General features: G+C 45.4%; 1 protein-coding gene across 1 annotated transcript; it reads right to left on the reverse strand.

Moving 5' to 3' along the window:
• Positions 1-20,884: 20,884 nt before the first annotated feature.
• LOC134967021 (phospholipase A2 inhibitor NAI-like) lies at positions 20,885-53,950 on the reverse strand. The gene is made up of 5 exons (XM_063944014.1): positions 53,806-53,950; positions 38,036-38,149; positions 27,194-27,328; positions 21,556-21,684; positions 20,885-21,436 (listed from the first exon to the last, which is right to left on the reverse strand). Exons 1-5 carry the CDS (start codon positions 53,921-53,923, stop codon positions 21,237-21,239), a joined length of 696 nt encoding a protein of 231 aa, XP_063800084.1. The 5' UTR covers positions 53,924-53,950; the 3' UTR covers positions 20,885-21,236.
• Positions 53,951-72,089: the final 18,139 nt, after the last annotated feature.

A 72,089-nucleotide genomic window follows, 5' to 3' on the forward strand; every position in this document is an offset into this window, starting at 1 on the left:
TCTATGCACATTACGGTATACCGAGCTGGATCGCTTAGCAACCTGACAAAATGGCCGCCGACCGTGAACTCCCAGCACGTGGCAGCGCTCGGATATGTAGTGAGATACAATATGGCATACATTTCACAGTTCAGGGGGCAATGCTGAAGGAGCGTCACAATCCCCTAGCCAAAATACACAGGGGAGGGATAAGCTACTGTAGGATTGCATACAGTATTACGGTACACCGGACTCAATCGCATAGCACACTGTCAAAACGACCACTACCCATGAACCCCCACCTCCTGAACCCCCACCTCGTGGCAGGCAGCAGTTGGGTATGGAATGAGAAATGGCATAAGCTGTGCAGGCTACGGGGCGATGCTGAAGGAGCGTCACAATCCCCTAGCTCAATTACATTGGGATAAGCGAGGTCTATGCACATTACGGTATACCGAGCTGGATCGCTTAGCAACCTGACAACATGGCCGCCGACCGTGAACTCCCAGCACGTGGCAGCGCTCGGATATGGAGTGAGATACAATATGGCATACTGTACATTTCACAGTTCAGGGGGCAATGCTGAAGGAGCGTCACAATCCCCTAGCTCAATACAGTATCTCACGCTTACAGTATCTTACAGTATACGCTTACAGTATCTCTGTGTATTTTGGCTAGGGGATTGTGACGCTCCTTCAGCATCGCCCCGTAGCCTGCACAGCTTATGCCATTTCTCATTCCATACCCAACTGCTGCCTGCCACGAGGTGGGGGTGAATAAAAAAAATAATAAAGTGTCTGAAAAAAACTACAGTAACATGCATTAGTACTTAAGGAATCGAACCCTGGACTCTGAGTATAGGAAGCGAAACACTTCACCACTTCGCCGCAGACAAATGTATAAATCCGTTGGTTTTGATTATGCTGTAATGGCTACGGGATTAAGACGATAACATACTGTAGAAAATTCCTAATCTTGAGAGGCAATAGTGAACTTGTAACACACATCCATTTGCGACAGTGTACACTACTGGTTTTACAGTAGTGTTTTGTCTGCGGGACTCGGACGCTCACATACAGTATTCATAAAGTATTGTAGATGATCATATACTGTATGCTGTACTACTGTATTTGCGTCGGTGTCGTACTGTATATACTGTACAGTACTGTATTAAATAATGCAGCGTAATGAGTACAGTATTTGCTGTATGCAGCGTAATGAGACGCCTTAGTAAAGTAGTCCTTATTATGTATGTCAGTATTGTATTTTACGGGAGACCACACGCATGCGCAGTGGTGATTGTAAAAAGCGACATCTGGTGGCTGATCGCAGGTATTACACGTAAAGGTAACGCCAAACGTCAAATGTCTGTCTCCGTGCGATTAGATAGCCTCTCTGTGGCTAGGCGCGCCTCGCTACGCCACAGTACGCTGCGTATGGTCGAACGGGCCAACCGCCGCGGCCACTCAAGATAAAGGTGGCTACATCTGTATATACGGCAGTACCGCTGGACATATACGGCAGTATCACTGGACATATACGTCAGTATCACTGGATTTATACAGCAGTATCGCTGGACATACATGGCAGTATCACTGAACTGGATTTATTCGCCAGTAACACTGGACATATACGGCAATATTACTGGACATATACAGCAGTATCACTGGACTGGATTTATATGCCAGTACCACTGGATATATACGGCAGTATCATTGGATTCATACGGCAGTATCACTGGATTTATATGGCAGTACTGCTGGACATATACGGCATTATCACTGGACTGGATTTATACGCCAGTACCACTGGACATACACGGCAGTATCACTGGATTTATACGGCAGTACTGCTGGATATATATGGCAGTGTCACTGGACTGGATTTATACACCAGTACCACTGGACATATACGTCAGTATCACTGGATTTATACGACAGTACCGCTGGACATATTCGGCAATATTACTGGACATATACAGCAGTATCACTGTCCTGGATTTATACGCCAGTACCACTGGACATATACGGCAGTATCACTGGATTTATACGGCAGTACCTCTGGACATATATGGCAGTATCATTGGACTGCATTTATATGCCAGTACCACTGGATATATACGGCAGTATCACTGGATTTATAAGGTAGTACCGCTGGACATATACGGCAGTATCACTGGATTTATTCGGCAGTACCGCTGGACATATACGGCAGTACCGCTGGACATATACGGCAGTACCACTGGACATATATGGCAGTATCACTGGACATATACGGCAGTATCACTGGACTGGATTTATACGCCAGTACCACTGGACATATACGGCAGTACCGCTGGACATATACGGCAGTACCACTGGACATATACGGCAGTATCACTGGACATATACGGCAGTATCACTGGATTTATTCGGCAGTACCGCTGGACATATACGGCAGTACCGCTGGACATATACGGCAGTACCACTGGACATATATGGCAGTATCACTGGACATATACGGCAGTATCACTGGACTGGATTTATACGCCAGTACCACTGGACATATACGGCAGTACCGCTGGACATATACGGCAGTACCACTGGACATATACGGCAGTATCACTGGACATATACGGCAGTATCACTGGATTTATACGGCAGTACCGCTGGACATATACGGCAGTATCACTGGACTGGATTTATGCGCCAGTACCATTGGACATATACGGCAGTATCACTGGAATTATATGTCAGTACTACTGGACATATTCGACAGTATCACTGGATTTATACGGCAGTACCGCTGGACATGTATGGCAGTATCACTGGACATATACGGCAGTATCACTGGACATATACGGCAGTTCCACTGGACTTATACAGCAGCACAGGGACACCACCACTGGACTGATGCAGCAAAACACAGCACCACTGGACTGGACTTATACAGCAGCACTGGACATATGGAAGCAGAGGACACCACCACTGTGACTGGAATGATGCAATACAAGACACTACCACTGTACTGATGCAGGACAACGCAGCACCACTGCACTGGACTGATGCAGCATAAGACACTACACTGGACTGAGCAGCACAGGACAGCACTGGATTCGCCACCCCACTTTCCCTCCCGCACAGACACTGGCACAATCACTGAGGATAGCGATACGTCCTCTCGCTACACGACGACGCGTGGCTCCTTATATGGAATCCAAAACCCGCAAGAATCCGACAGCGGGATTATGACGTTTTGCCTCGTTCTCTTTCAGGTGGGAAAACCCGAGCCGGACTCGGATCCGGGCTCGGGTAGTGAAGTCCAGTAGGGTTCGGTTCTCAGGGAACCAAACCCGCTCATCTCTAGTAAAGAGAAATTGCAGTAAATAATGGGGAATAAAAAAAGTGGCACTGTGAAATTGTGTATATAAACAAAGACTAAGAAACAGATTCAATGAGCTAAAGGGTGGTACACACATAGAGATGTGTGCTTAAATTCTAAGGAACCTGACTAGATTGCTTAGAAAGTAACCACACATCACTCTATGGGGCTAATTCAGAGTTGATCGTCGCAGTAGCAAATTTGTTAGCAGTTGGGCAAAACCATGGGCCCTCATTCCGAGTCGTTCGCTCGGTATTTTTCATCGCATCGCAGTGAAATTCCGCATAGTGCGCATGCGCAATATTCGCACTGCGACTGCGCCAAGTATCTTTGCTATGAAGATAGTATTTTTACTCACGGCTTTTTCCTCGCTCCGGCGATCGTAATGTGATTGACAGGAAATGGGTGTTACTGGGCGGAAACACGGCGTTTTATGGGCGTGTGGCTGAAAACGCTACCGTTTCCGGAAAAAACGCAGGAGTGGCCGGAGAAACGGGGGAGTGGTTGGGCGAACGCTGGGTGTGTTTGTGACGTCAAACCAGGAACGACAAGCACTGAACTGATCGCACTGGCAGAGTAAGTCTGGAGCTACTCTAAAACTGCTAAGTAGTTTGTGAGCGCAATATTGCGAATACATCGGTCGCAATTTTAAGATGCTAAGATACACTCCCAGTAGGCGTAGGCTTAGCGTGTGTAACTCTGCTAAATTCGCCTTGCGACCGATCAACTCGGAATGAGGGCCCATGTGCACTGCAGGGGAGGCAGATATAACATGTGCAGAGAGAGTTAGATTTGGTGGGTTATTTTGTTTCTGTGCAGGGTAAATACTGGCTGCTTTATTTTTACACTGCAATTTAGATTGCAGATTGCACACACCACACCCAAATCTAACTCTCTCTGCACATGTTACATCTGCCCCCCCCCCCCCCCCCCCCCCTGCAGTGCACATGGTTTTGCCCAACTGCTAACAAATTTGCTGCTGCAATCAACACTGAATTAGGCCCTGTGTGTATGACGCATAGTGATAGCGATGTGCGGTCCCACACGTCGCTGTCGCCGGTTCTAGATTGGCCAAATCTAGTCAGATCACTCGCTTCACCGCTGGGTGAAGCGAGCATTCCCCCCCCCCCCCCCCCTCTCTCAGCACACATCCCAGGCACACATCACTACGCATGTACCCCCCTTATGAGCACTAGCGTTTCTATAATGGGTGCAGTGTGTGCGGTGCACACGGGCCCCTGAGTCCAGAGGGGGCCCCCACCGCACACACTGCACCCATTTTTTTAATACTCACCCCTCCGGAGTCCTGCGCCAATGACACCGGCGCTGTTAAAACCCAGTGAAAATGGTGCAGCAACCATTTTCACGGAGTTCTGCGCATGCACAGTAGAGAAATCTCTGGGAAAATGTCCGCCGCGCCATTTTCCCTGGAGATCTGCGCATGCGCAGTGAAGTCTGAGCTCTCTAGTGCTCAGACTCTACAACGCTTCTGCAGAGAGGAGGGGCCCATACGGAGGAAGCAGCACATGGACCTCCTCGTCTCTTGAAGCGTCCCTGCTTATGAGTTTGCTAAAAATTGCTTAAGGTGGGTTATAAGGCCGGGGTCACAAGTATTCGCTATTCAGTGAGTAATCAGCATTAAGTTTCCACACATTTTAGCTTGCACCACTACTAGACTGGGCTGCCAACAGTACCCGCAGGCCCGGGTACTGGGGGCCATGGACAAATCCGGGGAGGCATTGCCACGCCCCCTAAAACATTTTTTTTAAACATAAGCCGGCGACTACAAGGCGGACACTGACCCCCTTAGCAGCTGACACTGATGTGGGCCCCTCCAATAAATTAAATAATAAAATAAGGACAATGGGCCTCATTCAGAGTTGATCGCAGCAGCAAATTTGTTAGCAGTTGGGCAAAACCAGGGTGGTCATTCCGAGTTGTTCGCTCGCTTTAGTAGCCGTGCAAACGCTAGGCCGCCTCCCACTGGGAGTGTATTTTAGCTTAGCAGAAGTGTGAACAAATGGATCGCAGAGCGGCTACAAAATATTTTTGTGCAGTTTCAGAGTAGCTTCAGACCTACTCAGCGCTTGCGATCACTTCAGACTATTCAGTTCCTGCTTTGATGTCACAGACACGCCCTGCGTTCGCCCGGCCACGCCTGCGTTTTTCCTGGCACGCCTGCGTTTTTTCAAACACTCCCTGAAAACGGTCAGTTGACACCCAGGAACGCCCACTTCCTGTCAATCACTCAGCGGCATACTTACCTACATTTGATTTCTCCTCTCCGGGAGAAGCCCGGAGAGGAGACGCTGCAAGTGTCTTCGGGGGGCGGGGCCGGACTGTGACATCACTAAGCTCCGCCCCCAGCATAGGGAAATGCCGCAATTTGCGGGTCCGCTGGAAGGGGGCGGGGCTAAAATGATGCGCTTTGCGTCATTTTAACCCCTTTTCCACCCGACGGACCCGCGAATGCGGGAGGTAATCTCTCCATCCTGCTCGCATCACTAGGGTGCGAGCAGGATGTGGGAGACCTGCCCACTCTTCCGGGGGTGCGGGGGGCTACCCCAAAAAACGGGAGCCTCCCGCAGCTTCCGGGAGAGTAGGTAACTCTGCTCTGCGGTCAGCAGTGCGACTGAAAAGCTTCGCTAGACCCTGTGTGAAACTACATTGTTCATTGTAATAGTACGATCCGCATGCGCATTGTGCCGCATACGCATGTGCAGAAGTGCCGTTTTTTTTGCCTCATCGCTGCACAGCGAACGAATGCAGCTAGCAATCAACTCGGAGTGACCCTCCATGTGCACTGCAGGGGGGGGGGGGGCAGATATAACATGTGTAGAGAGAGTTAGATTTGGGTGTGGTGTGTTCAAACTGAAATCTAAATTGCAGTATAAAAATAAAGCAGCCAGTATTTACCCTGCACAGAAACAAAATAACCCACCCAAATCTAACTCTCTCTGCACATGTTATATCTGCCTCCCCTGCAGTGCACATGGTTTTGCCCAACTGCTAACAAATTTGCAGCTGCGATCAACTCTGAATTACCCCCAATGCATACCTCCTAACATTTGACTGAGGGAAAGAGGAACATCTTCACGCGTGCGTGCCCAAAAAGGGGGCATGTTCTACTGTAAAGGGGCGTGGCTTCACGGAGGACCCACGATTGCGAGCCACGCCCCATTTTTGTTACTGAGGGAGCATGCCCAGCGCTCTGGGAGCTGCTGGCATGCCCCCTCTCCCTCTGACTCCAGTGAATAGACGCTGTGCGCATGCGCACAGCGTCTATTGCAGCGAGTGACAGAGACTCCCAACTGCCCCCCCCTCCCCACCGCGGGACACTGCAACCCACGGGTGGGACAGCGGGACAGTCCCAAAAAAACGGGACTGTCCCGCGAAAATCAGGACAGTTGGGAGGTATGCCCAATGTCACAGACAACAAATGGGACTAACTATTAATAGTGGAAGAAGCGTCGCTACAGCGTGCACCTCACTGAACAGGCTACCTGTGAATTTAATAAGGATATTGTTGCTAAGTACAACAAGTCTAGACATGTAAATGAAACCTCTCTGTAAGTGTTACCATGTGTCACACAGTGATATGTGTGGGAGGGATATACATGGATTCTTGCCACAGGGACAGAAACTTGTTCAACACGTTATTTTTGTGAATATTTGTGTATATAAAGCATTGATTCAATATTTTCATTAAAATTGTTCAGAATGCTAAGGTTATGGATTAACAGGTCGACAGTATATGTACTAACATATGCGATTAGTATTGCGATGCCTGGTGGTCCGGAGGAGAGGGTGTGTGGGAGTTTCCGGTGGCTCTGTCACCTCACAGCCCAGTCTGCAGTCAGTCCCGGGTTCTTCATCCGGGTATGGGTCATATGATCGACCACACTTAGGTCGACCATGGTCAACGTGCATTAGGTCGACATGGTCATTAGGTCGACTTGAACAAGGTCGACATGAGTTTTTTTTTACTTTTTTTGGTGTCGTTTTCTTCGTAAAGTGACGGGGAACCCCAATTAGTGCACCGTGTCCCCTCGCTCTGCTACCGCTGAGCACGGCACAGGTTGCTATTCTCGATTGTAGTCCACGTGGATTGTAAAGTATGAAAAAGTTCAAAAAATGAAGAAAAAAAAGTGAAAAACGCATGTCGACCTTTTTCCATGTCGACCTTGTTCATGTCGACCTAATGACCATGTTGACCTAGTAACCATGTCAACCTAATGACCATGTTGACCTAGTAACAGTGGCGTAACTACTGCCCCCGCAGTCCTCGCGGTGGCTTGGGGGCGAGGGGCTGCGGGGGCGCCACTGACTTAGAACAGATTGACATGCGGACGAGCGTCCGCATGTCAATCTGCGGTCTCCTCTCCCTCCCTGCTGTGTTGGAGGGACACGGAACGCACATCGCGCGTCTCTCCTGTGTCCCTCCCTGGCTCTCCCCCGGCCGGTCTAAGGAAGTGCCGTTCGTGAGCTCTGATTGGCTCACGAACCGGCACTTCCTTTATTAGACCAGCCGGGGGGAGAGCCAGGAGGGACGCAGGAGAGACGCGCGATGCGCTCCGTGTCCCTCCAACACATGGGGGGGGGGGGGAACAGGCACTTGGGGCATATACCTGGCACTGTGGGGGGCAGATCTGGCACTGGGGGCATATACCTGGCACTGTGGGGGGCAGATCTGGCACTGGGGGCATATACCTGGCACTGTGGGGGGGAAGATCTGGCACTGGGAGCATATACCTGGCACTGTGGGGGCAGATCTGGCACTGGGGGCATATACCTGGCACTGTGGGGGGAAGATCTGGCACTGGGGGCATATACCTGGCACTGTGGGGGCAGATCTGGCACTGGGGGCATATACCTGGCACTGTGGGGGCATTTACCTGGCACTGTGGGGGCAGATCTGGCACTGGGGGCATATACCTGGCACTGTGGGGGGCAGATCTGGCACTGGGGGCATATACCTGGCACTGTGGGGGGAAGATCTGGCACTGGGGGCATATACCTGGCACTGTGGGGGCAGATCTGGCACTGGGGGCATATACCTGGCACTGTGGGGGCAGATCTGGCACTGGGGGCATATACCTGGCACTGTGGGGGCAGATCTGGCACTGGGGGAATATACCTGGCACTGTAGGGGCAGATCTGGCACTGGGGGCATATACCTGGCACTGTGGGGGCAGATCTGGCACTGGGGGCATATACCTGGCACTGTGGGGGGAAGATCTGGCACTGGAGGCATATACCTGGCACTGTGGGGGAATATCTGGCACTGGGGGCATATACCTGGCACTGTGGGGGAATATTTGGCACTGGGGGGAGCAGGCACTGAGGGGGCATATGTGACACTGTGGGGGAATATTTGGCACTGGGGGGAGCAGGCACTGAGGGGGCATATGTGGCACTGGGGGGGTGTATATGTGGCACTGGGGGCATGTAGCTGGCACTGTGGGGGAATATCTGGCACTAGGGGCATATACCTGGCACTGTGGGGGAATATCTGGCACTGGGGGCATATGTGGCACTGGGAGCATGGCCCTAGCAACAAGCACTACCCCCTAGCAACGAGCATGACACCCAGTGCATGAAACCCCTGGCAACGAGCATGACACCCTGAGCATGAAAACCCCTGGCACCGTGCATGGAACCAAGAGCATGAAACCCCTGGCAACGAGCAGGTAATTTAAAAGTAATTAGAAGCCTTACTGTAGAACTTAATGTGTAATGGGCATTACGGTGTGTGTCATAATGTATCAGGCATTACGGTGTGTTGTATACTATATCACGGGCATTGTGGTATGTGGTATAATGTCTCAGGATCATTGTGGTGTGTGTCATACTGTGTCACAGACATTGCATGTGCTATAATGTATCAGGGACATTGCAGTGTGTAGCATAATGTATAACGGGCATTGCGATTCCTGTCATAATGTGTCACAGGCATTACGGTGTGTGGCATATTGTGTCTGGGGCATTACAGTGTGTGCATATTGTGTCATGTGCATTATTGTGTGGAATAATGTCTAAGGGCCATTGCAGTATGTGGAATAATGTATACTGGGCATTACTATAAGGAGGAAAAATGACAAATAATGTAAGGGGCATGAATCAGGATTATTTTTCTTTCCTGTGGTGGCCAACGTCTGTGCGTGCAGGTTGCAAAACTGGGGTATAAGGTAGTCTTTTCCTGCAATGCCACGCCCTCCACGCAAAGCCACGCCCATTTCGACAAAGCCACACACCCCCATTGCCGGCGCGCGCCGCAGGCGCGCGCATTTTTCTACCTTTGCTAGTGCCAATTACGGGGGTATGGGGGGGGGTGTGGGGGGGGGGCGCCGAAGGATTTTTTGGCTTGGGGGAGAAAAATTTCTAGTTACGCCACTGCCTAGTAACCATGTTGACCTAATGCATGTCGATCAATAGTGGTCAACCTAATAAATGTCGACCTAAGTGTGGTCGACCTAATGACCGTATCCTCCTCATCCTCTCCCAAAAAACGGGTTTTTACCACATTTTTCCTTTAGTACATCCCACCCTATTGAGCTCCAGAAAGTCTCCTCAATTACCCATTGACTTACTGGGAGTTTATACAGGCCACAGATCCCTGTGATGCTGAGACAGGTGGTTTATGATTTCTACAATACTGGAGCTGTGTTATTCTTTGCTGCGCTGCTGAGCTTTGGCTGTTGGCCTAATTCAGACCTGATCGCTGTGGTGCGAAATCGCTCAGCAACCAATTATCGAACAACTGCGCCTGCATACAGATCGTAACGCGCAGACGCGAGGCCAAACTGCAAAAGAATCCTGCGTCTTGTTTGATCGCTGGGCGACCGCAGGCTGATTGACAGGAAGCGGGCGTTTGTGGGTGGTAACTGCCTGTTTTCTGGGAGTGTCAAGAAAAATGCAGGTGTTCCCAAGTGTTTTCAGAGAGGGTGTGTGACGTCAGCTCCGGCCCGTTCAGCCTGTTTGTATCACACTGTGGCATACCTCCCAACTTTAGAAAAGGTAAGTACACTCAGGAGGCGGAGCTGCAGATCTAGGCCCCTGCTGGGCCCCTCCACCAAGCCTAGGCCTGGGTAATTAGTACTCACTTCCCCTCTCGGTGCCAGTGCCGGGAGCTGCTGCTTACTGTCAAACACCGCTGCTGTCAGTGGTACTGTGCTGATGATCACCAGGAACCTCCTTGATCCCACTCTCTACTTGCCCCATCCCTGCTAGGAATTGGGTAAAACCAGAGCTGGATTAAGGGGGGGGGGGGGCTCCAGGTGTAAGAGTCCCCGGGCCCCCCTGTCTGGAAGGGCCCCCCACCCCCGATCGGATCTGTAATCTGATCCGATCTGCGGCACTGCCGCTACCTACTGACAGCCCTGCCGCCGCTCACACAGGCACTGCAGAGCTTCCTGGGCTGCTTGCTGAGCAACAGCTCAGCTGCCCAATAGCATGTCATGCTGCAGCCTGTGGCTCAGTGACTGGCTGAGCGCGCAGGCTGCAGGAAAGAAGAACGTCCCCTGCCAGCGTGTGTTGCTGGGTGGAGAGCCAGAGGAACATTGAGGCTCTTACTTCTGTCCGCTGTCTGTAAGTCAGGATCTTTTTCTTTTTTTTAGCCTATGCATTGAATTTGAACTTAGGCTCTTTGTTCTATATATATACTGCTGACTAGGAGAAGCCACTCTTCCTGCTGAGGATTATCCCCGAAAACGAAATTGTGGCTTATACCGAACTCAGCATTATTGTATTACTGTTTGCCTTACTGAGTTGGCATATTCAATACAAACCTTGCTGTGGAATCAGCTCATTCTTTATTACATCTGTTATTGCAAAGCCTGTTTTACTGATGTGGGATTAATACGATCATTTATTGGTCATCTATTCCTTTATGTTCTTCCGACTTGTTTTTGATATTGAGCCCCTGATGAAGTCCAGTTGGACGAAACGCGTCGGGTTTCTGGTTCGGATATAAGAACATCGGATATGCAATAATTAAGAAAATCACATTGGACTTACCAATTATTCGCAATATATGGTGTCCATATCTGATGTCTGCATTTTGATTATGTCAGCCATTTGTTATTCACTGTGATTGTTGAATACTTTTATATAAATATATTAAAAAATTATTTTAAAGTGATTTGTGGTCAAATTCTGGAAGATATCATTGGGTTCAGCTCCCTCAGACACCACCCCTTTCTCTGCATATATATATATATATATATATATAGCAATAAACAGGAAGCGGCACTCAGAGACGTAGTAACTCGTGCAAAAATAAAGCAACCAAGCTTTAATATATCATCACATCATCAACGTTTCGGGGTTGTCCCCCTTCATCAGGATAACAACAAGTGAGCACAAAACAAACTTTATACCTTACCCCCACCAATGGAAAATTTTCAGCATTCCCGCCAGCATCCACGGAGTCCTCCGCCACTCCCCCCTACATTCACGGCTATTGCCGGAAGAGGAAGTGACGCGGACCGCCGACAAGACTGCTGGGTGCGTTCCCATGGAGACGCGGCACCGCTCGTATACAGGGACGCCACCAGCGTTGTCACGGAAACCCGTGATCCGTAAGATGGTTAAACTAAAGTATATATAGATGCATATAACTGCAAACCATGCTAGCAGCATCCCGTTTACCAGCAGTGTCAAATCATCCATCTTGCAACCATATAAATACAGAAAAACATGACAAAAATGTAACTGTATTACAAAAAAATAAATAATAAAGCTAATCTGCATCCCATAGAATCCGCTGCTATATTTTATATTGTTATTAATTCTGGGTCAAATTTCAAGAATAACATTCTCATGTAATAAGTTATATATGGCTTGTGACACATAACATATGCCTCAGAGAATATATACAGGTGTAATAATAACTCTATATACACTACCTACACATGTATACAAGGGTGTGGATTTAACCTTAAGTCAAATTTAATTGCAATTAATTTATATCACTGTAGATTTTTTATATCATTTCATCCTGTATCAGACATGTGTAACACACCAGCCTGATATGGATATATTCAGAGAAAGCAGTTAAGACCCATGGTCTCATTCAGACCTTTGGGAGCCATGGTGTCCAGACGGTAGATCCACCGGGCCTCCAACTTTAGTAACCTTTTGTGTCTATCACCACGTCGCAGCGATAGGGGTACATGATCGATAATTTTGTAACGTATGGTGCCACACCATGTCCCAATCGGGCAAAATGGCGTGCCACCGGTTGTTCACTGTTCCCTGAAGAAAGTGCGGCTCTAATGGCCGCCCTATGTTGTGCCATCCTCTCTTTAAATTGGCACACCGTTTTGCCTACATACTGGAGCCCACAAGGGCAGAACAGCACATAAATCACAAATTTAGAGGAGCAACTAAGGGGCCATCTGATTTTAAATCTCTTACCAGACTGGGCATGTACAATGGTGTCGCCAATCTGGAGGTATCCACATGTTGTACATCCCAGACATCGATAGCATCCGTTTTTTCTAGTTAGAAAGTTTGTTATCTTGCTTTGTCCAAACCCAGTGATGTCGGTCCGGACAATAATGTCCTTGATGTTCTTACTTCTAGAATGGCCTGCAAGCAGACGGGTGCCAGGCTGTTCAAACCTGGATCAGATGCCACCAGCGGCCACCATGATTTAACGTATTTCTTTTTAACTGCACTTTGTGTGTTAAATTCCGTGATCCACGGAATGGAGTTCTGTAGAGACTCCTTCTTCCGCTTTGTACTGGTCTCAGACAAAAGGGTTTGACGTGTGTGGCCTACTGCCCTGTCTTTGGCTTTTTCTAACTCATGGATAGGATAGCCCTTATCTAAAAAATTTTTTTGTCATAATCTCCAACTGCCTCACGGTATCCTCTGGGTCACTAGTGGTCCTACATACCCTCAAGTACTAAATATATATATATTATTTTAAAGTGATTTGTGGTCAAATTCTGGAAGATATCATTGGGTTCAGCTCCCTCAGACACCACCCCTTTCTCTGCATATATATATATATATATATATATATATATATATATATATGTAAAAATAGGGATTATTACTGCACCACATGCGATAAAAACAGATATGTTGTATGATGACTGGCTAATAAGACACTCCCCTACACCACTAGTGGGGCGTCAGCTGTTTCCCTCAAATGGATACAGGGGTGGTAATTCCCTGAAACTAATGTAGGAGCAAGGGGGGATGAGGGATAAATAGCGACCAAGGTGTCAATAAAAAGTGGGTTTGCCAGTTAAAATATAAAAAATGTATTTTTTTTCCATTTTTCCCCCCAAAGGGTCCCTTTGAAGAAGTCTTTGAGACGAAACGCGTTGGGTGACCTGTACCTACCTCATTCTAAGATAAGGAAACATTTTATTTAATAAGTGCATGTATTCATTTAAGTGCTTTTAGTTCGGTTGTATATATATTGTTGTTCCCATTTTTTTATGTGCCTCTTTTATGCTAATTTAATAAATACATTTTTAATATTTTAACTGGCAAACCCACTTTTTATTGACACCTTGGTCGCTATTTATCCCTCATCCCCCCTTGCTCATATATATATATATATATATACAGTATATAGTGTGTGTGTGTATATATATGTATATATATATACAGTATATAGTGTGTGTGTGTATGTGTGTGTGTGTGTGTATATATATATATATATATATATATATATATATATATATATATTTATATATATATAGTGTATATATGTATGGTATGGATTCTGGGTGACCAGGATCCCAGCAGTCAAAATACCGACATCGGAAGAGAGAGATCTGATCTGTGGTGTGGCAGCAGTAGCGCACGCAGGGGGGGTTTCCGAGTACCTGGAAACCCCCCCTGATGAGCCAAATATTTTATTAATGAGACGGAGACAGCACTGACTCCGTCTCAGCAAAAGCCGCAACCGCGGCTACGACCATGGAGCTGCTGCAGCACCAGCAGAGAGCCACAGTACGTAGCTCTCTGCAGTCTGCATAGTCAAAGTCCAGTGGGAGCTGCTGGCTGTGGAAGGTCAGCCACAGCAGCTCCCTCCGTCCCTCCCTCATCACAGAACTCCCGCTCCCAGTCCCTGGTGGTATGTATACCACCATATATTTATAAATTGTATTAAGTTGTAATGTATTTACTATCAATGCATGTGTATGATATATATATATATATATATATATATATATATATATATATATATATATATATATAAAAACATAGAGGGTCCACACTCACGTTTGCTTATGAAAAAAGTGCTGGGGTGGCTTCCAATGAGGGAGAAATCTCACTCCAATATATTTCCAAATTAAGGGAGCACTCACCAGTCTTCAAATAGATCAAGGCAATTTATTCAGACCATCAGCATATAGTTTATGTCGACGTTTCGGTCACAATTCTGACCTTTGTCAGAATTGTGACCGAAACGTCGACATAAACTATATGCTGATGGTCTGAATAAATTGCATTGATCTATTTGAAGACTGGTGAGTGCTCCCTTAATTTGGAAATATATATATAGGTATATATATATATTTATGTATATATATATATATATATATATGTGTATATATATATATATATTTATGTATATATATATATATATGTATATATATATATATAAATAAAAGGGCGGCACTCATCCAACTTTGCAAATAAAACACTGGATCCCTTGTCAGTTTCAACGTTTCAGAATTTTTACTGTAATTCTTTTGTTTACTGTAAAAATCCTGAAATGTTGAAACTGACACGGGACCCAATGTTGTATTTGCAAAGTCGGATGAGTATATATATATGTATATATATATATATATATATACAGAAGATCCCACATGCGTGGGAAGGATGGCACTCCACGGACTTCTTTGAATGAGGTAAATTTATTATCCAACGTTTCAAGACCTGAACGGTCTTTTTCTCAAGGTGCTAGAAAACAATAAATTCAAAAGTGCTTACCTTAAATAGTAGTGTGAGACTACAGTTGCATCCGTGCAGCCCGCCTTCCGGACGCCGTCCTCGAGGTCCCTGACGTCATCTTCCACGGACCCACTGTGTCGCAATATATATGTTATACACACCCACCCTCGGAAACCCCCCTGAATAAATCCTGCATTTGCCCTTGGGCAGGGGGCCCTTTTGGAAAGGGGGGCCCGGGGTACGTATCACCCGGGCCCCCCCCCTTAATCCGGCTCTGGCCCCAAGACTATGACTTGTTAACCAGATCCCTATTAGAGGTCTTGAATCTTTGTCTGTCCTGCAATGCCCAATGTTGCCGCCTGCCCTTAAAGTGTTCCTTTGCTTTAGGCTACCTGAGACCTCAGCCAGAATGCATAGCTCTACTGTAATGATGGTTTCTCCTTACAACAATGATTACCAGCTATCATCTGCAGACAGCAAGTTCTCCAGCCCCTCAGCTTGTGGTACTCCTTTCTCTACAACTGGACCTCCTGGTCTTCTTTCAGCACTGGTACCACTAATCACTAGTCACCAGTCTTTCCATTTATAGCCAGTACAGATGACCTAATCTATTAATGGTATCCACATTGAAAGAACTGGTCATTTTCTTCAAGCCACTGACATCCTAGCCAAATTTGTCCATATGCCTTTGACCTTCATACTGTAAGCTGCTTTTCACATTTCCGAGACACCACTCAGAACTGCCTGCTACCAAACCCCCCCTAATTGCTTCATCAGTACTTTTATTTACACCACACACACCACCCAGTATGACCTCTTGTAGATGTGTAACAACAAAATCAGGACGACACTCGCAGCATCGGTGTAATACAGGTTTTTACTCAGCATGAGTCAGACACCAAGTGGATGTAATAGAAGACAAACAGGAAGTGAGTCACCTTGGCATGACATCATCTCCCATGATGCACAGCATGCATTTGCATCCCCCTTTCAAACTGGAAGGATGCAGAACATAGATGAAAAAAATGCAACAATGTGACAATGTTAGGCGTGAACAAAAAAAAAGACATTATACAATAAAGTCTTGGAACTTTGGGTTGGGTTTGGACACACGGCCCGATCTGGTAATGGTACACTGGGAACCTATAGGCATGTCCACTGTGACACCAGAGGGCTCTATTACTGTACTTCAGAAGTGATCTCTGAGGAAGGACTGTCCATGCAATGTGAATCATCACTGACACTGGTTGCAGCTGTGGTAGAAACTAATGAGTCAGGCTGTGTAGAGATTTCTTCAGGTATACTTAACAGATGGCGGCCGTTGCGTTCATAGAGGGCATTATCAGACTGTACCACGTAGCTATTTGGATGACCTGCAGGATGTTGAACTACTGCCATTCTTTCAAATCCTTGCTCTGTTTGCATGTGGACAGGCTGGCCTGGAGACAGTGGTGGCAGGCGGTATGCTGATCTGTCATAAGAAGCTTTGGCAGCCATTCTGCGCTTGCTGATGTTCTCCCGTACCTGTGGCTCTACTCTGGGTTGCAGGAGTTGCTTTGCCATCGGGATGCCTGTTCGGGTGCACCATGCTAATAGGCACTGTGCAGGGGATGGAAGTCCATCTCAGGGCGTTTCTCTCAAGTTTAACAGTGCCAAGTATATGTCCGATCCATCTCGTGCACACTTCTCCATTAGGTGCTTTGCAGAGCGGACTGCACGCTCTGCCAATCCATTTGACTGTGGGTAGTGTGGACTTCTAGTGATGTGCTGGAAGTCCCATGTATTTGCAAAGTCCTTGAACTCTCTACTCTTGAATTGCATGGCATTATCAGTGATCAGCTGCTGTGCGGTGCCATGTGCGGCAAAGTGTCTCTTCAGCTTTACAATGAAAATATGATTTGTGGTGCCGGGCAAGTAGTTTATCTCGAACCATCCTGAATAGGAGTCAACTAGTACCAGGTACTCCTTTCCCTTCCATTCGAATAGATCAGCCACAAGAATGGACCACGGAAGATCAAGAATGTCATGGAGCAGCATGGGCTCCCATGGCAGGTGTGGACGCAAGGCAATGCAGGGTGCACAAAACGAGACAGCACTGTCAATGTCACCATACATGGAGGGCCAGAACGTAATTTCATTGGCCCTACGCTTGGTAGCCTCCAGGCCGGGATGGCCCTGGTGCATCTGCAGGGTGTAGTACGTCTGAAGGGCAGCCGGAATTCCAAAGCGATGACACCATCAGACATGGTGAGCTCATGTCTCATACAGTAGGAGCGAAGGCAGTGCGGCAGTTCCTTGGAATAGGATGGCCAGCCATTGAGAATTACAGCAGCGAGACGCTGGCAAAGATCATCCGCAAGTGTAGCAGTACGCAGCTCTTCCAGCCGCTTGGTAGGGAGCACCTCCACAGCCATGACCTCATAGTCATCCTCAGCAGCGTTCAAGTCAGTAGTTGAAAGGAAGGCTCGAGACAAAGCATCAGCATCGTACTTTTTTTTGCCTCGCTTATATATGACATCCAGGTTGTACCGGTGCAGCTTGAGTATCATGCCTTGAATACAGGAAGAAGCAGAGTGGATGGGCTTCTTCAGTATGGTGATGAGAGGCTGATGGTTGGTTTCCACCGTGACAGGACGACCATAGATGAAGCCCACCCAGGGACGCCATAGATGAAGTCATGGAAACGGTTTCAGGTGAACACCAGTGCCAACAGTTCTTTCTCAATTTGTGCATACCTGGTTTCAGTGTCAGTGAGGGTCTGCGGTGTTGGAGGCACACGGCAACGTTGGTAGAGAGGACTACCGCATCATGCACGTTGAAGTATTGCAGGGCCGGTGGATTTGTCAGCATGGTCTTCAATCTATCAACAGCGGCCGTGTATGCGTCCAGCCAGCACCATTCTGAGTCTTGGTGGAGTAGCTGCCGCAAAGGTGCCGTGGTTTCACTGTATTGCGGAACAAATTTAGACAGGTAGTTGGTTATCCCCAGGAAGTGCTGCAGTGCCTGTTGGTCAGCCTGAAGCGGCATTTGCTGGATGGCAGTGATTTTATTCGGATCCAGTTTGACGCTTTGATTAGTGAGCACGTGGCCCACGTACGCCACTTCTGTAACTCTAAACTTGCATTTGTCTGGGTTGAGCTTGAGGTTCAAAGCACGGGCCCGTTCAAGTACCTGGTGCAGTCGCTGGTCATGTGTTTCCTTGGTACGGCCTCACACCAGGATGTCATCGACGATGATTTCACAGGGATAGCCTGCAAACAGTTGCTCCATGCAACGCTGGAAGACCTCACTGCCCGTAGTGATTCCATAGGGCATGCGAAGGAAGACATACCACCCTATTGGGGTCATGAAAGCGGTGAGCAGGGAAAAAGCTCTGTCCAAAGGGATTTGCCAGAATCTGCACTTTGCATCCACTTGCTCGATGGTGCGGAGAGGGTGATATGGATGCAGCAGTGCTTTGTTCAAGTGCACTGGATCAATACAAAGACGTACAGTCCCATTCTTTTTTGATGTGGCTACCATGGCGGACACCCACTGTGTTGCTTCCTCTATGGGGGCAGTGACACCCAATTGAGTCATTCTGTGGATCTCTTTAATGATTTTGTCTTTCATTGCGATAGGGACCCTCCGGGGGGCACAGACAGTAGGTACAATGGAGTCATCCAGCCTCATATGGAACACAACAGGAAGCTTGCAAAGTGTACTGCAATCACATAAATACTGAAAGTCTTTTATCTCTGGGACGGTCATCTGTAATGCGTGTACCTCAGGCCCCAATATGAGAAGGCCTAGCTTCATACTGTCAGGGAGGCCTAGCAGTGGTTTAACCTTTTGGTCCACAATGTAGAATAGCAAATCAGCACGGGTAAACTTTAGCTTTGTGGTACCCAGTGTGGTGATGATCTGGCCACCATAAGCTATGAAGTTGATCTTGTCTCGTGGGTTTATCTGTGCAGTTGGATCTATTTCACGTAGTTGTTTGTAGGATATGACATTGTACTTCGCTCCCGAGTCTATTGTGACTATAGCCACCTTGTTCATATGCTTTGTTCTCAGTTTGATAAATATTTCGCCCTTTTCATCCAAGTGGTCTACACTATCACAAACTGTCATGCGAACAGATTCACACCCTGGCTCCGTTTCAACCTGGTTAATCCGCCGGGGTGAGCGGCTATAGCGCAACTCAGACTGACGCTTTATGGAAGTTTGATCTTTGGAGTGGCAGCACCTTGCAGAATGATTCCATTTGCCACATGCATTACATCATTTATCATATGCGGGGCAGCTTTTTTTGTCAGGAGGGTGCTGTGCAGTTCCCACACATGGAGGATCGGCGCGGAACGGCCGCCGTGACACACACCTCAGCATCCTTTCTTAGTTCCCTTGTGCCCTTTTCAGACTGCTAATTTAACATACAGATATTTATGGCAGTTTCTAATGTGAGGCCCTTCTCCCACAGCTACTGTGCACTTACCTTATAACTGCGTATGCCGCATACGATTCTGTCACGGATGAGTTCCTCTGTGAGGATACCAAAATTGCTCTTCTTTGCCAGCAGCTTTAGCGTGAAGACGTAGGACTGTATAGTGTCATCACCCTTTTGGTTTGTGCTGTTGAAAACATGCCTGTCCATAATTACATTCTTTACTGGCATGCAGATCTCTTCAAACTTTGCAATTAGGATGTCAGGATCCGCTCTGTCTTCTCCGTCAGCGTATACAAAAGCATCTGATTTGTCCACAGCATCGGTGCCTGCGAGGATCAGCAGCATGTATGCCTGGACCTTTTTTGATTTGTCTGAAAGGCCTGCTATAGAGTATATGTGCCATTCCCTTTAAAACCTCAGCCAGTTGTCAGCCACGTTTTCATCAAATATCAGCGGATCTATTCTCCTCAGACCTTGTGCCATGGCATCCCAGTTCTGACACCATGTAGATGTGCATCAACAAACTCAAGACGACACTTGCAGCATCAGTGTAATACAGGTCTTTACTCAGCATGAGTCAGACACCAAGTGGAAGTAACAGGAGACAAACAGTCACCTCGGCATGACATCATCTCCCATGATTCACAGCATGCATTTACACCTCTGGTTCCCATACTCTTGACATCTTCTTCCCTGTCCTATCCTGCCTTCTGTAAAAGTTGGCTCCATCAGATCATTGTATTGTGCAGGGGTCACAGGGATGATATCTGTATTGTGCGGGATTTACAGGAATGATATCTGTATTATGCGGGGTTCACAGGAAATGCACTCTCTACTGTGTAGGGCTCACATGTTGACTCTCTGTATTCTGAAGAGGTCACAAGTAGGTTATCTGTATTGTGCATGCATCGCTGGAAGGTTCTCCGTATTGTTCTGGAGTCAGTAATGCTGTCTATATTGTATAAAGGTCACAGGAAGGTACTATCTATTGTGTAATATGTTGGTGCTTTTAAAAAAATGAAATATGAAGAGGAAGAAGTCTACAAAAAGATCAGAAAATGCTTTAAGAGACTCCAACCCACCATGTTTTGTATACTCCACCATGCTGGTCTACTGAAGCAGCCTACTGTATGTGCTAGCTGAGAGTACCTGGGAAGTCTGTAAGTATGTAATTACTTAGACAAAGACAACTGGAAGTATGCAAAGGCACCTTTATTTTGATATCAAAAATAGAATGTATGTACAGTATGTACAAAAATACATTGAATAGCATCCAGGGGTTGGGCTGGTTGTAGATAGCAACCCTCAGCTATATTGGGTACAGTACATGCATAACAGGGCAGTCACTGAGCCTCCCCAAACGTCTCAGAGTTACAGCAGGCACACTGCAGGGATTGGCTCCAGGAAGTCTACCTTCCCCGGCGTAACTGCTTGTCTGGTCATAAAGCATAATCTACTACGGCTCATGTCACATGACATAATTAACCAATGAGCATATTTTGGTGCAAAGTGGTTCTCTCGTGAGCAACGCAGCCCTGTAAGAGTTTCAGACACCAAGCATCATAGAAAAAGTCAATAATAGTATATTGTATGTCAGATAACTGCTACTGGAATTATATTTCCCAGCCCCATCACCATCACAGTCGATCATCCCATCCCACAGCACTTTAGGGACAATGGTTTCATTAATGCCAGCACACAGATTCTCAGAGGCACAGCCGCGTCCTGCCAGTTGCTTCGTACCACCTTTAGAGAAAACATAACTCTCGTTATTATTTTTAATTAGAAAGCTTTAATAACAATAATAGCACTCTAAAAAAAAAAAAATAATAATAATACTTAATTATTAATGATTTTTCAAATACCTGTTCCAGTATAATAAGAATAACATCTGTTCTCATTTCCTACACACTTCTTCTCATGGTGGATGATGCAATCGTCTACGTCATAATCCAACATAGAACAGAAGGGACATCTGAAATCATTTGCATGCACTGAAAGAAAATGGAACTTAAAATACGCATAAAGGTTTATGTACAGTAAATACATGTACATAATTATGTAAATTAGAGATGAGTATTTTGGGTTTTTAAATCTAATTTCATCATGTTTTGGTTTTGCAAAATCACCCTCAACTTGTTTTCATTCAGAATTCGTATTTAAAATCTAAATTTTGAAAATGGATAAAAATAGCTAAAATCATGTTATATTTTGCAATCTAAAACCCCAAATTTGGGTTTGAAATCTGAATTCTGAACCACTTGAAAATCCAAAATGGGACTATATTCAACGTAAAGAAGAACAAGGAGGCCTGGAAGTGATCATTTGACCCCCACAGAGCCCTGATCTCAACATTATCGAGTCTGTCTGGGATTACAGAAGTAATTCAGCAAGACTACATTCACAGATCTGTAGTTAGTTCTCCAAGATGTTTAGAACAACCTCTCTGCAGAGTTCCTTCAAAAACTGTGTGCAAGTGTACCTAGAAGAATTGATGCTTTTTTGAAGGCAAGGGGTGGTCACACCAAATATTGATTTGATTGAGATTTCTGTTTGGTAATTGATAAAAAAAATAAACTTAACACTTCTATGTTTGGAAGCTTTCTTACTTTGCAGCATGTTTTCTACACCTGCTTAAAACTTTTGCACAGTACTGTATATATATATTACTATTGCAGATTTGTATATACCTAGCAAAAAGAAAGCCTGAGGTATTCATTAGTTCATTGTTTGAATGAGCAGAGGAGTGTTGCCGCCATTGTGAGAGAAGGACGAGGTCAGGATCTTCATCACAGCATGGAGATACCGTATCCCGGCCTCTTTGTTGTATCTGCGGCAACCGGCTTGCCTCACCTCATGAGTCACACAGCCGGCCGATGGTGACACAAATGATCCAATCCTGCCTCCTAGGACATAGCTCTGATCACTATTGCAAGTAGGAGGTGTGAAACCCTCCTGCTGCATTACCATATTAGAGCTATCGCTGCTGCTTCTTTTTAAGCAGTAGTGGTAGCGACTCCATCCACAGCTGAATCAGGCCCTTAATTCCGTACTGACAACATATAGGCCCAAATGTGTTAAGCTTTAACAAGAGACAAAGTAGAGACAGATAAAGAGTGATAAAGGACCAGCCAATCAGCTTCCAAGCTGCCATGTCACAGGCTGTTTGAAAAATGGCAGTTAGTAGCTGATTGGCTGGTCCTTTATCACTCTTTGGGGGTAATTCAGAACTGATCGCTAAGCTGCGTTTTCTCGCAGCCTGCGATCAGGTCCGAACTGCGCATGCACCGCAATGCGCAGGCGCGACGGACCACAGCAATGGGGATCGATGCATAGCGATGGGATGGTGCAAAAAAAAGCGATTGCATGGGCAATCGCAAGGTGACTGACAGGAAGAGGGCGTTTGTGGGTGGCAACTGACCGCTTTCAGGGAGTGTCTGGTAAAACGCAGGCGTGTCCAAGCGTTGGAAGGGAGGGTGTCTGATGTCAATTCTGGTCCCGGACAGGCTGAAGTGATTGCAGTGGCTAAGAAAATCCTGGACTGCGCAGAGACTGCACAAAATCAGTAGGCAGCGACTATCTGTTCGCAGGGCTGCAAAAATCGCTGCCCAGCGATTAGGTCTAAATTACAGTAACTCCTTTATCCGTCTCCACTTTATCACTTTATCACTAGCTACCAATACATTTAGGCCATAGGCCCTCATTATGAGTTGATTGCTCACTGCTGTTTTTCGCAGCGCAGCGATCAGGTTACTACTGCGCATGCATATGCACCGCAATGCGCACGTGCGTTGTACGGGTGCAAAGCAGATCGTTGCTGTGCAATGATTCTAGTGACGAATCCATTCGCACAACCGATCGCAAGGAGATTGACAGGAAGGAGGTGTTTATGGGTGTCAACTGACCATTTTCTGGGAGTGGTAGGGAAAACACAGGCGTGTCCAGGCATTTGCAGGGCGGGTGTCTGACGTCAATTCCGGGACCGGTCAGGCTGAAGTGACCGCAAGGGCTGAGTAAGTCCAGAGCTACTCAGAAACTACAAAAAACTTTTTTGTCCCACTCGGCTGTACAAGCGTTCGCACACTTGCAAAGCAAAAATACACTCCCCTAGAGGCAGCGACTATCTGACCGCTGCTCTGCAAAAAATGGCTAGCGAGCGATCAACTCGGAATGAGGGCCATAGTATCTAGAGCTAGAGTAGATACCGCTACTTGGCTGATAGACCAGACAATTGCCATTTTTTGGATCAGGAAGTACAGGTTGAGTATCCCATATCCATATATTCCGAAATACGGAATATTCCAAAATACGGACTTTTTTGAGTGAGAGTGAGATAGTGAAACCTTTGTTTTTTGATGTCTCAATGTACACAAACTTTGTTTAATACACAAAGTTATTAAAAATATTGTATTAAATGACCTTCAGGCTGTGTGTATAAGGTGTATATGAAACATAAATGAATTGTGTGAATGTAGACACACTTTGTTTAATGCACAAAGTTATAAAAAATATTGGCTAAAATGACCTTCAGGCTGTGTGTATAAGGTGTATATGTAACATAAATACATTCTGTGCTTAGATTTAGGTCCCATCACCATGATATCTCACTATGGTATGCAATTATTCCAAAATACGGAAAAATCCCATATCCAAAGTACCTCTGGTCCCAAGCATTTTGGATAAGGGAGACTCAACCTGTATTTATTCCTCTGTGAGCCTAACTTGGCGCTTACAGTACTCAAGCAGACAAACAATGGCAGTTGCTCGGTCAGTCCTGGAGATAATTCTGTATCAGGTGCTGGAAAGGGGGAGGGGTCACAGACAAACAGACAGGGGAAGGGGGGAGGGGTTGCAAATCCCACCCCTACATTTCCCTTCAGCACACTAAAAATGACCTGTACCATACCTGAACCTAATTGGTAATAGAAATTCAGAGAATTAGTTTACACGTGTTTGAAAACACATGTTTAAGCTACTGAGTCACTTCAAGGCTTCTCCAATGTCAGTAGTCCTAACACTACATAATAGCATAAGTGCCCACATAGGGCCATGTAATTTAACACAGTAGGCCGCATGATAAAGGCTATTACTAAAACACATCCAGACAGAGAGCTAACTTAACCAGGAGCCACCCCCAGGATCTCCCATTGGCACTACAAGGAACAGCACGCCTTCCAAAATACTGCTCCCATTCAATGCCTCTCGCACACAAGCAGACAAACAATGGTAGTTGCTCGGTCATTCCTGGAGATAATTATGTATCAGGTGCTGGAAAGACATGTGTAAACTAATTCTCTGAATTTCTATTACCAGATAGGTTCAGGTATGGTTACAGGTAATTTTTAGTGTGCTAAGGGAAATGTAGGGGTGGGATTTACAACCCCCCCCCGTCTCTGTCTGTATGACTTACACTACTCGTTAGGGTTGTACTTTGCTCTTCCTCTGGATCAATAAAATTAGAAAAGGTTCCGCTTGACGGTTGTCTGTGTTTTTTTTAAAACTATTGTTTTTTTCTATTTTATGTTTGTCCCTCATTACAGCTGGTGGGCAGCCTTGATCTATTGTGTGGTTAACTTTTTATTTTATTCTGGTGTAATAGCAAGTTGTTACCTTAATATAATATTATACTATCAAACAGTTTTCATTTTATTTCCCTGTTCTGAGTATGCACTAACTAATTCTTTCCATTGATAATGATAGTTACATTGACACTTGTGGGGAATACCTTGGTTCTGTACAATATGTTCAAGCTAAACCTTGCATATAAACAGTGGAAAAAAACATTTCTTGGGATGTACTAATATTAATGTGAATAAGGCCTATATTTAACCCTAAAATATGCTAAGTTTAATACTATGATCTAATGACTATTCACCTACAATAACTCCAAACATTTTGGCAAAGTATTTTATAGGCACATAGTGGCTTATTTAGGTTTGTTAGCAAACCAAGAAAGTTAGCAATTGGGCAAAACCATGTGCACTGCAGGTGGGGCAGATGTAACGTGCAGAGAGATTTATATTTGGGTGGGTTATATTGTTTCTGTGCAGGTTAAATACACTAGCTGCTTTATTTTTACACTGCAATTTACATTTCAGTTTGAACACACCCCACCCAAATATATCTCTCCCTGCACATTACATCTACCCCACCTACAGTGCAGCATGGTTTTGCTCAATTGCTAACTTTTTTGGTTTGCTAACAAACCTGAATAAGGCCCAAAATACAGTAAGTAGTCTTCTCAAACCATACTGCTGGTGTTCTGATTTTCACTTCAGGTTGCAATAGTTGGCACTCTGGCTGGTACTCTATGTTGGTGGCAAACGGTGGCATTGCAAGTTATGGGGAATGGTGAGAATGAATTTATAGATCCTGCGGCATCACAATATTGTCATCACTAGTGATTTCCTTTTAATAAAGGAGGTCTAGTGAGACCCCGTGGAGATATATTTCAAACATGGGTGCAGCTATAGTGAATGCATAGAGTGCCATTTTTATGGGGCCCAGAAGCTTAGAGGGTCTTCCTCTGCTGAACCCAGATCACAGCCACATCAGCTAAATGGCACGGTAAGGAAAGAGAACACTGTATTGATTACAGAAATTAACAATCTATAAACTACCTGCTTTGATTTTAGTGTGTCACATACAGTACACTAGATTGTAACAAGTATTTGGTAGACTGTTTCTTTATACCATTGAAATGCAGCCACCTTGCCGTGGATCGGGTGCAACAAATTTGATATGTAGAGCACAGGGGGAAGAAGAGAGCGACCAAAGGTTGAGGAGAGTAACAAGCAATAGCCCGCCAATGTGAAATGGAGGCACTGTGCGGCATAATGTGAACTGGAGACACTACACTATGGCATATTATGATGAATAGGGAGCATTGTTTGGCATAATGTCAATTGGGGCACTACAATGTGGTATAATGTCAATTGGGGCACTACAATGTGGCGTAATGTCAAAAGAGGCACTTCAATGTGAACTACTGTAGGGTCATTGTGTGACATAATGGAACTGTGGACACTTATATGAAGGAAAAATGAACAAGTGAGAGGTATCTATCTAGAAGTATTTGGGGCCTCTTCAAAGTGCTGCAATGGGGCAAATAAAGTTCTAGTTACAACCCAATTTCAATGGTAAATTCATCTTATTTCCCAACACTGGTATGAGGGAGACTTTGGATGCATGTTGTAGTTATAAATAAAAAGTAAAAACATGTAAATCAAGAAGAATAACTGAAGAGAAAAAAACCCAAAGTAAAATACTTGAAAAAATAACTGCGTCGTCCTGTTTTTGGATTGAACTTTGGATAAAAAATACATAGGCACAACTGCTTCAGCCGGCTTTACAGAGTGACATAAGAAAATAGCGGAGGACCAAAGGAAAGTTGTTTAGTTCCAGTCTCCCCATACAGTATGTTAGAACACTTTGAACCGAATCATCTGGTGGGACATAAGTACATCTACAGTATTGCTATTTACTAATGGAAGCAATACTTACGTCTCGGAATAGGCATGCATCCATCATGATCACAACACGAGGAGGAGAATGTTATTATGGAGCCTTTATCCATAAAGCTGAATGTTTGGCCACAGTACTTTGGGTGTCCACAGGTCCTTAACACAGCTTCGCTTGCTAGAAAGTTTAGAAACATAATAATAATAATAATAAACGGATACGTCACAATTATATTTCAGCAGACACTAGCACAAAATACATATAATCATTATGATAACATAGGACCTGATTCATGTTTGGAAGTATAGCAAAAAAGCAAGCAACTGGGCAAAACCATGCTGCACTGCAGGTGGGGCAGATGTAACATGTGCAGAGAGAGTTAGATTTGGGTGGGTTATAGTGTAATACTGGCTGCTTTATTTTTACACTGCAATTTAGATTTCAGTTTGAACACACCCCACCCAAATCTAATCTCTTGGCACATGTTACATCTGCCCCACCTGCACTGCGACATGGTTTACAGTAGCCCAGTTGCTTGACTTTTTGCTTTACTTACAAATATGAATCAGGCGATTCAGGCCCATGGTCTGTTGAAATGGCAGAGGACTAGAGCAAAAGACATTACTTCTAATTTTTTTTTATTCATGTGTCTTTTTCTTTACAATTTGAACTTTCTATTAATCAAAACTCCCCGAGGTGGACCAAAGGACAGGTGCAAAAAGCTACTATTGCAGCAGTGGCATAGCCAAGGCGGGGTGCAAGGTGAGTGATCGCTCTGCTAGCTGAAATTCTGCATAGGCAGTGGTGTAACTAGGGCCCCGCAGCCCCTGCGAGCGCTTGGAGGCGCGCAGGGCTGCTGGGCGCCCTAGCCGCCACTGATTTCTGCTGAGAGGGACACGGAGGGCACAGCGCGCGCCTCTCCTGTGTGTCCCTCCTTGGTCTCCGGCGGCAGCGGCATGTCTGTTTAATGAAATGCCCGTTCGTGAGCCAATCAGAGCTCACGAATGGGCACTTCAATAAACAGACATACCACTGCCGCCGGAGACCCAGGAGGGACACACAGGAGAGGCGCGCGCTGTGCCCTCCATGTCCCTCCTTCACAAAACTCACAGCACAGCACCTAGCTCATGAAATCCAGCTCAGCACCCAGCTCATGAAATCTCCCTCCGGGGGAGCCCGGAGGGGAGGGGTGGGGATGTACCTGGCACTGGGGGAGCATATTTGGCACTGGGGAAGAGCATACTTGGCACTGGGGGGGGGGGGGCATATTTGGCACTTGGGGGAGCATATTTGGCACGGGGGGGAGCATATTTGGCACTGGGGGGTATATGTGTACCTGGCACTGGGGGGGGGGGGCATAGTTGTCACTCGGGGTATATGTGTACCTGGCACTGGGGGGGGGGCATAAATGGCATTGGGGGCATATGTATACCTGGCACTGTGGGGGAATATCTGGCACTGGGTGTACAGCCCTAGCACCAAGCATTACCCCCTGGTTACAAGCACAACACCCAGCTCATGAAATCCCTGGCAACAAGCATTACCCCCTAACATGAGCATGACACCCAGTGCATGAAACCCCTGGCAACGAATATTAATACCTGGCAACAAGCTTGAAACCCAGCACATGATACCTCTGGCAACAAGTATAACACCTACTGCATGAAACCCCTGACAATGAACATGACACCCTGAGCATAAAAACCCCTGGCACCGTGCATGGAACCAAGAGCATGAAACCCCTGGTAACGAGCAGGTAATTTAAAAGAAATTAGAAGCCTTACTGTAGGACTTAATGTGTAATGGGCATTGCGGTTTGTGGCATAATGTATCACGGACATTGCAGTGTGTGTCATAATGTATCACGGACATTGCGGTGTGTCATAATGTGTCACAGGCATTACGGTGTGTGGCATACTATAGCACGGGCATTGTGGTATGTGGTATGTCTCAGGGGCATTGCAGTGTGTGGCAAAATGTATAACGAACATTGCGGTGTATGGCATAGGGCATAACGGGCGCTGCGGTATGTGTCACAGGCATTACGATGTGTGGTATACCATATCATGGGCATTGTGGTACGTGGTATAATGTATCACGGACATTGCAGTGTGTGGCATAATGTATCACAGACATTGCGGTGTGTGGCATAATGTGTCACAGGCATTGTATGTGCTATAATGTATCAGGGGCATTGCAGTGTGTAGCATAATGTATAATGGGCATTGCGATGCTTGTCATAATGTGTCAATGACATTGCGGTGTGTGTCATAATGTGTCACAGACATTACGGTGTGTGGCATAATGTGTCGGGGGTATTATGGTGTGTGGCATATTGTGTCATAAGCATTATTGTGTGTGGCATAATGTCTAAGGGCCTTTGCAGTATGTGGCATAATGTATACTGGGCATTACTATAAGGAGGAAAAATTACAAATAATGTAAGGGGCATGAATCAGGATTATTTTTTTTCCTGTGGTGGCCAACGTCTGGGCGTGCAGATTGCAATACTGGGGTATAAGGAAGTCTTTTCCTGTAATGCCACGCCCCTTTATGAAAAGACACGCCCATTTCAGCAAGGCCACGCCCCTTCACCGGTTTACTAGTGCCAATTATGGGGGGTTGGGCGCATGAGAATTTTTTGGCTTGGGGGAGAAAAATTTCTAGTTACGCCACTGTGCGTAGGTGCCCATGTCATGAGGAATATGGATTATGCACCCCCGGTGTAATTGATGATTCATTGCATGGGAAATAATATATTGGACATACAAATAGAGGGGGAGGGGGGCGGGGGGCATAATATTGGACATTGAGATAAGGGGGGGGGGGGGCACAGTATTGCACATAGAGATGAGGGCACAATGGCCCTCATTCCGAGTTGTTTGCTCATTATTTTTCTTTGCATCGGTGCGATTAGTCGCAAACTGCGCATGCGCAACGTTCGCAGTGCGCCTGCGCCAAGTAAATTTGATAAAAAGTTTGGTATTTTACTCACGGCTTAACGAAGAAATCTCTTCATTCTGGTGATCGGAGTGTGATTGACAGGAAGTGGGTGTTTCTGGGCGGAAACTGGCCGTTTTATGGGTGTGTATGAAAAAACGCTGCTATTTCTGGGAAAAACGCGGGAGTGGCTGGAGAAACGGGGGAGTGTCTGGGCGAACGCTGGGTGTGTTTGTGACGTCAAACCAGGAACGAAACTGACTGAACTGATCGCAGTGGCAGAGTAAGTCTCGAGCTACTCAGAAACTGCAAAGAAATTTATTTTCGCAATTCTGCGAATCTTTCGTTCGCAATTCTGCAAAGCTAAGATTCACTCCCAGTAGGCGGCGGCTTAGCGTGTGTAAAGCTGCTAAAAGCAGCTAGCGAGCGAACAACTCGGAATGAGGGCCAATATTGGACATTGAGATGGGGGGGAAATAAAAGTGGACATAGAAGTAGGAGGAGGGGGCACAATTCTGGAAATATAGAGGGACACAATATTGGACATACAGTTGAAAGGAGCACAGAATAGAATACTATATATAGAGGGGGATCATGTGAGGAGTCTGAGGGGCCTTAGAAAAGGGCACACTTTATAAAGAGTGATTACTTTGAATGAAGGTAACTATTGCATCATTTTCTCAGGAAACCACATTAATATAGACGGATATAACAAGGTACAGATGTGACAAGACTCATCTTGCTGATTTTCACTTGTGGCAGCAAAGACAAACACCTTGCCGGGACTAGTCGCAGCGTGCGTACGTACCATACATTCCTACGCAAGTGGGTGCGTACACACATGCCCACACACAGCTGCGGGCACACAATCTGTGGTAAACAATAGACTGCAAGTTCAGGAAGGACACATCTGTAACTTAATGAGTCCCAATATTGCCTCACACCCTGGACTTAACACATAAATACGATTATTACCTATAAAAAAATAATAAAATAATGATATATACTGAAAAGATTTAGGGGCAGATGAACTAAACCTTTAAAAGTATCAATCAGCTCCTAACTGACATGTCTGTGTTTGAAAAATGACAATTAGGGCTGATTGGTTGGTACTTTATCTCCATCCGCTTTTCCATCTCCAACCATCATCTCTCTCCAAGGCTTAGTACATAGGACCCGATTTTTTAGACCCCAAAGTACAAACCAATCAGCTCCTACTGTAACTGTCATTTTTCAAACACAGCCTGTAACATGGCAGTTAGCAGCTGATTGTCTGTTTCTTAATCTCTCTCCACGTTATCACTTTTCAAGGCTTAGTAAATAGATTCCTCTGTCTCTCTGTAATTTATCACTTTTCAAGGCTTAGTACATGTTGAAGTACTGTAACAATACGTATTCCGCATGTGCATTTCTTTGAAGAACACAGAACTCTTCTCACTGTGGTGAGCAGGAGCATGAACCTGGGTAAGCACGCAATGCATCCTGGGGAAAAAAAGCACTTTGCCATCTAAACAGAGTTGGCGGCAAAAGCGAGATGCGTAGGTACAAAATGTTGGCTGATTTTTGGAGGAAGCATTTTACATTTTCAAATATTGACTTGTGTATATTTTTTTTAACTGTCAAACTGTAAATTAAGGGGATTCACTTGATCCCTATAGCAAACACAGGGGAACATGTACTAAGCAGTGATAAAATTGGAGAAGTGAGCCAGTAGAGAAGTTGCCAATGGCAACCAATCAGCATTAACGTACAGTTATAATTTGCATACTATATAAGTATACAGAGCAGCTGATTGGCTGCCATGGGCAACTTCTCCACTGGCTCACTTCTCCACTTTTATCACTGTTTAGTACGTGTCCCTAACAGAGCAGTGCTGACTGGCCAAAAGTTGGTTTAGCATTTTGGCAGAGGAACCCTAAGATGTGGGTTTCACTGCAATAGTGCCACAGCCTTTTGGCCCGGTGGTGGAATCCCACACAAGCGTGTGCTTGCCCGTCTGTGAGGTAAGGTTCTGGGGTGGGGGTTAGGTTTAGGCTGCAGGGGAGGGGGGGGGGTGTTAGGGTTAGGCTGCAGGGGGGGTTATGTTTAGGAGGGATAGGATTAGGTTGAGGTTTAGGTTCAGGCTACGGAGAAGGTGGGTTAGGTTTAGGCACCACCGGGGAGGGTTAGGGTTAGGCTGCGGGGAGGGAGGGTTAGGGGGCCATTGGGTGAAGGTAAGTATTAGAGATGAGCGGGTTCGGTTCGTTGAGATCCGAACCCCCCCGAACTTCACCTATTTTACACGGGTTCGAGGCAGCCTCAGATCTTCCCGCCTTGCTCAGTTAACCCGAACGTGCCCGAACGTCATCATCCCGCTGTCGGATTCTCGCGAGATTCGTATTCTATATAAAGAGCTGCGCGTCACCGCCATTTTCACTCATGCATTGGAGATTGAACGGAGAGGACATGGCTGCATTCTCTCCCTGAAAAGCTCCGTATCTGTGCTCAGTGTGCTGCAAATATTTGTGCTCGGTGTGCTGCAAATATCTGTGCTCAGTGTGCTGCAAATATCTGTGCTCAGTGTGCTGAAAATATCTACGTTCTCTGCCTGAAAACGCTTCATATCTGTGCTCAGTGTGCTGCAAATAGCTGTGCTCAGTGTGCTGCATTGTGGGGACCACCAGTATATAATTATAGTAGTACAGTACAGTAGGCCATTCCTGTATCTTGCAGCTCTGTGACAAGTATACTATCCATATCTGTGCTGCATTATTGTGAGCAGTATATAGTAGGACAGTGCAGCATTTTGGTGACTAGCAATATACATATAGTACAGTACAGTAGGCCATTGCTGTATCTTGCAGCTCTGTGTCAAGTACAGAGGCGGATTGGCCATAGGGTCTACAGGGAGGATTCCCGGTGGGCCGACGCCCCTGTGGGGCCTGTTTTGTTTGAGGACATGTAGTCCTTTTTATAGACATAATGATAAGATGCAAAATTATTTGCATATATGAAAATTACTTTGCCACTTAGCCTGTGATTGCAGATGATCTAGTGTATGCTCTGTCTGCCTGCTTGGCTGACATATAAGATTGAGTGAATAGTGATTGGGATACGGTTGGTGTACTAAGCAAGAAAATATATATTTCTAAAGAATTATATAGTTTCCTAAATTCTGAAGGCGTATCATATAATGTAGTGATGAGCGGATTCGGTTTTACTCGGTTTTACTCGGTTCTCAAAACCGAATCTTATTGGCTATCCAAAACACGTGACATCAGTGAGCCAATAAGATTCGGTTTTGAGAACCGAGTAAAACCGAATCCGCTCATCACTAATATAATGTGCACATAATATTTAATTTTATTTCTTTTTAACTTCCCCCTTGATGCTGGACATGCCCACTATCTGGAAAGTCTTGGGGGGAGGGTGCTGCTGCCATGGCCCATGGCTAGACCTTACACCTCTGGTGCTGCCCATGTGGGGCCACTAGTACAATTTTTTCCAGGGCCGCTTTTTGTTCCCAATCCGCCCCTGGTCAAGTATACTATCCATATCTGTGGTGCATTATTGTGAGCAGTATATAGTATGACAGTGCAGCATTTTGGTGACCAGCAGTATACATATAGGGGGTCATTCCGAGTTGTTCGCTCGTTATTTTTTTGTCGCAACGGAGCGATTAGTCGCTAATGCGCATGCGCAATATCCGCAGTGCGACTGCGCCAAGTAAATTTGCTATGCAGTTAGGTATTTTACTCACGGCATTACAAGGTTTTTTCTTCGTTCTGGTGATCGTAATGTGATTGACAGGAAGTGGGTGTTTCTGGGCGGAAACTGGCCGTTTTATGTGAGTGTGCGAAAAAACGCTACCGTTTCTGGGAAAAACGAGGGAGTGGCTGGAGAAACGGAGGAGTGTCTGGGCGAACGCTGGGTGTGTTTGTGACGTCAAACCAGGAACGAAACTGACTGAACTGATCGCAGATGCCGAGTAAGTGTGGAGCTACTCAGAAACTGCTAAGAAGTGTCTATTCGCAATTCTGCTAATCTTTCGTTCGCAATTTTGATAAGCTAAGATTCACTCCCAGTAGGCGGTGGCTTAGCGTGTGCAAAGCTGCTAAAAGCAGCTTGCGAGCGAACAACTCGGAATGACCCCCATAGTACAGTACAGTAGGCCACTGCTGTATCTTGCAGCTCTGTGTCAAGTATACTATCCATATCTGTGCTGCATTATTGTCAACAGTATATAGTAGGACAGTGCAGCATTCTGGTGACCAGCAGTATACATATAGTACAGTACAGTAGGCCACTGCTGTATCTTGCAGCTCTGTCTCAAGTATACTATCCATATCTGTGCTGCATTATTGTGAGCAGGATATAGTAGGACAGTGCAGCATTCTGGTGACCAGCAGTATACATATAGTACAGTACAGTAGGCCACTGCTGTATCTTGCAGCTCTGTGTCAAGTATACATATCTGTGCTGCATTATTGTGAACAGTATTGAGTAGGACAGTGCAGCATTATGGTAACCAGCAGTCAGGTCATTCCCCTTATCAGGCTTTTGCAGAAACAGCTGGAGAGATTGAAGGAGGAGCTAATACGGAGCGATTCCGCTAGGCATGTGGGACTTGTGGATAGAGCCCTTCATTCGCTTAACCAGGATTTACGGGTGGTCAATCCGTTGCAATCAGAGCACTACATTTGGCCACCGTGCTCGATCCTAGGTTTAAAGTCTACATTGTATCTCTCTTTCCGGCAGACACAAGTCTGCAGAGGTTCAAAGACCTGCTAGTGAGGAAATTGTCAAGTCAAGCGGAAAGTGACCCATCAACAGCTCCTCCTTCACATTCTCCTGCAACTTGGGCTGCGAGGAAAAGGACATCTGGTCCGGACTGAAGGACCTGCCAACGATTACTGACATGTCGTCTACTGTCACTGCCTATGATTCTGTCACCATTGAAAGAATGGTGGAGGATTATAAGAGTGACAGCATCCAAGTAGGCACGTCAGACAGTCCGTACGTATACTGGCAGGAAAAAGAGGCAATTTGGAGGCCCTTGCACAAACTGGCTTTATTTTACCTAAGTTGCCCACCCTCCAGTGTGTACTCCGAAAGAGTGTTTAGTGCAGCCGGGCACCTTGTCAGCGATCGGCGTACGAGGTTACTTCCAGAAAATGTGGAGAAGATGATGTTCATCAAAATGAATTAGAATCAATTCCTCCGTGGAGACATTCACCAGCAATTGCCTCCAGAAAGTACACAGGGACCTGTGATGGTGGATTCCAGTTGGGACGAATTAATATTCTGTGAGGAGGGGGATGTACACAGTGAAAGGGGTGAGGAATCGGACGACGAGGAGGAGGTGGACATCTTGCCTCTGTAGAGCTAGTTTGTGCAAGGAGAGATTGATTGCTTCTTTTTTGGTGGGGGCCCAAACCAACCAGTCATTTCAGTCACAGTCGTGTGGCAGACCCTGTCGCTGAAATGATGGGTTTGTTAAAGTGTGCATGTCCTGTTTATACAACATAAGGGTGGGTGGGAGGGCTCAAGGACAATTCCATCTTGCACCTCTTTTTTTTATTTTTATCTCTGCATCATGTGATGTTTGGGGACTATTTTTTAAGTGCCATCCTGTCTGACACTGCAGTGCCACTCCTAGATGGGCCAGGTGTTTGTGCCGCCCACTTGGATCGCTTAGCTTAGTCATCCAGCGACCTTGGTGCAAATTTTAGGACTAAAAATAATATTGTGAGGTGTGAGGTGTTCAGAATAGACTGGAAATGAGTGGAAATTATGGTTATTGAGGTTAATAATACTATGGGATCAAAATTACCCCCAAATTCTATGATTTAAGCTGTTTTTGAGGGTTTTTTAGAAAAAAACCACCCGAATCCAAAACACACCCGAATCCAACAGAAAATTTTCAGGGGGGTTTTGCCAAAACGCGGCCGAATCCAAAACACGGCCGCAGAACCGAATCCAAAACCAAAACACAAAACCCGAAAAATTTCCGGTGCACATCTCTAGTAAGTATACTTACCTTTCCCGTGTCGGGATTCTAAACATCAGGATGGAGTAGTCGATATTCTGACCGCCGGCATATCAATCCCAACCCGTACAGACTGCAGGGTGCCATTCTCTGCAGTTTTGCAGTGATCTGTGGGATGCAATGCCACCAATAATACACTGTAAAACTGCCTGGATTTCAAGCCCCATCTTAGTAAAGCCACTCGAGGGCTCTAATGGGGCTTTGCGTGTCCGACCTATCAACGTGTTTGTTTCCTCTAGGTGCTCCGGTTTTCTCCCACAGCCCAAAAGCATACTAAAAGCTAAATTCCATGCTGACAAAATTGTACCATTCTATGGGGGGAATTTATCAATCCTCGGAGAGAGATAAAGTATAAACCAATCAACTACTAACTGCCATTTGACAGGCCGTGTTTAAAGAATGAGAGCAGCTGATAGGTTGGTACTTTATCTTACTTTGCTTTATCTCTCTCCAAGGCTTGATAATATATTCCCCCTGTCTATTTATGCGGTAGATAATTTACACTTTAAGCTACAATGGGGCAGAGAGCCTGATTCAGAGTGTACGCTATGCCGATATATACAGAGGAGCGGCAGCAAAAACTCTGAAGTGTCAGCTCTATTTTCATGGGCGTGCCTCTGACTGTATCTGCGATCCCGTATGCAGTGCCAGTGGCTCTGCGTTTCACTTTCTGCGGCCATGCTGCACGAATACAGGGTTACTTAGCTGGTGGCTTATGCCGCTGCTAGCATTTGTGATGCTGCCTGTGGACATATTTTTTTGTATTTTGGCACAGTATAAAGAAGCAGCAGCTAATGTATTACAGTACAACACTGAATCAGGCCTCAGTAGTGTGACGGATTATACATTCTCTGCACAGATTGCATTACATGTTGAGTATCCCATATCCAAATATTCCGAAATACGGAATATTCCGAAATACGGAATTTTTTGAGTGAGACTGAGATAATGAAACCTTTGTTTTTTGATGGTTCAATGTACACAAATGTTGTTTAATACACAACGTTATTAAAAATATTATATTAAATGATCTTCAGGCTGTGTGTATAAGGTGTATGTGAAACATAAATGAATTGTGTGAATGTACACACACTTTATTTAATGCACAGAGCTATTAAACACAATTGCTAAAATTATCTTCAGGCTGTGTGTATAAGGTGTATATGAATTATAAATGCATTCTGTGTTTAGACTTGAGTCCCATCACCATGATATCTCATTATGGTATGCAGTTATTCCAAAATACGGAAAAATCCGATATCCAAAATACTTCTGGTCCCAAGCGTTTTGGATAAGGGATACTCAACCTGTATATAGTTTTGCCAAATAAAGAAACTGAAATAAATAATACATCTAACAAGTGATGTTGGTTTCATGTGTGTGACAATGGGCCTAAGTCAGCATGGATCGCTATTTAGAGAAATCGCTAATTAAGCGATTATTGACCGACGGCACATGCGTAGTGTTTGCATTGCGCACGCATAAGGAGAAATAGTGACAGAAAATGTATACAGATCATAATCGCAAGGTACCCGCTGATTGACTGACAGGAAGCCAACGTTTCTGGGCAGAAACCTGCCATTTTCTGGGTGTGTCAGACAAAGTCAGGCGTGCCCAGGTGTTTTAGGGGAGGGTCTCTGATGTCAGCGCAGACCTACTCCTGGCCGATTACTGGCAGCCTCAGACCTACTTATATTTGCTCAGACGACAAATAATCTTCAATGTTCCGGGAATTGCGTGTGCATCTGCGAGTGGGTAGCGATCTTTGATGCATTCGCAAACTTGCACGGGGCGTTTTTAGTTCTTGTGGGGGCGACGCCTTTTTACGGGCAGACAACTGCAATTTCTCAGAATAGTGATCCATGCTGAATTAGGCCCAATATACTCTATAAAATAATAAGTTTTGCAGTATATACCTTCATTTTGTACGGTGAAAGTAAAGCAGACGGAGTTGTTGGGACACGGTGCGGGAGGAGCCGAGCATTCCAGCCCATTTTCATTTTTGCACTGGACACAGGAAATTGCATAAGCTGTGAAAAAAAGAACAAATATTTTTTTTTATGTCACACATCACACTGTTTACACAATTATCAACATATAGCAGACTTTCATAAGGCAGGCACAGATTGCCTGGATGTATCACGGTCTCCTACTGTATGGATGTGGTGTGCGGCTGTGTAGACAGCTGCTTGTATAGCCATGACACTCCCATAACACGGACCATCCTTATGTGCACTAGTAGTCATCTCCCAGCACTGCCCAGGAGCGTCCATCACTTTTCCATCACACTTCTGATGCTTCCTGAATTGTGTCTACACTCAGTAGCGGATCTTGCCACGGGCAAGCAGGACTTTTGCCCGGGGCGCCGCCTTCCAGAGGGTGACGGCGCCATCCAGGGGGCGCCGCACCATTTCAAGATCCGCTACTGTTTGGCAGTGCCCCCTGCTGTGAAGAGAACTAGACGCTACCCGTCTAGTTTCCCTTTGTGGAGAGGACCTTTGCTGTGCGGTGCGCGATGATGTCATCGCACACCGCACAGCATTGTGGGACTGGCACAGACGCTAGGGGTCATAATTGACCTATAGTGTCTATCTATGCTGTGCTATAGGAGAGACGTCATGGCGTCTCTCCCACAGATCCGAGGAGAGGAACGGCGCTGGCGGAGGTCTGCAGCGGTCGGGAATCAGGAGCGGGGATAGTAAGTATTCATTTTTTTTTGTTTTTGTAAGCGGCGCTACTGTACAGGGGGCACAAATGGGGGCACAACTCTACAGGGGGCGTAACTGACCACACCCCTGTATGAAGCAACGCCCCTATTTTTCACCCGGGGCACCACAAGGGCTAGAACCGGCCCTGTCTACACTCAGGGTAACACAACGCACTCAGGGTAACACAATGCACTCAGGGTAACACAACCCACTCAGGGTAACACAACCCACTCAGGATACACAATGCACTCAGGGTAACACAATGCACCCTAGAAGTTCTTTTTTGACATTTTTGTGTATACGCAGATGCAAATAATCATTCAACTATATGAACATTAGCATTGCCTGCAGATGTGTGACTCAAAATCAAGCCCATAGTATGCTCCAGTGTTTAAGTCAGGTTAGATGGAATGTTGACTCATGCACAGTACCATACTCGCCTAATCTCCCGGAATTTGCAGTCTGGCTCCCAAAAATCGTGTGGCACTACCCGCAACCTGGGAGAGAGGGCAAGTTTCCCGGCCGGCACTCACTTGCCCGCACGCCTGCAGCAGCACACTCCCCGCCACAGCCGTCCACTTAATTTACCCAGTCAGTGGGCGTGGCGTAGTGATGATGTGATTCACTCTGAATCGCGTCTTTGTAGCACCGCCCCCGGCTTTACAAAGCCCATAATTTGTGCATTGTAAAGTGGGGGTGGTGCATGCATTTGTGCACAGACTGCAGGCAGGGAAGTGATCTAACGGGGCTCTGTTGTCTCTGCAGCTTCTCCTTACCTTCCCCTCTCTGTGGTTGCAGCAAACAGATCAGAACAGTTACACATAACAGGCACTGGACAAGAATTCCATATCAAATTAATCAGCGCAGTCTCCTGGTGCATCCCAGCTTCAACGCGTTGTGACTAAGATGCATTTTCAGCAAAAATGACGCCAGACACTAGCATAACTGGGTGAGACCAGGCTCTTTGGCATATTGAGGCTGGTTATACAGTATGAGGACACTTCTGTATGTATTAATCACAAAACAAAAATGTAGAACATATACAACTAAAATTGTTGCATTTCTCAACAACCTCGCTCCTCCGATAGTCCTAGTCACATTGCATTGCCACTAAGATGCATTTTCCCCACAGAGGAGGTCCGCTGCTGCCAAAGTCTCACAGGATCTGGTGCTCCGAGAGAGGTTGTTTGGCGCCACTACATCAGTGATGTATGAGGACCAGTGATGGCCTCAGATGTGGAGCTGCAGTCCAAAATTCAATTAGGGGAGCCACACCAACTGCAAGTGAGTTCCGGACGGAGATGTTTGGCAGTGTATGGGGTGGCAGTTGGTGTGGCTCCTCTATTTGAATTTTGCTGCAGCCCCACCTCTACAACTGTCACTGGCTATTTGCCACTAATGCCCAGATTTATCAAGCCTTGGAGAGTTATAATTGCATGGTGAAAAAGTACCAGCCCATCAGCTCCTGTTACAGGCTAGGTTTTAAAAATAAGAGTTAGAACTGAAGCTGATTGGTTGGCACTTTATCACCGTGCTATTATCACTTTCCAAGGCTTGATAAATCTGGGCCTGTATGAGGCCTCTCTACATGATGTGATGTTAGTGTATTAGAATGCTTAATATTTGTAGACACTCCCTTACTAACATGTGTAAGCCTGAATCTTCAGTGATGGTCCCTGGGACCAGGGGGATGCTGGGAAGTGGGTGGTCCAGGGTGCAGTGTGCCTGGAGTTGGTGATGGAATAAACAGCACAGCAGTGAACTCACATGTCTCTGTGTCCTGATGACTGGATTTACAAACATATGAACAAAACATGGTGTCAGAAGAAGTTTAACTTGGACTGCTAGTGCTCTCAGAGTGTGAAAGAATCTTGCAGAAGTCTGTAAGGCTGTGTCTGCAAAGCCTGCCGTGTGCTGCTATCTTCAAACAGTGAGTAACCATGGATAAACTAGCTCCTCCAACTGGCATGCTGATGTCTGGTAACTTGTCTGAAAACTGGAAAAGATTTAAGCAAAGGTTTAATATATATCTTGCTGCATGTGGAGCTGATTCAGAGGCTGACAAAACGAAGGCATCCATTTTCCTCCATGTGAAAGGAGAGGAGCTGCTGGACATTTATAATAGTTTTCAGTTTGCTGAGGGGCAGAATATGGTGCTATCTTCTATAATGCAAAAGTTTGAAGATTACTTTGTGCCAAGGAAAAATGTGACATATGAAAGATATACGTTTTTCACATGTGATCAGAAGTCTGTAGATGGATTTGATCAGTATGTTACAGAGCTGCAATCACTCAGTAAAACCTGTGAGTTTGGTGATTTAAAGGATTCACTGATTAGAGATCGTATTGTCTGTGGAATACCTGATAATGGACTCAGAGAGAGACTGCTGAGAGAGCAAGACCTAACACTAGACAAGGCAGTGACTATGTGTAGATCTGCTGAAATAACTAGATTTCAAGCCAAAATGTTACACAAGGAAGTTGATGCTAATGTCCATGTAGTGCAGAAAACAGAGCCATGCAAACCTCCATTCTCAAGAATGAAGCAGTCTAAGACACAGTCTAATAACGAAACGTGTAGTAGATGTGGAAATGCTCACAATCCTAAAATGTGCCCTGCTTATGGTAAAACCTGCATGAAATGTGGTAGACTTAATCACTTTGCCAAATGCTGTAAAATTAAAAGAAAAACTATGCTGTGCAAGATACATGAAGGCCACTTAGGAGAAGAAAAATGTAAGCGGAGAGCGCGTGAAGTTATGTATTGGCCAAGAATGAACCAAGACATAGCACAGACTACAGCTACATGTGAATTATGTCTCACGTATAGATCGAAACAACAATTCGAGCCACTGAGTCCTCACGCAGTGCCAGAGAGACCATCCTAGAAAGTTGGCGCAGATTTGTTTGATTGTAATGGGAAAACGTACATTGTCATGACTGATTATTACTCTAACTACCCTGAGGTGAAGACACTACATACAACTACTAGTAAAGCCGTAATCAATTGCATGAAGTCAATCTTTGCAAGGCATGGTGTTCCTATGGAAGTGTTCACTGACAATGGTCCTCAGTTTTCCAGTGCGGAATTTAGACAATTTGCTGATGAGTGGGAATTTGTCCATACTACGTCAAGTCCCAACTATCCACGCTCAAATGGGTTGGTGGAAAGTTCAGTAAAAACTGTAAAGAGTCTCATGAAAAAAGCTCAAGAAGGTAAAGAAGATTTCTACAAAAGTCTTTTAATCTACCGCAGTACACCTTTACAGAATGGACTTTCTCCTGCACAAATGCTGGTGGGAAGGAGGATTAGAGCAAATCTCCCGATACATGATGAACTGCTTAATACACATAACTCAGCGTTGGTCAGACTGACTAAGGAACGTCAAAAGGCGAAACAGAAACTGTTCCATGACAGGCGAGCAAAAATCTTATCTGATCTAAAATCGGGTGACCAAGTCCGCCTCAGAGATCACGAGAAAGGTATTTGGGTGCAGAAAGGTATTGTGCAAGCACAAGTAGCACCAAGATCTTGTACTGTACGTACAGAGCGTGGAACGGAAGTAAGAAGAAATCGGGTGGATTTAAGATCTCAACCTAACCATAATGAAGACAACATGACTGAAGAATACCCTTCATCTGACATGTATGATGATCCTGATAATGGTGAACAAACCACGATTCTAGAAAGGTCCAATATGGTCGATGAAACGCAGACTGTGTATGAAAGACCCAAAAGGGAAATACGCAGACCTGAGAGACTCATTGAAACGTGTTAGATGATGTTCTTAATATGACGTTGTTAATTGTTGCATTGAAGCGTACAGGGCTTATCTTTAAAGAAAAGAGGATGTGATGTTAGTGTATTCGAATACTTAATATTTGTAGACACTCCCTTACTAATCTGCGTAAGCCTGAATCTTCAGTGATGGTCCCTGGGACCAGGGGGATGCTGGGAAGTGAGTGGTCCAGTGTGCAGTGTGCCTGGAGTTGGTGATGGAATAAACAGCACAGCAGTGAACTCACATGTCTCTGTATCCTTATGACTGGATTTACAAACATATGAACAAAACACACATGATATTAGATTTTTGGGTTGCAATGTCCAAAGAGCGTAACGCTCTTCCTAATCTGTCATTACTTGTCCACTGAGATTAGGACCTGTTGGAAAAATTCTGGTAGACAAACTCAGCAAGTGAGAGTATTTCCTTATCATATGAGTATCTTTACTTCCAAGGCTGGGATTGTTATTCATTTAGGAAATTATTATTAATATTATTATTATTATTATTATTATTATTATCTATATTGGGAACTGTACTTATTTCTTTATGCAGTTATGACTTATGTTCTTGGCTTGTCCTGCCATGATTTTGTGTTGCTTGGCTGGGGTAATTGTGGGTATAAAATCAATCTTTCTACCAGATTGCTTACATAAATTTATAATCCACTTGATTGAGTCCTGGTAATGTAAATTGAGAGCCACTATTATTTTCAGCTACCCAGATGGGAGGAAGACCGATATAAATAGGACATGGGATTGAAAAACTTGGAATGCTACACTGGGAGCGGTCTGTTCCATAATGGAATTTCTTGTTAGATGTTCAGAAGAAATTAATCCACACAAGTGTTAATAGCTAGGTGTTTACGATGGGCTATATCGGGAGGTTAAGGTTCATAATTAAACAAATGTATAAGGTGGAATCTAAAACCATAAATTAAACTAAAATTAACCCCTGGAAGGAGAAAATGATGTAGTCTACTCGGATAATTCTGTCTACTCTTTCATTTACAGGCTGTGTCTTCCATGTACAAAATGTTGGACCGACGTATTTTGGGTTTCAGATTTTTCTGTATTTTAGAATAATGAGAGATATATTAGGGGTGGAATGTAAGTCTAAACACGAAGATGCATTTGTGTTTCATATACACCTTACACACAGCCTGAAGGTCATTCTATTAAATGTATTAATAATTGTGTACATATAACAAAGTTTGTGTACACTGAACCACCAGAAAGCATAGGTATCACTATCTCAGCTGGGTTCAAAAAATTGTGGATTTTGGAATATTTTGCACATGAGACTTTCTGAACTGGGGGAGACAACCTGTATTTTTCCCTTATGTGAGACTTCAGGTAGCTGCAGTGCAGATACAGGAACAGACTACAGCTTATGGCAGGGGATGGTCAATGTCCAATTCCCGTCATTCTTTTTAGTAATTCATCAATGTTCATAAGACACGATAATCAAAAGTCCAGACACCCTCCTAATTCCTTTAATGGAATACGTCAGTGGTTCCCAAATTTTTTTGAATCACGGGCCCCTAAAGTATCAGAATTTTTTTCCCGGCTATCCAAGGCCAAAAGTTTCTTATTGAGAAATGTAGAAATAAATATTAAATGAAGTAAATTGTGCTTATACGTCATCCTTAGGTTCAGTTGTGTGGTGAGGGACAAGATTTGCTTCTGTTTGTCCACATATTTTATGATTGCCAGCCACCAGCACTGCTTTTATCTATTACATCAGCCATAAATAAATTGACTTGCTCCTGGACCACCAATCCAAGGCACCCCTGCAAGAGCCTCGCGGCACCCCAGGGTGCCAGGGAACACAGTCTGAGAACCACTGGTATATGTGTAACCTTGTAGATATGTAATAAGTCAAAGGAGCCAAATAGGGCTCTATTTAAAAAGGAAAGTTAAAACGGGCATAAAAACATTGCAGATTTTTTTGCTTTCCTTTAATCATCATATTTGATTTTTGGGTGGTCCTAGGACTGACTTAGCAGTATTGGCCTGTCCCAGTGATGAGATAAAGGAGCCCAGTGCTGTCTGTTTCATAAACTGGGGGGCGCAATGCAGTGTGGGTGAAAGCAGAAAGAGAATTGCCTCTTCCTGCTTATCTCCCCAGGGAGCCCACATAACGCCATCCTGAGATGGCGCTATTTGTTAGAGAGAGCTTTGCTTCTCTTATTTTTATTAAATAGAGTTTGTGTGCAGCCCCTATTCAAACCTTTGTGACTTGCAGTACTGTTATTAGAGAAAAGTCAGAGAAATCACTGATTTATTGGCACTTTGCTTTATTATAACTTAAATAGTGAGACATTAAGGTAAAAGCATTCGCCAGCAAAAATGTTCTAGACAAGCCTTTATTTTGTTTGCTAAGTAAACTCCTTAGAGCTACAATAATGATATCATAACTTTTGAAGATGGCGTTAAACATATGCATGTTTGAAATGTATATGTTGATAGAGAGAATATAATATGATGAACACGTGAAGAAATATATAATGCCTGATTCAAATGCTAATTGAACAAAGTAGTGAATAAATTGCGACACCCTCATTTGCATTCACACAGATTTACATGAGTGACATAAGTGGTGAACGCTGGCAGCCCAAAGCAAGCTAATAAATGTCAGGAGACGTATATCACAGCTGGGATGCCGAACGCCAGGATCCCGACATCGGCATCTTGAGCAGAGGAATGCCGGCATGAGGGCGAGCGCAAAGAAGCTATGCTCGCCACAGGTTCTATTCTCCCTCTATGGGTGTTGTGGACACCCATAGAGGGGGAATCACCTACCTTGCCGGTATACTGGCGGCGGTTTGGTGGACCTGTCGGCATTCCGGCATCGGTATTGTGACAGCCGGGATCCCGACTATCGGTATGCTGATCGCATACCTATTATATAAGTCATGCTACCTGGAGACCAAGCTGATTGGGGTATGACCCCTTACTGTCTGGTGCGCTTCCACCACAGAGACCAGCAGTCTCTATTTATCATTTTTATTTGATAGAAACCTATTTTGCACAATATCTGTCTAGGTGATTTTTATCAGTTGTTTTTGTATATCCTCATAAGCAAACGCAGGGGGGATTTCTGGTTGCCCGGAAACCCCCTCCTCGCCTTGGCATGTGGCTCAAATTATAACAACAATAGCAATGGTATATAATACGATTACTAGAGCTGCCACCACATCATGCAGTTTAAGGAACAGAGCAGAGCTGCTGCATATGCCCAGTGGTAGCAGCTTCTACAAAGTTTTCTGTGTGTGTGTTTCTGAGCCCTCAATCAGTGCACTGGACCAGAGAGTAGCTACCAGTAAGAAGAGACAGGAACCTAACCATGAGGTGGGAGAATGTTTGCATAGAAAAGAAAGTGCAGTATTGGTTCTATTATGTTTATGTATTTATTTATTCTAGTATGTTTTTATCCTTTTCTTGATCACTTATCTTATTTATATTATTTAAATATGTGGGAGATTGTGGATTGCATTTGGACACCCCCCTCTAGAAATCCTGCGTTTGCCACTGATCCTATAAGCGTTGTGAGTATTTTCTCATATTAAACACAATATATTATAGTTTTTCTCTGTGATTCCTATAAAATGTATGTTCCTGTAAACTCTGCTAATCAAACCTTACATATTATTTGGATAATGATAACAAACACTTACAGTACTTAAAGTCTAATTGTAGCATTGTAGGGAAAACGGAAGGCTTCCTGTTTATAGGGGTATATTCAATTAAAGTCGGATCCATTCCGACATGTATTTGTCGGAATGGATCCGACAACCCCTATTCAATTCCCATCTTAAGTCGACTTTTTCAAGTCGAATTGAGATGGGACTCAGAGGAGGAGAAGGGGGGCGAGCCGCGGAGAGACCAGCGGGGGGACAGCCGGAGAGCATACAGGGAAATGATCAGCACGCTGCTGGAGCCGTGTGGAAGCTGCCGTGAGGTCGGGTGGCTGAGTGACATCCAGCTGCAGCGCTACTGTAGCGCTGATCATCTCCCTGTATGCCCACCGGCTGTCCCCCCGTCTTCCTGCGGCTCCCCTCCCCCCCGCCTCCTCTGGGTCCGCATCTCAGCCCGACATCATTTTGATGTCGGACTGAGATGGTCGAAAAGGGGACCAAAACCTGTCGGTTTTGGCCCCGTTTTCGACACAAGCACATGGATCGGCAGCTATTCCGCCGATCCACGTGCTTTTCGACAAGTCGAATTCATCGACTTGTTGAAAAATTTAGCTAAATATTGAATAGGTCGAATCAGGATTCGACCTTAAAAAGTCGAAAACTGACGTCTTTTCGACAGACGGCAGTTTTCGACTTCAATTGAATATACCCCATAATGAGTAGCTCCCACAAAAAGAGGGGGTAGAAATTGGGAATTAAGAGTCACCACGGATTTTAAGTTGGCCATACATCAGAACGATTTCATTCTAACCAACTAACTAGTTGGCTGGTTGTAATGATAATCTGGCAGTGTGTAGGACAAAGTGATAATAAGCCGATTGCGCCCACACACCGTAAAACGGCCCAAAATGGTTGGTTCACCTAGTTGGAAAAATCGAGCAAGTTGGATTTTTCCCAAGTAATCATTCTAGCATAGGGTGAATTTTCCCTCCGACTGAACGATAAGTAGCCGGACACTGACCGGCAGTGACTACCTACTTTTGTATCACTCACCTCTGTTAGCCACAGGGAGAGCCGCCAGTACTGCGCACACAGTGAGATGCGACGGCATCTCACTTGAGCAAATGCATCTGCCTATGCCTCTGCCTGATTGACAGGCAGAGGCATTCGCGGGAAGGGAGGGGCGTTGCACCGACATTAAAGGGGCTCAGTCTGGACAACGCAGGCATGTCTGGACTGTTTGTGTGGTAGGCCGCGGCGGCTGCATGTTGTCACACGCAGCCGCTGAGACCCGAAACATGGTGGGTAGCCACCTGCCTTTGCAGCTAGGCTGCGTAGGCAGAGGGCTACCCTAAACATGCAAAAGCATCCGCGCCGTGTGTTTGCAGGGGGGCTGGATCCGGGATGTGGGGCAGACTTGCCCTATGCTGGGCATCCCCCTGCATGTCAGGGTCATGGATCGTAGGTGTGCATTTTTTCGCACATCTACGATCCAAGCTAAATTAGGCCCTTAGTTCTGTAAATGATGCATAATTACTTTTCCAAATACTTGCAAAACACTTTCTCATTGCTGAACTTTTACACTTAAGAAACAAAAATATTTGAATATAAAATGGTAATTTACTGTGCAGTGGAAGAAGGTGTAAGAGAAGTTCTCTCATAGAACCATAGACCTGCAGTAAACTGCAACCTCACACTCAGCCATTTTACAACATGTAACAGCAGATGTGCTAGGATATTTCTGTTGTCCATCCAGCCGTTCCAGTGGGAATTGGTTATCAATAGATCATATATTCCTAGTACAGTGTCTGACACTTTTGCTATGAACACTTTTGTAAACATAAAAACTCTCATAGCGAAACTAACACCTTTGATAGGGTAGGGTACAATATTCTGGCGGTCAAGATCCCAACGGTTACAATCCCAAAGATTTTTGTTGAGTAACTAATTATAACCCAAACCGACCCTTTCCGCAGCCTAACCCTAACCATTCCCTTCCCACAGCCTAACTCTGACCATCACCTTCGGCAGTCTAACCCTAACCATCCCCTTCCCACACCCTAACCCTAACCATCCCCTTCCCACACCCTAACCCTAACCATCCCCTTCCCACAGCCTAACCCTAACCATCACCTTCCCACAGCCTAACCCTAACCATCCCCTTCCCAAAGCCTAACCGTAACCATCACCTTCGGCAGTCTAACCCTAACCATCCCTTTCCCACAGCCCAAGCCTAACACCCCTTCCCACAGCCTAACCCTAACCATCCCCTTCCCACAGTATAACCCTAACCATCGCCTTCAGCAGTTTAACCGTAACCATCCCCTTTGGCAGTCTAACATTAACCATCCCCTTCCCACAGCCTAACTCTAACCATCACCTTCCCACAGCCTAACCCTAACCATCCCCTTCCCACAGCCTAACCCTAACCATCCCCTTCAGCAGTAACCATCCCCTTCACACAGCCTAACCCTAACCATCACCTTCGGCAGTCTAACCCTAACCATCCCCCTCAGCAGTAACCATCCCCTTCCCACAGCCTAACCCTATCACCTTCCCACAGCCTAACCCTGACCATCACCTTCGTCAGTCTCATCCTAACCATTAACTTCCCACAGCCTAACCCTAACCATCACCTTCGGCAGTCTAACCCTAACCGTTCCCTTCCCATAGCCTAACCCTAACCATCATCTTCCCACAGCCTAACCCTAACCATCACCTTTGGCAGTCTATCCCTAACCATCCCCTTCCCATAGCCTAACCCTAACCATCACCTTCCCACAGCCTAACCCTAACCATCACCATCCCACAGCCTTACCCTAACCATCACCTTCAGCAGTCTAACCCTAATCATCCCCTTCGGCAGCGTAAACCTAACCATCCCATTCAGCAGCCTAACCCTAACCATCACTTTCCCACAGCCTAACCCTAACCATCCTTTTCAGCAGTCTAACCCTAACCATCCCCTTCCCAGAGCCTAACCCTAACCATCCTTTTTGGCAGTCTAACCCTAACCATCCCCTTCAGCAGTCTATGCCTAACCATCACCTTCCCAGAGCCTAACCCTAACAATCCCCTTCAGCAATCTAACCCTAACCATCCCCTTCCCACAGCCTAACCCTCACTATCACCTTCCCACAGCCTAACCCTAACCATCCCCTTCCCACAGCCTAACCCTAACCATCCCCTTCCACAGACTAACCCTAACTATCACCTTCAGCAGCGTAAACCTAACCATCACCTTCAGCAGTCTAACCCTAACCATCCCCTTCGGCAGCGTTAACCTAACCATCCCCTTCAGCAGCCTATCCCTAACCATCACCTTCCCACAGCCTAACCTTAACCATCCCTTTTGACAGTCTAACCCTAACCATCCCCTTCCCACAGCCTAACCTTAACCATCCTTTTCGACAGTCTAACCCTAACCATCCCCTTCCCACAGCCTATCCCTAACCATCACCTTCCCACAGCCTAACCTTAACCATCCTTTTCGACAGTCTAACCCTAACCAACCCCTTCCCACAGCCTAACCCTAACCATCCTTTTCGGCAGTCTAACCCTAACCATCCCCTTCGGCAGTCTAACCCTAACCATCCCCTTCCACAGCCTAACCCTAACCATCACCTTCCCACAGCCTAACCCTAACCATCCCCTTCCACAGCCTAACCCTGACTATCACCTTCAGCAGTCTAACCCTAACCATCCCCTTCCCACAGCCTAACCCTAATCATCCCCTTCAGCAGTCTAACCCTAACCATCCCCTTCAGTAGTCTAACCCTAACCATTCCCTTTCAGCAGTCTAGCCCTAATCATCCCCTTCGGCAGCGTAAACCTAACCATGCCCTTCAGCAGCCTAACCCTAAAACTAACTCTAACCGTAACCCTAACACTCACCGTCGGCATCTGGCAAGATTGTGACCGAGGGAATTCTGCTGCCAGGATTGTGACTATCAGGAATCTGAATGCTGGGATCCTGACTACATCTCCCTTTGATATATTCAGGACTGTATTAGCATTTCCATGTTTTTATATAGGGTGGTGTGGTGGTTAGCATTGCTGCCTCACCATGTCGAGGCTACAGTTTTGATTGGGATACGGTCATTAGGTCGACATGCATTAGGTTGACCATTATTGGTTGACATGCATTCAGTCAATGGGTTTCTAGGTCAACATGGTCTCTAGGTCGTCATGTTCTAGGTCGACATGACAAAAGGTCGACATGAGTTTTTCACAATTTTTCATTTTTTAAAACTTTTTCATACATTACGATCCACGTGGACTACGATTGGGAACGGTAACCTGTGCCGAGCGCAGCAGTAGCAGAGAGAGGAACCTTGCCCGAAGCATGGCGAGCGGACACGGTACACTAATTGGGGTTCCCGGTCACTCTACGAAGAAAACGACACACACAAAAAATATATATCACGTCGACCTTTTGTCATGTCGACCTAGAACATATTTATCTAATGTCCATGTCGACCTAGAAACCCTAATGACTGTTGACCTAATGCGTGTCGACCCAATGACCCATACCCGTTTTGATTCAGGTCAAATAAATATCTGTGTTGTTTGTTCTCTCAGTAGGGGAGATGTATCAAACCTTGGAGAGAGATAAAGTGAAGAGCGATAAACTACCATCAAACTGCCATGTTACAGGCTGTATTTGAAAAATGACAGGTATGAGCTGATTGGTTGGCACTTTATCTCTCTGCACTTTATCTCCAAGGTTTGATACACCTCCCACCAGAAAGGGTTTCCCCAGGGTTTCCTGATTTTATCCCACAGGTCAATTTGCTGCTGACAAAAGGAACCCTGCAAAATTGTACATTTAAATCCACTGGCCGCAGTCACTGTAGATTTGACGACTTTTGGAAAGTGCTGCAAGTTACTGTAAATTTAGCTCTTAAGGGCCCTACACATTAGGCGATGTGCCGCCGAGCTGCCCGACGGCCGATATGGCTGACGGGCGACCCGGCGGCGGGGGAGAGTGATGAGGGGAGTGAAGTTCCTTCACTCTCCTGTCACCCGGCCCCATAGCCCTGCATGCTAATATGGACGAGATTGTCCATATTGGCCTGCATGTATAAGCGACGGGGCACCAACGATGAACGAGCACGGGGCTGCGCATCATTCATTGTTGGTGCCTACACACTGAAAGATATGAATGGTATCTCATTCATTACTGAACGAGATCATTCATATCTTTCAGTTATATCGCCTAATGTGTAGGGCCTATTAGACCGTAAGCTCCAATTGGGCAGGGTGTGATGTGATATATTATCTGGCAAATGTTGGGTGATGTCTTGGCACCAAACACATAAACAATAATAAAAACAGAATTTATACTTTTTAGTACTTTTATATGTAGCTGGCCAGTGCATTTAAGTGTTTTCCTCATCCAGTTACTGACTTGAGATTATGGGGTCTACAGTATGTACTAAGCCTTGGAGAGTGATAAAGTGGGAGATAAAGTACGAGCCACTCAGCTTCTTCTAACTCCCATGTTACAGGCTGAAAAATGACATTCAGGTGCTGATTGGTTGGTACCGTATCTCTATCCACTTTGTTGCATAATAAGGAAAGGAGCAGGTGGACAAGATAGCACAATTGTACACCCCTGCCATGCATTATTCACCACCAATTTGTGCTTTAAGTATTTAGGCAGCAACAGCTATTGAGACAGGTCATAGTGACTAATAGCAACTGCTTCCTCTAGTATTAGTAACATGCTTAGTGATACGCACAGTTAGTATGGCTAATGCTCAACAGTATCAATAACTCCATTAGCAGTGATTCCTTAAACATGTGCCAATGAACAATAATATCCTGAGCAGTTACAACGCCTAATTATATATCTAGCAACAATAATGTCCAATAAGAATTCTCCAAAAGATGGAATAGACAATAGGATAGTCAAAGCATTAATAATGCCTGGTACCAAGGGCGTAGCTACCATAGGTGCAGGGAGTGCAGCTGCTATGGGGCCCAGAGCTGAGAGGGGCCACCTTCCCTGTCACAGTTACCTGTGTTATATACAGGGTGTAGCTAACATAGGTGCAGGGAGTACAGCTGCTATGGGGCCCAGAGCTGAGAGGGGCCACCTTCTCTGTCACAGTTACATGTGTTATATACAGGGTGTAGCTACCATAGGTGCAGGGAGTGCAGCTGCTATGGGGCCCAGAGCTGAGAGCGGCCACCTTCTCTATCACAATTACATGTGTTATATACAGGGTGTAGCTACCATAGGTGCAGGGAGTGCAGCTACTATGGGGCCCAGAGCTGAGAGGGGCCACCTTCATGTCACAGTTACATGTGTTATATACAGGGTGTAGCTACCATAGGTGCAGGGAGTGCAGCTGCTATGGGGCCCAGAGCTGAGAGGGGACACCTTCCCTGTCACAGTTACATGTGTTATATACAGGGTGTAGCTACCATAGGTGCAGGGAGTGTAGCTGCTATGGGGCCCAGAGCTGAGAGGGGCCACCTTCTCTGTCACACTTACATGTGTGTAGCTACCATAGGTGCAGGGAGTGCAGCTACTATGGGGCCCAGAGCTGAGAGGGGCCACCTTCATGTCACAGTTACATGTGTTATATACAGGGTGTAGCTACCATAGGTGCAGGGAGTGCAGCTGCTATGGGGCCCAGAGCTGAGAGGGCCCCCACACACTGCGTTATTAATCGGAGTAGTTTCCCTCAGCAGCCGCCGAGGAGCTCCGTGAACAGAGTGTACACCGAGCTCCTCGGCGGCTGCTGACAGAGGCTGCTCCGATTTAAAACGCTGTCTGTGCGGGGGCCTCTAATGTGTGACTCAGTAATGCACGCCGGCGGCTCAGTCAGTGTCTCGAGGGATTTCACTTCACTACCCAGCGAGACACTGACTGAACTGTCTTCGTGCGCTGCTGTGAAACTGCTGCTCTGTATGTGGGTGAGTATGTATATGTGTGTGTGTGTGTGTGTATGTGTGTGAGTGTGCGAGTGCCCGCCGACCCGCCCACGCACTTGGGGGGGCGGCTCTTTGGCCGCAATTTTTAGTGGTGGGGGCCCCCACACGTTCGTTGCCCGGGGCCCCCACCAGCCTTAATCCGGCCCTGCGTTATACTGTATATACCGTTAGTGCAGATCAGATGCAAGATTGTTATTCTGCTAAAGGACTGCATGGAAACAACACCCTAAGGAACTGGAAACATTTTTTGGGTGCGATGTACTAAGGGTTAAATGTGGTCAAAACTTTGAAAACTGTTGTTTTCTGAAGTTTGCTGCAATCCCCACATATATCAAACTCTGGAAAGCAAAACTTTCTGGAGCTTGTACTCTGTAGACAACACCAACCTTAGAAGATGTTTCTTATAGAACATAAGGGTTCCTTTCTGCACAGAGGGATCCGTGACAGAACTTACGTATAGGGAATTGCCTAAAATATTCTATTTATTTCATTGATGCTCAGAATCTGGCAAAATGATAGGTTTATACTTACTGTATATGAATACATTATTTTGGATACCAGTGATATTACTGCTATTGATAATTCTAGAAAAAGAACCCAGAGTATCTTACCTGTCGATAGCAGAGAAGCCAGGACACAGACTACCCAGAGTGTTCGCATCATTCTAACCCAAGCCTGCACTGCGTCTCGGTGACGAGAGTTCCATCGTTTATAGGTAGGATTATGCATTCCAGACTGCTGGAAGGCAAATCCTGGCACAAGGTACTGGAAAGTGAGGATGGCATTTGAACTTGATTTCCTTGTTGTTATGCAAATGGGATAATTAAATAGACAGATGAAGACTTGTGTGATTGAGTTGTCTCAACATGCTGAGTACCATTTTTGTTGTGTCGTTATTAAACAGTTGCAGAATCTATTCTGCTGAAGGTGTCACAAATTAATATATAAATCTGCAGTGATTCACAGACATTTGCATCGTAAGTAACACCCATTAGAGAATCAGGCCAATGAAGCATATAAAAAAGACAATTAGCCGTCATCAACTTACTGTAACATACAGGGCAGGATTAACCTTGAAGGTGCTCGGGGCACTTAAGACAGGGGGCCCTGGTGGAAGGAGGGGATGTATATTAAATTGTCCAAACTTCCCGACATGTCCCATTCCAGGAAGGACAGAATGCTCTCTATCTGGACTTCCCTCTTAATATATGATTGGCGTCACCTGTTTTGAACTATTTAATTGATAAGAAATGTATTTCAACACAGGTGATTGCAAATTAAGAAGGAAGTCCAGGTAGAGAGCATTTTGTCCCTCCTGGAATGGGTCATGGTGGGAGGTATAGATTGTGTATATTAAATTTAAACCAATGGTGTATATTTGTTTTAACTAATAGTTTAATAATGTATGGGTACTGTTTATAGCTCCACCTAATAGAGAGACAACTATTTTATTAACTTTTCTTGTAGTGGAACAAAGACAACTTAACCTTAAAATACACATAGAAAAATAAAATAATTTATCTTGTCACATGCAAGAATAGCAGCAGCCTCTGTACTACTTACACACTGGGACAGGACTCAGGAGGACTCTCTGTGTGTGTCTCTATCTCTAGACCCAAATTATTTAGTTGCATAACAGTTTATACAAGACTCAGATACCCAAGAAGGGAAGAGGAGAAGCTGGTATCCCTGTGTCACTTACAGCTCTCTCCATCCTCCTATCTCTCCTCTGGTCAGAAAGCTCAGTCGATAGCTCATGAAACCTGATACTCCTGTGTCTCTGCCTGCACTGCATATTGGCCCTCATTCCGAGTTGATCGGTCGCAAGGCGAATTTAGCAGAGTTACACACGCTAAGCCGCCGCCTACTGGGAGTGTATCTTAGCATCTTAAAATTGCGACCGATGTATTCGCAATATTGCGATCACAAACTACTTAGCAGTTTTAGAGTAGCTCCACACTTACTCTGCCAGTGCGATCAGTTCAGTGCTTGTCTTCCTGGTTTGACGTCACAAACACACCCAGCGTTCGCCCAACCACTCCCCCGTTTCTCCGGCCACTCCGGCGTTTTTTCCGGAAACGGTAGCGTTTTCAACCACACGCCCATAAAACGCTGTGTTTCCGCCCAGTAACACCCATTTCCTGTCAATCACATTACGATCGCCGGAGCGATGAAAAAGCCGTGAGTAAAAATACTTTCTTCATAGCAAAGATACTTGGCGCAGTCGCAGTGCGAATATTGCGCATGCGCACTAAGCGGAATTTCACTGCGATGCGATGAAAAATACCGAGCGAACGACTCGGAATGAGGGCCATTGTCCTGCTCACATTCTGGCTGCTGGTTCTGCTGCTGCTTAAGAGGAAAAGCTAGTGATGTCAGTGTGCTCTGGCCGGAGCGCCCCCTGACAAAGGGGGGCCCGGGGTACAGTATGCCCTGCATCCCCCCCTTAATCTGGCTATGATAACATATCTATAGCCTTATATAATTAGCTTAAAGCACATTATAACATCATTCTTCACAGACTGTACAAGGGCACAACATCTCTACATAATCACTGTGACTGTGCCTGTTAGTAGTCTGATGTACACAGGCCGGTGCAAGGTTTCTCGGCACCCCAGGCGAAACTTCAACCTATTGCCCCCAACCACCACCAATACACACTTCCCAGCCCTTCAGATGAAAGTGTGATTTATAATTTCCACAGCCACCTCTTGCATTAAGTACAAGGATATTTCTTGCAGACATCCTTCATTTTGTGATAGGCTGACTCAGTGGCACCGCCCCCATAACCTGGCGCCCTAGGCAGCTGCCTAAAGCCCCCTGGGCAACTTCTCCACTGGCTCACGTCTCCGCTCTTATCACTGCTTAGTAAATGTCCCCCTAAGCCTTGGATGGAGATAAAGTGGAGAGAGAGATAAAGTATCAGCCAATCAGCTCCCAACTGTCATTTTTCAAATACAGCCTGTACCATGGCTGGTACTTTATCACTCTCCACTTAATCACTTCTTTTCAAGGCTTAGTACATCTGCCCCAATCATTGCTTCTGTGTCCCCATTAATACCCACAAGTGGAGTGCATGCTCTTTTCCCGCTATCTTTTGACTAGACACTAGTATCGTGAGTCACAAGATACAAATCCAGAATGTTCACTATAGCTGCTGTCCTGAATATCAACTACTATATATCATCCAGACAGCCATAGCTAATGATTACATTGTCCTGTTAGTGATAGCTACATATATTGACTCATAGATCTATTTAACTACATGTCATTCGCAGTATAGGTGTGAAGAGTGATGTTTTGTGCATTTTCTCCAGACTACCTTCAGCCTGCAGGTACACACCGCAGTCCCAGCCCCAGGTACCCTATCCCTAACCTCCTTAACCTCATGTTCCGTAAGCCCCTTTGCTTTGGCCTAGATCTAACTCAGTCCCCTGCCTAAGGCCACAGGCCTAACCCCAGGCCTCAGAGTTCTGTCCCATGAATTCAGGACTAAGGGGGACATTTACTAAGCAGTGATAAGAGCAGAGAAGTGAGCCAATGGAGAAGTGGCCCCATCAACCAATCAGCAGCTCTGTATCATTTTATAGTATGCAAATTATAGATGTTACTTCAGTGCTGATTGGTTGCCATGGGCAACTTCTCCACTGGCTCACTTCTCTGCTCTTATCACTGCTTAGTAAATGTCCCCCCCAGTGTACAGTAGAGTAGCGAGTACTGCAGTAAGAAAGGTATTGTAGTTTACTGTTTTGTTGGCAATATTGTACCAGATTATGAGGGGGATTCAGAGATAGATGCAGTTAGCAATGATTAAAGCAGCAGGAGGGTTCTGAAGAAAAAAGACGCCACCGGCATCCCAGGTCCCAGTGCTGTGTCCAAAAATGCAGAATCAGCTAAGCATACTCAGAATGACCACTGGAACTCCTCTGTCAGGGCCAGGAATGGCCTGTCTGCAAAATGAGGGTGACATACGGCATGCAGGCTTGGGGGTACAACAACGCAGGAACCATTCTACACATGAGCAGAACAGGTCCTGTGCAGGCACAGTCCACCCACCATCGGAGTACTACTCTGAATCAAGCCCTGTGCTTCTATATTGAGCTGCCATTGCCTAATGTGTAGTTTCCATATTGTTTCATGTCATGCCTTGCAGTGGCATTGTATGGTTGTATTTGCGGGTTGGGTACGAAATGCAGGCAATCAGGATCCTGACAGCTGAAGACCAACAGTGGAATCCCGAAGGACAGAATCCCGATGGATCCCAATAAGTATTTTAACTAGGGGTGTATGCCGGATCACTTTTCGGGTTTTGGTTTTGGATCTGGATCTCCTCTGAGTTTTGGATCTGGATTGGTTTTGCCGAAACAGCCCCTGTGGGTTTTGGTTTTGGATCTGGATTGGTTTTGCCGAAACCGCCCCTGTGGGTTTTGGTTTTGGATCTTGATTTTTTTTTTAAATCATAAAACAACTAAAATAACAGAATTTTGGGGTGTTTTTGTTCCTACAGTATTATTAGCCTCAATAACCTTCATTTCCACTAATTTCCAGTCTATTCTGAACACCTCACACCTCACAATATTGTTTTTATCCAGTTTAGGCCAAAAGGTTACACCGAGGTAGCTGGATGACTAAGCCAAGTGACAGCAGTGGGCAGCCGGAACATGTGGCACTTAAAATTCCAACATGGCTCATCTAGGAAACAGAAAGGCAATGCAGTGGCAGACAGGTTGGTGGTTTAATAAATTATACGACCCCATAGAAAGTAACCAAGAAAGCTTTCATAAATCAATAAATAATAACTAGATTAGAGACCCATAGGAGTTGAAGCATGTATGTAGTGGAAGGCAGGTAAAGGAAGGAAGGATTTATTATAGTAAATGTAATATTATGTTTATTCCGAAGCAACTTTATGAGGGAGGAGGGTCTAGAGATGTATGTGATGGCTTGGGTTTTCCCACCAGACTCCGATTCCAAATGAAAACCAAAACGTCATCATCCACACGTCGGATCTTGCAGGTCTTGTCCTTTGGTCTACAATAAAGTGGAAAGGAAATATATTTAATTAATACAAAAATTAGTTGTGTATATTGGTCAAACACATACATGTGTTTACATGGTACATACTGTGCGTAAAGCTGGCTGAGGCAACTAAACTCTACATCCTCAAATAGCGAACATTCTTCATTTCAAAATTCCTGAAATTCCTGTAAAATAAAAAAATAAAGGATTAGCTTAGAAATAATTTGACATCAGTTTAGTACTACTTGTCCCATCTAATCACACAAAAACAAATTTCAAACCTTATTTTGGTTGTGAGCCTGGAAAATTTTGGGACACTTTTGGCATTCTGATAATTTTTCTAAGAGACCCAGTGGCAGTGATGCAGACCATTCAGCAAAAACTTTCGACATCTGATCTGGACTAGTGATGAGCACCGGAAATTTTTTGGGTTTTGTGTTTTGGTTTTGGGTTCGGTTCCGCTGCCGTGTTTTGGGTTCGAACGCGTTTTGGCAAAACCTCACCGAATTTTTTTTGTCGGATTCGGGTGTGTTTTGGATTTGGGTGTTTTTTTCAAAAAACCCTAAAAAACAGCTTAAATCATAGAATTTGGGGGTCATTTTGATCCCAAAGTATTATTAACCTCAGTAACCATAATTTCCACTCATTTTCAGTCTATTCTGAACACCTCACACCTCACAATATTATTTTTAGTCCTAAAATTTGCACCGAGGCCGCTGGATGGCTAAGCTAAGCGACCCAAGTGGCCGACACAAACACCTGGCCCATCTAGAAGTGGCACAGCAGTGTCACGCAGGATGGCCCTTCCAAAAAACGCTCCCCAAACAGCACATGACGCAAAGAAAAAAAGAGGCGCAATGAGGTAGCTGTGTGAGTAAGCTAAGCGACCCTAGTGGCCGACACAAACACCTGGCCCATCTAGGAGTGGCACTGCAGTGTCACGCAGGATGGCCCTTCCAAAAAACACTCCCCAAACAGCACATGACGCAGAGAAAAAAAGAGGCGCAATGAGGTAGCTGTGTGAGTAAGCTAAGCGACCCTAGTGGCCGACACAAACACCTGGCCCATCTAGGAGTGTCACTGCAGTGTCACGCAGGATGGCCCTTCCAAAAAACACTCCCCAAACAGCACATGACGCAAAGAAAAAAAGAGGCGCAATGAGGTAGCTGTGTGAGTAAGCTAAGAGACCCTAGTGGCCGACACAAACACCTGGCCCATCTAGGAGTGGCACTACAGTATCACGCAGGATGGCCCTTCCAAAAAACACTCCCCAAACAGCACATGACGCAAAGAAAAAAAGAGGCGCAATGAGGTAGCTGTGTGAGTAAGCTAAGCGACCCTAGTGGCCGACACAAACACCTGGCCCATCTAGGAGTGGCACTGCAGTGTCACGCAGGATGGCCCTTCCAAAAAACACTCCCCAAACAGCACATGACGCAAAGAAAAAAAGAGGCGCAATGAGGTAGCTGTGTGAGTAAGCTAAGCGACCCTAGTGGCCGACACAAACACCTGGCCCATCTAGGAGTGGCACTGCAGTGTCACGCAGGATGGCCCTTCCAAAAAACACTCCCCAAACAGCACATGACGCAAAGAAAAAAAGAGGCGCAATGAGGTAGCTGTGTGAGTAAGCTAAGCGACCCTAGTGGCCGACACAAACACCTGGCCCATCTAGGAGTGGCACTGCAGTGTCACGCAGGATGGCCCTTCCAAAAAACACCCCCCAAACAGCACATGACGCAAAGAAAAATGAAAGAAAAAAGAGGTGCAAGATGGAATTGTCCTTGGGCCCTCCCACCCACCCTTATGTTATATAAACAGGACATGCACACTTTAACCAACCCATCATTTCAGTGACAGGGTCTGCCACACGACTGTGACTGAAATGACGGGTTGGTTTGGACCCCCACCAAAAAAGAAGCAATTAATCTCTCCTTGCACAAACTGGCTCTACAGAGGCAAGATGTCCACCTCATCATCATCCTCCGATATATCACCGTGTACATCCCCCTCCTCACAGATTATCAATTCGTCCCCACTGGAATCCACCATCTCAGCTCCCTGTGTACTTTGTGGAGGCAATTGCTGCTGGTCAATGTCTCCACGGAGGAATTGATTATAATTCATTTTAATGAACATCATCTTCTCCACATTTTCTGGATGTAACCTCGTACGCCGATTGCTGACAAGGTGAGCGGCGGCACTAAACACTCTTTCGGAGTACACACTTGTGGGAGGGCAACTTAGGTAGAATAAAGCCAGTTTGTGCAAGGGCCTCCAAATTGCCTCTTTTTCCTGCCAGTATAAGTACGGACTGTCTGACATGCCTACTTGGATGCGGTCACTCATATAATCCTCCACCATTCTTTCAATGGGGAGAGAATCATATGCAGTGACAGTAGACGACATGTCCGTAATCGTTGTCAGGTCCTTTAGTCCGGACCAGATGTCAGCATCAGCAGTCGCTCCAGACTGCCCTGCATCACCGCCAGCGGGTGGGCTCGGAATTCTGAGCCTTTTCCTCGCACCCCCAGTTGCGGGAGAATGTGAAGGAGGAGATGTTGACAGGTCGCGTTCCGCTTGACTTGACAATTTTGTCACCAGCAGTTCTTTGAACCCCAGCAGACTTGTGTCTGCCGGAAAGAGAGATCCAAGGTAGGTTTTAAATCTAGGATCGAGCACGGTGGCCAAAATGTAGTGCTCTGATTTCAACAGATTGACCACCCGTGAATCCTTGTTAAGCGAATTAAGGGCTCCATCCACAAGTCCCACATGCCTAGCGGAATCGCTCTGTGTTAGCTCCTCCTTCAATGTCTCCAGCTTCTTCTGCAAAAGCCTGATGAGGGGAATGACCTGACTCAGGCTGGCAGTGTCTGAACTGACTTCACGTGTGGCAAGTTCAAAAGGTTGCAGAACCTTGCACAACGTTGAAATCATTCTCCACTGCGCTTGAGACAGGTGCATTCCACCTCCTATATCATGCTCAGTTGTATAGGCTTGAATGGCCTTTTGCTGCTCCTCCAACCTCTGAAGCATATAGAGGGTTGAATTCCACCTCGTTACCACTTCTTGCTTCAGATGATGGCAGGGCAGGTTCAGGCGTTTTTGGTGGTGCTCCAGTCTTCTGTACGTGGTGCCTGTACGCCGAAAGTGTCCCGCAATTCTTCTGGCCACCGACAGCATCTCTTGCACGCCCCTCTCGTTTTTTAAATAATTCTGCACCACCAAATTCAAGGTATGTGCAAAACATGGGACGTGCTGGAATTTGCCCAGATTTAATGCACACACAATATTGCTGGCGTTGTCCGATGCCACAAATCCACAGGAGAGTCCAATTGGGGTAAGCCATTCTGCGATGATCTTCCTCAGTTGCCGTAAGAGGTTTTTAGCTGTGTGCGTATTCTGGAAAGCGGTGATACAAAGCGTAGCCTGCCTAGGAAAGAGTTGGCGTTTGCGAGATGCTACTGGTGCCGCCGCTGCTGTTCTTGCGGCGGGAGTCCATACATCTACCCAGTGGGCTGTCACAGTCATATAGTCCTGAGCCTGCCCTGCTCCACTTGTCCACATGTCCGTGGTTAAGTGGACATTGGGTACAACTGCATTTTTTAGGACACTGGTGAGTCTTTTTCTGAGGTCTGTGTACATTTTCGGTATCGCCTGCCTAGAGAAATGGAACCTAGATGGTATTTGGTACCGGGGACACAGTACCTCCAACAAGTCTCTAGTTGGCTCTGCAGTAATGATGGATACCGGAACCACGTTTCTCACCGCCCAGGATGCCAAGGCCTCAGTTATCCGCTTTGCAGCAGGATGACTGCTGTGATATTTAATCTTCCTCGCAAAGGACTGTTGGACAGTCAATTGCTTGGTGGAAGTAGTAAAAGTGGTCTTACGACTTCCCCTCTGGGATGACCATCGACTCCCAGCAGCAACAACAGCAGCGCCAGCAGCAGTAGGCGTTACACACAAGGATGCATCGGAGGAATCCCAGGCAGGAGAGGACTCGTCAGAATTGCCAGTGACATGGCCTGCAGGACTATTGGCATTCCTGGGGAAGGAGGAAATTGACACTGAGGGAGTTGGTGGGGTGGTTTGCGTGAGCTTGGTTACAAGAGGAAGGGATTTACTGGTCAGTGGACTGCTTCCGCTGTCGCCCAAAGTTTTTGAACTTGTCACTGACTTATGATAAATGCGCTGCAGGTGACGTATAAGGGAGGATGTTCCAAGGTGGTTAACGTCCTTACCCCTACTTATTACAGCTTGACAAAGGCAACGCACGGCTTGACAAATGTTGTCCGCATTTCTGTTGAAATACTTCCACACCGAAGAGCTGATTTTTTTGGTATTTTCACCAGGCATGTCAATGGCCCTATTCCTCCCACGGAAAACAGGTGTCTCCCCGGGTGCCTGACTTAAACAAACCACCTCACCCTCAGAATCCTCCTGGTCAATTTCCTCCCCAGCGCCAGCAACACCCATATCCTCCTCATCCTGGTGTACTTCAACACTGACATCTTCAATCTGACTATCAGGAACTGGACTGCGGGTGCTCCTTCCAGCACTTGCAGGGGGCGTGCAAATGGTGGAAGGCGCATGCTCTTCACGTCCAGTGTTGGGAAGGTCAGGCATCGCAAACGACACAATTGGACTCTCCTTGTGGATTTGTGATTTCGAAGAACGCACAGTTCTTTGCTGTGCTTTTGCCAGCTTGAGTCTTTTCATTTTTCTAGCGAGAGGCTGAGTGCTTCCATCCTCATGTGAAGCTGAACCACTAGCCATGAACATAGGCCAGGGCCTCAGCCGTTCCTTGCCAATCCGTGTGGTAAATGGCATATTGGCAAGTTTACGCTTCTCCTCTGACAATTTTATTTTAGATTTTTGAGTCCTTTTTTTACTGACATTTGGTGTTTTGGATTTTACATGCTCTGTACTATGACATTGGGCATCGGCCTTGGCAGACGACGTTGCTGGCATTTCATCGTCTCGGCCATGACTAGTGGCAGCAGCTTCAGCACGAGGTGGAAGTCGATCTTGATCTTTCCCTATTTTTGGAACCTCAACATTTTTGTTCTCCATATTTTAATAGGCACAACTAAAAGGCACCTTAGGTAAACAATGGAGATGGATGGATACTAGTATACTTATGGATGGACGAGCGACTGCCGACACAGAGGTAGCTACAGCTGTGGACTACCGTACTGCGTCTGCTGCTAATATAGACTGGATGATAATGATATAAAAAATATATATATATCACTACTGCAGCCGGACAGGTATATATTATATAATGACGGACCTGCTGGACACTGTCAGCACTGCAGACTCCTAAAGTAAGCTACTAGTATCAAGAAGATAGAAAAAAAAAAACACCACAGGTAGGTGGTATACAATTATGGATGGACGAGCGACTGCCGACACAGAGGTAGCTACAGCCGTGGACTACCGTACTGCGTCTGCTGCTAATATAGACTGGATGATAATGATATAAAAAATATATATATATATCACTACTGCAGCCGGACAGGTATATATTATATAATGACGGACCTGCTGGACACTGTCAGCTCAGCACTGCAGACTCCTAAAGTAAGCTACTAGTATCAAGAAGATAGAAAGAAAAAAAAACACCACGGGTAGGTGGTATACAATTATGGATGGACGAGCGACTGCCGACACAGAGGTAGCTACAGCCGTGGACTACCGTACTGCCTCTGCTGCTAATATAGACTGGATGATAATGAGATATAAAATATATATATATATCACTACTGCAGCCGGACAGGTATATATTATATAATGACGGACCTGCTGGACACTGTCAGCTCAGCACTGCAGACTCCTAAAGTAAGCTACTAGTAGTATCAAGAAGATAGAAAAAAAAAAAACACCACAGGTAGGTGGTATACAATTATGGATGGACGAGCGACTGCCGACACAGAGGTAGCTACAGCCGTGGACTACCGTACTGCGTCTGCTGCTAATATAGACTGGATGATAATGAGATAAAAAATATATATATATCACTACTGCAGCCGGACAGGTATATATTATATAATGACGGACCTGCTGGACACTGTCAGCTCAGCACTGCAGACTCCTAAAGTAAGCTACTAGTATCAAGAAGATAGAAAAAAAAAAACACCACGGGTAGGTGGTATACAATTATGGATGGACGAGCGACTGCCGACACAGAGGTAGCTACAGCCGTGGACTACCGTACTGCGTCTGCTGCTAATATAGACTGGATGATAATGAGATATAAAATATATATATATCACTACTGCAGCCGGACAGGTATATATTATATAATGACGGACCTGCTGGACACTGTCAGCTCAGCACTGCAGACTCCTAAAGTAAGCTACTAGTAATATCAAGAAGATAGAAAAAAAAAACACCACAGGTAGGTGGTATACAATTATGGATGGACGAGCGACTGCCGACACAGAGTTAGCTACAGCCGTGGACTTCCGTACTGCGTCTGCTGCTAATATAGACTGGATGATAATGAGATAAAAAATATATATATATCACTACTGCAACCGGACAGGTATATATTATATAATGACGGACCTGCTGGACACTGTCAGCTCAGCACTGCAGACTCCTAAAGTAAGCTACTAGTATCAAGAAGATAGAAAAAAAAAAAAAAACACCACGGGTAGGTGGTATACAATTATGGATGGACGAGCGACTGCCGACACAGAGGTAGCTACAGCCGTGGACTACCGTACTGCGTCTGCTGCTAATATAGACTGGATGATAATGAGATATAAAACATATATATATCACTACTGCAGCCGGACAGGTATATATTATATAATGACGGACCTGCTGGACACTGTCAGCTCAGCACTGCAGACTCCTAAAGTAAGCTACTAGTATCAAGAAGATAGAAAAAAAAAAACACTACGGGTAGGTGGTATACAATTATGGATGGACGAGCGACTGCCGACACAGAGGTAGCTACAGCCGTGGACTACCATACTGCGTCTGCTGCTAATATAGACTGGATGATAATGATATAAAAAATATATATATATCACTACTGCAGCCGGACAGGTATATATTATATAATGACGGACCTGCTGGACACTGTCAGCTCAGCACTGCAGACTCCTAAAGTAAGCTACTAGTATCAAGAAGATAGAAAAAAAAAAAAACACCACGGGTAGGTGGTATACAATTATGGATGGACGAGCGACTGCCGACACAGAGGTAGCTACAGCCGTGGACTACCGTACTGCGTCTGCTGCAGTGCTAATATAGACTGGATGATAATGATATAAAAAATATATATATATCACTACTGCAGCCGGACAGGTATATATTATATAATGACGGACCTGCTGGACACTGTCAGCAGAATGCGTTTATAGAATAAAAACACCACACGACGAGTGTTTAACTTTTTCAGGCAGACAATCACAATATTCTGGTGGTCAGTGGTCACTGGTCAGTCACACTGGCAGTGGCACTCTGGCAGCAAAAGTGTGCACTGTTAAAATATGTACTCCTGCTATAACTGCTCCCCAGTCTACCCCACAATTAAGCTGTGTGAGCAGTGAGCACTCAGCACAGTCAGATATACAGTATTACATAGATGATGCAGCACACTGAGGCTGAGCACAGATATGGTATGTGACTGTGTCACACTGTGTATCGTTTTTTTTCAGGCAGAGAACGGATTAATTAAACTGGTGGTCACTGGTCACACTATCAGCAAGTAGTACTCCTAATATGCTCCCCAAAATTAGTAAATCAAGTGTCTCTACTACTCTCTAGTCTACTCTAAACGCAGAGGACGCCAGCCACGTCCTCTCCCTATCAATCTCAATGCACGTGTGAAAATGGCGGCGACGCGCGGCTCCTTATATAGAATCCGAGTCTCGCGATAGAATCCGAGCCTCACGAGAATCCGACAGCGGGATGATGACGTTCGGGCGCGCTCGGGTTAACCGAGCAAGGCGGGAAGATCCGAGTCTGCCTCGGACCCGTGTAAAAAGCGTGAAGTTCGGGGGGGTTCGGTTTCCGAGAAACCGAACCCGCTCATCACTAATCTGGACTGAAGGAACTGCCAACAATTATTACTGACATGTCTACTCTGACGGCATATGAGACGGTCATCATTCAAAAAAAATATGCATGTCAGTCATTCTGTTCCAATACTGGCAGGAAAGAAAAAGCTAATTTGGAGGCCCTTGCAAAAACTGGCTTTGCTTTACTTAAGTTGCCCACCCTCTAGTGTGTACTCAGAAAGAGTTTTCAATGCATCCAGGATCCTGGATGTACAGTATACTGGGGTACAGCACAAAATACAATATATATATATATATTTTATATTATTAATAAAAATACTTTTATTTTTTTTCAACACTGGGACAGAGCCTAGATGGACGGATGGACAGAATACAGAACAGTCCTTGTCACTGGAAGGTTAAGCAGCAGCCCCTTGATGTATACTGTGGTACAGCACAAAATATTTTATTTTATTTTTTAATACTGGGCCAAAGCCCCTGGATGGATGGACAGAACACCCCTAGATGGATGGAGCAGCAGCAGCCCTTGGATGTATATACTGGGAGGACAAACACAGCACAACATGTTTAAAAAAAGAATGTATTTAAAAAACTACGCATTAGGCAAGGCTCACAATTTCAGTTCACAAAAAGATGAATTAGGCAAAGGACAATAAAAAAAGACAATGTTTTAGATGCTGTAATCATGATTTTAATTTATTTTGGATCAAGTTCTTCTGTTGCTGAAAGAAATCTTTGAAATGCAGAAGGTTTGCTATTCAAGTGTGGAGAGTAAAGTTAAATTAATTTAATTTAAATTTAGTTTGAATGAATCACAATGTTGTGATAAGAATTATGAAAATAGGACAATAAGTTATAACATAACTTATATATGAGCTATGGACAAAGTACCCTGAAATGGACGGAGCACGCCTGGATGTACTGTATACTGGGAGGAAAAAGCACAAAATATAAAAAAAGTCTTTTATTTTGGGCGGATTGACAGAACAAGCCTAGATGGACAGAGCAGCTACAGTCCCTGGATGTATATTGGGATTACAAAGCACAAAATATTAATTTAAACAAAATATATATATTATTTTTTTTATCACAGACTGCGATTACAGTGCCACACAAATGAGTCAGAAATATATATATATATTATTTTTTAGATCACACACTGCTGTTAAAGTGTTGCACAAATGAGTCAGAAATATATATTATTACACACTGTTGTTTAGCTTCACCGACAGTATCACACAAATTAGTCAGAAATATGTATTTTATTTTTATATGACACCCTGCGGTAACAGTGTAACACAAATGAGTCAGAAATATATATATTATTTTTTATATGACACAATGTGGCTGCAGTGTCACAAAAATGAGTCAGAAATATATATATATTATTTTTATATTACACACTGCGGTTACAGTGTCGCACAAATGAGTCAGAAATATATATTTTATTTTTTACATCACACACTGCGAATCCAAAACCTGTGAAAATCTGACAGGAAGATGTAGTTTTGCCTCGCTTTCAGAATCGAGGCTGGCTGGAAAACCTGAGCCAGGCTTGGATCCCGGCTCAGATCTCAATGTTCAGGTGGGTTCAGTTCTCAGAGATACCCTATCCCTAACCTACCCCTCCCACACCTAACGCCAACCTCCTCCTCCAGCAGCCTAACCTTAACGGTCCACTCCCACAACCTAACCCTATCCCCCCCTGCAGCCTAACCCTAAGCTCCCCTTTCCCTGCATCCTAACCATCAGGATGCATTTAATTTCCCGACAGTCGGCACCCCGGTTGTCAAAATACCAATGCTAAAACGCTGAAATCCTGACAGCATTCAAAATGCCGGCTGTCGAATTCCCGACTGCCACCCAGTATTCCCACTAGGGTGGTGGCCCACGCCACCACCTGAGGGGAAATATAATAGTGTGGTGAGCGAAGCTCGGCACCGAGCCCATGAGGGGACATGCTGCGCTCGATGTCGGGATTTTGACTGTCAGGATTTCGACATCGTTATTACGACTGCCGGGATCCCGACTATCGGGAAATGATACTGAATCCTAACCCACCCACAGTGCCTAATCCTAACCCTTACCTCACTACTTACTGGTGGGATTCTGTCGCTCTTCTGGCTGTCAGGATCCTGGCTGCCGGGATTTTGACAGAATCCTGTATGTGCTTAGTTGTAGTTTAGGAAGTCTAGGTAGCCTGGTTAAAGTAAAGCATCATGTGTAGGGGGCTCATTTGTCAATAAGAGATAAAACTCATTGTGAATTATAAAACTCGTTGCGCATGATAAATGGTGCACCAGCCAATCAGCTCTTAGCTGTCTTGTGTTCAGCTCTTAATTGTCATGTGTTTGAAAATTACAGTTGGGAGCTGATTGGCTGGTGCACCTTTAATCATACTCATTGAGTTTTATCATTCACAACGAGTTTTATCACTCGTTGATAAATGGGCCTCCTATATTGTAGGTTCATCACATAGCACGGGGAGTAGCAGGTGGTAAGCCACTGCAATACACTTGTGACTTTCAGTGTGTGTGGTTCCCTTGTAATTCCTTACATAAGCTGAGCAAGACATTGTCTGAGGCACTTGTGCCAGTGATAATATTACACGCAACTTCGTAGTGAGGTTCCAGCATTAATCAGGTTTCTCTCATAGGAACATGACGGAGCTGGTTCCAGAAATGGGCCCTAAGAGCAGCTTATTGCAGGTGATAGAGGTTTATCAAGCTTTATACCCGTTTCCATTCTTACAGTATATTGTCAGTAATATTTCAGAGGCCCTATTAATATTTTGTAATGTTTGTCAGTATAACAGGGGCCCTCATACAAGGTCAGTTTGACCCTGCAATTTCCAATAACAGGTGCCCAGCAGCTTTGCGGTCTATATGCACTGTGATTGCAAACTGCGTAGAGAAGCTCCCTAGTAACCTCTTCACTGTCATATGAAACATCACGTCCATGATGCCAATAAGGGGCTCGGGAACCGCTATGCACTGCATACAGAGTGCATACAGAAAAACACAGAGTACTCACCTCCCTGCCATGAGAGGTGAGTGCTCCGGGGGCCACCTAGGGGAAGGGGGCTGCACTGTGTATCATACAGTTGGGGCACTGTGACCAGGCTAGGTAAGAGGCTATTTTATCGGAGTGGGCCCGCCACAACTTAGTTACCCCAGGGCCCCCACAAGCCTTAAGGGGATATTCAATTACCCGGACATGCTGTCGGGTGTAATGTATCGCCAGTGGGGCTATCTAATTAGCACCGGTAAGACGGCACGTGCCGCGGCTTAACAAGGATTTTGTTTCACCTGATTTTGTTTCACCTGCCAAAATTACTGATAACAGCCCCATTTTCGGGTGAAAAAAATGCACTTTCAAGCGTCCGATTAAATCAAATAGCCCGAGCGCAAAACCCGAAGAAACATTGGGAGTTTTTACTCCTGATGTCTCTTCTGGGGTAATTGAATATCCCAGATACTCTCACCCTGATTTCACTGACTTCAGAGAGATACGATTCTCAAATTGTGTTTAGAATTAGATAGAATACTGGCAGTGTTTCATCAATAACAGTTTTATCTAACCACCTATTTACATGAGGACGCAGTCACTTCCCCAGGCCTTTCTTTCATATAGGGGTTTATGTAATAGGTTATATAAGATTATTGAACAGCGTAATTTCAGGAAGTTGGCTGCTAAATGTAAAACAGCAATCAGTTACAAGGTAAAACCCTCTAACATCAAACATTCATCTGGTGAGCATGAGGAAGTGTTTGTGAACAGAATGTGTGTCATGCTGACATTTTCCCAGCCTATGCAAGTTGCCGGAATCACGCCAGTTCCGTGATCTCAGAATTTATGACATAACCCGCATAAAGTGTATTAAGAAGAGTATCAAAAATAATATCTTATGTGAATGAATGATGTTTATTCGGGATGGGTATCCCGGCAGCGGTCTCCTGACCGCCGGTCACATACTGTAACTGCAATCCGTTTATTGTGAGTCTGACAATACAGTGAAATTGCTGTCAGTGATTGCTGTAGTAAAATCAAACTTGCAATTTTGTCTGAATGGTGCTCTCAGTGCACTATAATGCAGAGCGAGCCTAATAATGTAACACACATTCTTTTTTATATCAATTACTTACTCAGCAATATCACAGTCAAAGGAAGCTGGTTGACTGCAGGGCAGCCATCAGGGGGGTGGGGGGGGGACTGTGGGGACTGGTGTCCTGGGCCCTTACAGAGAGGGTGGCTCACCCCTGGCCCCTACCAGCAATACCTGGAAAGCTGCACCAGGCTGTGAAACAACAGCAGGCTAATGTACAGAGAGGACTTCTTCCAACAAGCCTTCCTTGCGCATCAGCTCTCTGAACCATTCTTGTAGGTCCGCAACAATCCATCTATATGTAACGTGGTATGTGTGACATCACATGGGGGTGGTGCAGTGCGGAAGAATCTTTTTTTGCTTTGGGGAGGGGGGGGGGGGGGTGGACTGTCTCTTTTGTCAGTCCCGGGCACAACAATTTCTGATGGCAGCCCTGATTATCTGGGTTAAGAATTACAGCCTACTGGCTGTAAATCGTGTTAATAGTACTGGGCTTAGTAGATGATGAACAGTTAAACTAGTTAAATTTTTTTTCATCATTCAGAAGAGTGACAACCGCACACTGGCATCACAAGGGGGGTGCGGCCCGCACCCGGGTGTCACCCACCAAGGGGTGACACCAAAGTGTAGGCTCCTGCTCAGTGACAGGAGCTGGGTGCTGCACTGTAACATTACATAAAGCAACCCAGCTCCTGTCACCCTGTACGAGCCAGCACTGCAGACATGCCAGTCTCCAGGGGCAGCCCACATTTCCCTGACCCCTCGAGTGACGAAAACAGGGGTCAGGACAGTAAGCCATGCCCTCTCCCGTGAAGCCATGCCCCTTTTGCATCCACCACCGCACCAGGTGTTTTCTATGTGAGTGACACACATGTTCAGGTGCATGTAATATATGTGCTGTCTGGGTATCCCAGGGATTGGTAGCGCTGTGTGTTTGTTAGATGCTATGCGGCACTTGGGACTCAGCATAAGGCTTCACGTTCCTCAGCTCAACCCCTGGCTCCTGTGGAACTAGCCAATGGAAGGCTGGGTATGGGCTTAGAAGGAGGGTACCGCCTAATACTGCTGAGTCCTGGGTGCTGCATGGCATCTGTGATACACACAGTGTTGCCGATACCCAGGATAACCAGACAGCAGATATATAACATGCAGCATAACATGTATGTTTATATGTGCCCCCCCCCCCCCCCCCGCACTTGTATAAAGACGCCTACTGCCAAGTTCTGTGATTCGCTGCTGCATCCGACGACACTGCAATCGGATCAACATGAATCAACACGGAATCAGGCCCCTAGTACTGAGGCACGTTTTGCTACTGATGCTTGTCCATAGGAACAAATCTGTCAGATTGGCTCAGGGTTCTAATAAAGAGCTCATCATCCTATCAGGGGAGTTTAATGTGACTGGCATTAAAATCAGCCCCTATTAATGTTATATAGATATGTTATTTTATGGGCAGATATCAGATCCTCCATTTTGATTGTGGGATAATAGTATAGGGGCAGATGTATTAAGCCTCGGAGAGAGATACTGTAAACTATCAACTAATCAGCTCCTGGTTGTCATTTTTCAAACACAGACTGTAACATGGCAGTTGGGAGCTGATTGGCTGGTACTTTATCTCTCTCCACTTTATCACTATCCAAGGCATAGTACATCTCCCCCATAATCGTATAAGTTTTACATCATTTCTCATATAGCATAAGCCAGACACATTCTCTATAGGAAGTTACAG

Source organism: Pseudophryne corroboree, chromosome 10, assembly GCF_028390025.1.
Source record: "Pseudophryne corroboree isolate aPseCor3 chromosome 10, aPseCor3.hap2, whole genome shotgun sequence".
In the NCBI taxonomy this organism is placed as follows: domain Eukaryota; kingdom Metazoa; phylum Chordata; class Amphibia; order Anura; family Myobatrachidae; genus Pseudophryne; species Pseudophryne corroboree.

Bases quoted from the DNA above. Each gene is read 5' to 3' on its own strand.
- LOC134967021 (XM_063944014.1), bottom strand. From the start codon at position 53,923: ATGCATAATCCTACCTATAAACGATGGAACTCTCGTCACCGAGACGCA. The intron at 38,150-53,805 runs GTAAGATACTCT...TTTTTTTCACAG, and splicing joins GGCTTCTCTGCTATCGACAG to CTTATGCAATTTCCTGTGTC. The intron at 27,329-38,035 runs GTATATACTGCA...TAAACTTTCTAG, and splicing joins TTTCACCGTACAAAATGAAG to CAAGCGAAGCTGTGTTAAGG.